At 36.2% G+C, this 72,089-nt stretch overlaps 1 protein-coding gene across 8 annotated transcripts; it reads right to left on the bottom strand.

Moving 5' to 3' along the window:
- Positions 1 to 15,391: 15,391 nt before the first annotated feature.
- LOC131046361 (uncharacterized) lies at positions 15,392 to 48,990 on the bottom strand. 8 transcript variants are annotated; one of them, XM_057980095.2, is made up of 7 exons: positions 48,690 to 48,987; positions 47,763 to 47,843; positions 45,849 to 45,888; positions 45,367 to 45,450; positions 28,710 to 28,902; positions 15,981 to 16,254; positions 15,392 to 15,877 (listed from the first exon to the last, which is right to left on the bottom strand). In XM_057980095.2, the coding sequence occupies exons 2-7, from the start codon at positions 47,814 to 47,816 to the stop codon at positions 15,680 to 15,682; spliced, it is 843 nt and encodes a 280-aa protein (XP_057836078.1). In that variant the 5' UTR covers positions 47,817 to 47,843; positions 48,690 to 48,987; the 3' UTR covers positions 15,392 to 15,679. The 8 variants fall into 8 exon arrangements, with proteins under 8 accessions (XP_057836078.1, XP_057836079.1, XP_057836080.1 ...); XM_057980096.1 differs by lacking the exon at positions 48,690 to 48,987 and adding an exon at positions 48,573 to 48,689; XM_057980097.2 differs by lacking the exon at positions 48,690 to 48,987 and adding an exon at positions 48,274 to 48,426.
- Positions 48,991 to 72,089: the final 23,099 nt, after the last annotated feature.

The following is a 72,089-nucleotide window of genomic DNA, read 5'->3' on the forward strand; positions in this document are numbered from 1 at the left end:
AAACTATCAAGAAACAACCCAAAATTAAGAAAAAATAAAAAATAAAACCTACAAAATTATTTTTTGTGATGCAAGATTGTTTATAGAGTCTAGATGTCTTGCATTAGTCAAGCTACTAACTTAACCATTTGTAAGTTAAAACTTGCAACATGTTGTAGGTTACTACTTGTAGAATGTCATTTTTAGCTACATATAGCATTTCAGTGGTTGTTGCGTTTAACATGCCATGGGTTGCTACTTTAAACAATTGAAAGTTATTAATTTTAGTAGTATCATAGTTTCAACTTTCAATAGTGTTGCTCGACCTATAGAAATCAAGCTCAAGCAACAAATTATAGGTTAAACTTACAAGTCGTGGAACGTGACATGCTACCACCATAGAAGAATATTTTAAGTTATAAAATATTAAAAATCGTGATACATGTTTTTAAAGGGACACATCAAATAAATTCTTTCAATTTTAAACCATTTAGGATCATTTAGCTATGTTTTTCTTTAATTCTTTAAATATATTGGGTATGTAATCTTTTTGTGCACATACCTATCATAGCTAAAGGTCATTGAAATTTGATAAAAAATCATAACCATCAATTGAGCTACCTTTTGAATACATATATTTCACATATATTAGGGGAAGCGTACCAATAGCCATTATAGCTAACTTCGTGAACCCACATATTCTAAACAGTGCATTAGATTTTGACGATTTTTTTTGTTGTCTATGCATGTGACTTAACTGCTTATAGTTATTGTTTTGGCTTATGGGTAGTAACGATGCACATTGTGGGATCCGTTATGCACACAAGGGTCAAAAGGTACACTTTTCAAAGTGTCGTCTGATACCTATTTAAATATTCCCCAATAACCACGCACTCAAAATCACCAATACTTATGCACAAATGCCCTAGTAATCGTGTGCTCTGGGTACCAATAAAAGTGCACAAATTGGCTAATTATGGTCCAAAAAAGCTAAAAAAATGAGCAGTTATTTCTACATGTGTAATTTAGTAATGAGCTTTTAGTTATTTAGTTTTTAGTTTTTTTAAGTTAGTAATTACGAGGTTAAGTGCGCAAGGAGTGAACGATTACTAGAACATGAACGATAATTGATGCTCTTCCCCTATTTGCAACCATTTTGGAATAATATATATTGTTGTTTAAGTCTTGATAGTATGATTACATTGTAATCAACTACCTTGATTCAATAGTATAGTTTATTTTTGAAATTATCTACCTTCGCAAAAAGAAATATAGTATCCCATGACTAATCAATATATAACATTTGCAATTAAATAGACTCAATGTTTAGCATCATTGAGAGTTTACATTTATATTAGTATAGATGTTGGTGTCTGAAACAATCAAGAACCACATGCATTTGCTTTCATCCATTCAACTTAGCAGCCCGCCAATGGCGACTTCAATTTGATTTGACTTATGATTGGGAATTTTGTGGGTAAGTGATTTCTACTTGTTACGCTTTAAAAATTTGTTTAGAGAAACAAAAAAATAGGAGTTGATTTGAGGAAACAAAAATAGTAGATGGTAAAAGAAATGGATTGAATGGGCCCCATGCTAGCCAAACTAAGAAGTCAACGCTTAGAGTGTGTTGGTTAAGTCCAGCCCAAACAAAATATGAACTAATCAATAAACACTATATGATCTTATCGTTGAAAAAGAAAAAGAAGCAGGTAAATTTTATCTTTAAGGGTCGGCCCTTAGAGATAGTGGTGGAATACAAGTAACTAGGAATTGATTTTCATAATAGACATGGTTGGGAGACGTGTAGATCACAAAGGATCCAAGGAGGATGGAAAACATTATACCTTCTTCAGAACAGATATAGGAAATGAGAGTTGTGGGATTGGAAGAACTAAGAAAACCCTTTTTGGTTTCTTAGTGGTGCCAATTATCCTTTATGGGTGTGAAGTATGGGGAAATAGCATGTCAAATAACAAATGGTGACAGATTGAAAGAATTCAAAAACATGTAATCACTAGCAACCTGAAAATCAAATCGATGGTACCTTATGAGATCCTCCTTTTTTAGGCCGGTATATTTTCGATTGAGGCCTTAGCGGTCATTCGATTGTTATGTTACTTAAAAAAGGTTGAAAATATAGATAAGAAGTGTTGGCCCAATATGATTGTTAGAGAGGAGCTAAGTCGTAGGAAAAAGACCTGGAAGAAACAATAGAAAATGGATGAACAAGTGGGACATAAATCTGCATGAATCCCCTCGCACTAAAGAGGAGATAAAAAAGTGGGTGCTAGAAAAATTCAAGAATGTCATGTGGACAAAACAGCTAGACAGGAAAAAAAAAATACTATATTAAAGAATTTGACCCTACTTGGGAACATGATGAAAATTTTTATTTGGGATCTGCGATCAAAGGAAGGGCCAAAATTCTAATTGCATAGTTAAAGACTAGATCTCATCATTTTCTATGTGAAACTAGTAGGTGGAAGGTGCCCAAAGAAGACTGGGAAAAGAATGTGAAGTTTTTGCACCAAGAAGGCAGTGGAAACGTAATGGCATTTCATTGAGGAGTGTCCAGCATATGAAGATATTCGCAATCAGTTTGATAATGAATTAAAGGTAGATAGTTTGAATGAACTATTTGGAGAGACAAGGATACACAAAACAACGAGTTTCTTACTTGATATTCATAACACAATAACTGACATGGAAAGGAACCTGAAAGAAAATTAATTTGCATCTTGGTCCTTTACACTATTGGGTCTCGTGGATGTCATTAAAATTCTTGCATTCATTCATTTATTTACCTCAAAAATATTCAACTTTGAGCTTCTCAAAATCTTATATAGAAGTTTTAAATCAGCTATAATTTTTCATAGAAGTTTAGTTGGCAAGTCCCCTACTTATAACTAAGGTTTCATGGCCACAACATCAAATATGATGGCAAATCAAAATGCTTTCCTTTGAGGTGTTCAAAAAGAACCCAAAAAAAGTGGGACCATTAATTTGTTGACTAAGCCATTTTTTATTAGTGTGTCGATGTGGTATCGCACGATTTGTTGTTTTTTATATCTAAAAAATATATTTTATTTAATTATGGGTAATCCTCATAAACACAAACAACTTTAATGTCACCAGTATTGGTAAAATATTGGGCATTAGATCAACAAATGCTATAATAATTACTAGAACATGCGCAACTATTGAGGCATTTTCCCTTAAGTGTCCACAACTTAAACTCACAAGAAAGAAAATGTGGGTAGGAGGCTATAGATTGTCCTAGAGTACATATTAATCAAACAAAACAAGAACGAAATCACTATAACATTTATTGACCTTATAATTGCTTAACTGTGAGGTAGCTAGGGTGGGTGGGAGGCTATAGATTGTCCCATAGCTAGATTAATGAATACGTGACTAAAAGACTATAGATTGTTCAAAATCATATTAATCAAACAAAATATGAACCAACCAATTACCAATATATCATTCATTGACCTAATAATTTCTTAACTATGAGATAAGTGATGGGTGGGGGGCTATAGATTGCCCCATAGCTGGATTAATGAATAAGGATACCAAATCAAACAAACAAAATATGAACCAACCAATAACAACGTATCATTTACTGACCTCGTAATTACTTAACTATGAGGTATGTAGCATGAGTGGGAGGCTATAAATTTCCTCATAAATTGTATCCTCGTAGTTAACTATCCCCTCAGCGCAATTATGCAGGATATCACCTTCTATCCGCTGATTAGGGAGCGTCTTACCGTCGAATTGGGCGTTCCATCTTCTTCGGAGAGGAACATAGCATCACTACGTTTATCGATAGCTGACATAATCCTTCTGAGGTCATGCTCTGATACTGACAAATGATTAAATTTGCTTCAGAGAGAGAGGTACGTTGATTAATTTTCTCCTTTCGGTCATTTATGTTTACGGTTCCAACTCAACTCACATTTTCTAAGCCTATATGAATAAAGAAAGAAAGGTACGTTGATTAATTTTCTCTTTTCGCTCATTTATGTTTCAGGTGTTCAGATTCCAACTCAATGCACGTTTTCTAAGCCTATATAAAGAAGAAAGGTCCTTGTTTTCGGCATCCGCCGTGTTTTTCTCTAAAGGTTTTGTTTTGTGAGCGTTTGGAGAAGGGTTAGTGCTGTCAATATGAGTCAACATACTCCTGAAGGAAATCCCATTAGTAATAACAACTCGTTGTGCAGTGGGAGTTATTCACAAGGTAGCAGATCAATTTATTCCACCTGTTGTAGATAGTGTCTTTCACGGCATTGCCAACGGTGTATTAGATTCGGTAGTCGGCGGTGCTACCCAACCTTGTCAGCCCTGTCAACCATGTGTTCAGCCCACTCAACCTAACGTATCACCCTCATTCCACAACGGTCAGTCCCATGCTACCAATGTCAAGAACAATCAGCAGGTCAACTCATCGAACAACGATGTGAAAATGTAAAAGGCTGGTGGAACTGAGCGGTAAAGTCCGCGTAAACAAAACTCTAAGTATGTGTTGTGTCTGTGAAATAAATGTATTTACCGGTAATGACCATGTGTTGTATCTATCCTAGCTGTCGTGTATGTTTCTGTGTGTTTTGTAAGCCCGTATAAGGAATAAAATTCCTCGTATCTGGCCGCATCCGTCCTTGTTTGTTTGTTTTAGCTCATACTCTGAAGCTTTGTAATTCTTTGCAAGCCGAAAGGTTTGAGCCTCTGCAAAATAAAATTGGTTGTGCTCTTATGTTTAAATCTTCCTACATTCTCGCATCTCACAGGAGAGGAGGACAAGCAAAGTAGGGCTAGCTTTTTCTACACTGTTATTCTTTGATGAGACGGGGTGGTGATCATAGAGACATTTGATCCCATTTTCCTTAAGCTTATCTTATATTGCAAGAAATGTAGTATTTTTTTTAAATCACCAATGCAAAAATCTCATCAACAAGAAATTAACAACACATTTATAATTATGGATGTAACAAAAATCTCATCAACAAGAAATTAACAACACATTTATAATTATGGATGTAACTTACTATGTTAAGGAGAATGGTCTATAACTATGGAATCATTATTACACAACATAACTTAGTTAAGTAGTATAAATGAACTAACCATTTTTATTGAGAGTTTAAATATATATTAGTTTAGATGCACTATTTTTTTCACTCGCAATCACTTATATTTTCCATTTCCAATTCATGTTTATTTCATCTCTTTTTATATTTGAACTCTTCCTTATTATCATGTATTAATTTTGATATACCATCTTTAAGAATTTCTACCATTACTGAACTATAATGAATTGTTTCTTTGATAAGATTGTGGAAAAGATTAATCCTAGGCTTGAATGTGATACTAAGTTGATGGTTTTGCATATTCAATACACAAACACTTATTGAGATACAAGTCAACAACCATTCTTGTAAGGAAGGTAGCACAACAACTTCATACACTAAACTTAAGAGTGTTAAAGGCAAAAAAAAAAAAAAATCATATCTTTTAAATAGTTATAGAAATAAAATATAAATAAACATAAATTGCATTCATACTGCAACTTAGTGATTTATGTGGGTAAAACCTTTTCGAAAGAAAAACCCCACACTTCAAAAGTCATCCAATATTTTATTTTCAAATCAACAAAACTACAATATATTTGCAAAGAAAGCTTTCACAAGAGTATCACCAACCAAAAATCTAAAAGCAACTCAATAGCTATTAGACTCTGATATAATTCAACAACATATGCTATAATATAATTCCCTCATAAAATAAGGTTTCCTTTTAGGGTAGGCAACGCCAAAATAATCTCTACCATTAGATCTGAGACCTAATGATGAACATTCCATATTACAATGCAAATATGTATCAAATTTGGATTTTGGGGGCATTTCTCTCAAACCCCTATTAGGGTGCATGAATCCCAAACCCTCATTGAGGGGGCCATCCCCTCACACCCTGCAAGGGGGTACCCCACCTTGCAACCCCTTGCACTTGGTATATTTTAACCTATTATAGTTACAAAGTAGAGACACCCTTTTTCAAACATTCTACCACTTTTTTAACACCTTGCAAGAGAAAAGGAAGTATCAATCATGATCATTTAATTGCTAAAATTCGAGAGGCTCGTAGACTCGTAAGACCATCTAAGCTTCTTTATGCTCACAATATTAGTTAGAGAATTTGTAAGATTTATCAAATTATCTACCATAGCTAACTTCACCCTACCATCCTTGACCATATATTTGACAAAATATATTACATTAGTGTGTTTGATCCTGGCATGAATCACACTTTGACTATCGCAATAAACTATCACTAAACATTGTTTTATTTTAAATATATAAACATAATCTCTTACACCAAAAGGATTCTTTGTGTGTGAGTAGCTACCATATATCTAGCTTCAATAGTAGACGAAGCAACCACGTCTTGTTGCTTACTCATCCAATTGATTACACCACCAAATAAAGTAAACACATAAGAACTAGTGGATCATCTATTATCAAACATCACCTACCCAGTATAATCCACATAGCCATGAATATCAATTGAATATTTGGCTCATATCAAATTACCACATGATAACAAAAGGGAAAATTTGAGGTGCCCCACAAATATAAAGACTCTTTTAATTCCATTCTAATGAGCTATATCAAGATTAGACATGTATCTAGAAAGAACTCACATTGCTTGGAAAATGTTCGGTCTAGTAAAAATCATAATATAACTTTGTTCCAACTATAAAGGGAATGCACAATGGGCTATAATCTTGCATATTAAACCTATATAAATTTGAAGTGACATACTTAATATAGCTAAGACATAGCTTTCTATTCACTCTATCTCTTCTAATTTTCATCCAAAAAAATTGTTTTCCTACACCAATATCTTTCATTTCAAATTTGGTTTTAGGTACGAATTTCAATTCTACAATCATTCATTTTCCAAGTTACCAATAAATAACAAATCATCAACATGTAATGCAATAAACAAAATACAATCACCATTAATTTTATAATAAATATAATGATCTGATTTAGAACACTCAAATCCCCAACTCAATGTACATATGTATCAAAATTTGGATACCACATCCTAGGACTATGTTTGAAGCAATACAAATATTTATTCAATTTATAAACCAAATTACATTCATCTTTAACCACATAGTGCTCTATTTGTGTCATATAGATATTCTCCTTCAAATCACCATGAAGAAAAGTTATTTTTACATCTATTTTTTCAACCTCAAAATCATAAGCAGCAACAACAAAAAGAAAGAATCTAATGGATATCATTTTTGCAACAAAAAAAATATCTCACCATAAGTGACACCCTCAACCTAAGAGTAACCTTTTGTAGTCAACCATGTTGTATACTTCTCAATAACTCTATCTAAACCAATCTTTTCCTTTGACACCCATTTGCAACCAATAGGTTTTCATCCTTCAAGCAATGGTACTAGATCCCATCTATTATTCTTTTTCAAAATTGTCATTTTTTTATCCATAGCAATCTTTAAGGATTGTGCATCATTCATACATAATGCATCTTCTATAGCTCTAGATTCATCCATATTAATATTCAAGGAAAAAATACATCTCTAGTCATCAAGTGGATGCCTTTTAGGTGGTTGTCTATTTCTTGTAGACCTTCGAACAAGCTAAGTTGGAGTTTCTTCTTCCTCTTTTAAAGATTTAGAGTTGGATGAGATCTCCTCAACTTCTTGTTTATCTAGGGGCCACAATCCAAATTTATCAAGTGTAGAAAGAAGTTTAATCACATCTTTCTTTTCACTTTTATTTTGTTGTAATGTAATAGAAGAAGGCTTGGTTTCTCAAAAATAACACTTCTACAATATATTACTTTGTGTGCCAAGATCCCAAAGTTTGTATCTTTTCACGTCATATTTGTACCTAATGAATATATTTCACAACCTCATTCAAGATCAACTTTGTTCACTTCTCCTTTAGCACATGTGCATATGCCTCACAACCAAAATCTCTAGGATGTCTCAATGAAGGCTTGTGACCCAACCACAACTATAGGTATTTTATTCATAAGAGTTTATATATGATAAATGTTGGTCAAGTAGCAAGCAGTGGCAATAGATTTTGTCCAAACTTTTGTTCCATATCAACACCACTAAGCATACTCCTAGCCTTATCCTTTAGTGTCCTATTCATGCGTTTTGCAACTCCATTAGGTCATGGAGAATCGGAGATATAGAGTTGTCTTTTATCTTAGAATACCACAATCTTTGCAGAATCTATTAAAATGATTAGAGAAAAATTCAATACCATTCTCAATCCTAAAAAAAATTGCTTTAAATTCTTCTAAATGATAGAAAATTTTAAATTAAATACTCTTTAGAAAAAATACCTATGTCCTATTATAATCGTCAATTAGTGAAACATAATATGTGGGTTTCTCAATAGAAGGAATGTATGCAAGACAAAACACAACAAAATGAGTAAGATCTAACACACCAAAAGATTTATGAGAACTCAAGTAAAACCAAACATCAATTTCTTTACTATAAATGCAATGCTCATATAAATCAAAATAAAGATTACAATCAATCAACCCTTCAACAAGGCTTTTATTTTCCAAGGTCCTTGATGTCATAACATAGTCTTCTTTGTAGCTAACCTTGATCCAAAAGAAAGAACACCCTTGGGTACCTAGAAGCCATCACTATCTACTAAAGGTAAAACACTTGCCTCTTCTAATGAAGTGGCTATAGACTTTCTTTTTACAGAAGTACTATTACACTCAACAATGTATACATCAATCTTATACAATGTGTCGAATTCGGCACCTCTAACTGTAATCGCCATAGCACTTATAACCATCTTGCATCCTACATCAAAATAGACTATCTACACACCCACGTCTATTTGTTTTCTTGCAAATAATAATTTTTGTGCTAATCTAAGGATATTCAAAATACTATTAATTTATTTTATTCTATCATCAGTATACTTGATTCTAACTTTACCATGGCCAACAATATTCAAACAAGAATTCGGGATGACCCCACAACGCAGTAGCTAGTTGCAAGCCTCCTACATGGGAGGTCTTGGGTTCGAGTCTACTCGACTAGTTCTTAGCTCTAGGGAAAAGCTAAAAAATACCGCTTCAGCTATGAACTATCAATATCTATTAGAGGTTGTATGGAAATATGAACTTGAGTCAATTAATCATGCATCATTACCCACACAAGTGGCTAAAGATGTAATGAACACATCACTCTCTTCATTCTCAAACTCAAAATCATATTCAAATCCCTTATTTTTCTTCTTCTTTTATTCTTTAGACTTCTTATGGAAGTGTCCAAGCTTACCTCAATTCCAATAAATTGATTTGGGCTTTCTAGGAGATTTGGATCTCCCCTTGGACATGGATGTATTGTGCTTTTCATCCTTCTTGCCTTTTTCCTTAGGTCTTCCACAAATATTTAGGGCCTCGTTGACACTGATGGATGCATTTTTCCTCATCTCTTCAAAAACAAAAGAACCTACAACAACTTCACTCTTAAAAATAATAGAAGTACTCCCAATAGCCACAATAAGAGAATCTCATGAATCGGGAAAAGAACAAATCAAGATTTGACATTTCTCCTCATCATCTATTTTTACACCAACTGATCTCAATTGAGCCACAAAAATATTGAATACTTCCAAATGATATGTAATTCCTCATCCTCTTCCATTCTCAAGGAACACAATTTCTTCCTCGAGAAAATTTTATTCACTAAATATTTGGCTTGATATATTTCACCAAGTTTCTTCTCTAGCTTCTTTGTAGAGGTCTCTTCATGAAAATTGATTGAAATAGAGTAATTCAAGCACAATTTGATTAGATCCTTAGCTTTGCAATCTATAACATCATAATTGAGCAGCCAAAGTAGCATCTACTAGCCAATTTTTTGTAAGTTTCTATTTCAAAGTTATTGTAATTCTTCCAATTTAAAATTTTTTAGTATATCTTATCTATTTTACTCTACCAATTTTCTTCTATCTTCACACCATTTTAAAGATTTTATAACATTCAAGATAGTTTTCAACTCTAAGTTGGGGGAAGCAAAAATAGCATGTATGTAGGAAGCAATGGCATACATGTCCATGAACTTTTATACAACTAAAACTCTTCAAAAAAGCAAGTAAAAATAAACTTGTATGAAAGGATAGTGTGCATAGGTGCAATCGTAGGAGTGAAGACATTCAATATATCATTTCACAGATGACATAGTTTCATCACTCTCACCCTCTTCCACAACATTTATAATAAAATTAATCACCATAAGCACAACTAGAACTCGCTCAAAAACATTCATGAAAATATGATCCATGTTCTGAAAAATTAACCTCACAATCCATAAAGCACTCATTTCTAATGCTATAGGGCTACTACAATTCCAAATCAACACATGATGATAAAAGATTGTATGAAGACCTACAATATGCTAAGTTGGGAAGTGATGATGAATCCTTAAATCAATACATTCATAGCACACTTCAAGTACATTTTACTATTTTCCACTTCATGTCACCATATATTATCCCCTTTTACACCATAATAGTTATAGTATGATAGTTTATATTTTTGAGATCATTGATAGGATTAATAAATTTGGATAGAAATTAATATGAAGTTGAAAGTTGTTTTGTAATTGTTTCCTTCAATATATTGCTTGTAGCATTATTGTCCTAATTTCTATAATAGTGGAGCTCATAAGAAAAGTTTCAGCATTTCAAACAAGGAGGTCCATTTTGAGCTTATACTAGCACTATAATACTACTACATATTAAAGATTATTTTAACCTGAGCTATTGTACTGGTGAAGAATCATTTTGGAGACCTCAAGAGGAACAAGGAATATGACATTACAAGATATATGATCTTAAATACTTTTTTGTGAACTTGTAGCGTTGTTGCAACTAACCTAGAGGTGTCGCTATCACCAAACAACATAGCATCTATAGAACGAGCAACTATTTTAGTTGTCTCCAACCTCATTAGTAAATAACTAGTACTTAGAAAAAATAAATGTTGATCTTTTCAAATTAATTTTCATAAATGATCACTTTCACATGATATACCTACAAATCATAATTAAGTTATAAAAGATAACATCTTGCACATCTATCTAAAAATTAGATCTAATGTACTTTTTTGTCATTTTTTAATCCTATAAAAAATGGAGGATATGGAAAAAAAGAAGGCAACAAAGGGGAAAAGGTTAAAAACATGATAATTGTGAAGATTCATTCAATAATCTTAGTTCAACTATTATACTTTCTTTCTTTCTTTTATAAAGTTTAGGTATAGAGAATCCTAGGAGAAACAACCTTTTCCTACAAAAAAAGGAAGAATGGGGAGTTATAGAAATCTAGTATGAGATACTAGAGACACATACTCCCAACCCAAAAATTTCCAAGGGAACCATTTCGACCTATTGCAATAGCATAATCGTCGATATGCCATTTATTTTCTATATGCCAACATTGTCAATAAAACCACACTATGAGGGATGGGGAGATGCTTAGACGGTAATGGAACAAATCCCTTCACATTAGAAATACCTAGCACTAAGGAAAAAAGGCACCTAAACATAATGGGGGAGAATACAAAACCCTTACAAAGAGACTCGTTCGAATTAAAAGACTCAAAAACCTTCCTCAAAACAAACCTCAATGAAGTGGCATCTGAATCCTCTTGATGAGGAAGAGAAGCACAATTACAATGGAAATTATGGGTAGGAGTGAGAAGCCAAATTTTGAACAAGGAGTAGGAAGTTGTAGGATGTTTCAAGCAATAGTGAGGAGGACAATGGTGACAATGATGGTGGTGGCAAAGAGGATGGTTGACACTATGGTTGGGATTCAGATTAGGACGAAGGCTTATGGGATATTTATTTGGAGGCTCACTAACTGGTGGAGGGTCAAATTTCACTTCCTTCTTGAGAGGCTTCACAAATCACTTCAAGAAGTTCTATTTTGAGGAAGGTTTATGATTTTTTTGGTTCAAAGGAAGCTCTTCATTGGGGTTTCATACTCTTCCCTACTACATCCAAGTATCCTATTGCCTTGATACAAGGTATTTTTGTTGTCATTGTCTAAGAATCTCCTACCATTCAAGGTGTGTTTTTGTTGGATGGCGTACCAACAACTATGCTATTGTTGGCATCAAAGAAATGGTTCCTCTAAAACCCATTGGGTTGGGAGTTTGTCCTACATCTTGCCAAATATGTTATGCCTCTGTGAAACTCTTTCTACAAGATAAGGAGCTTATTTATCCCTTGTTGTTGGTTTCTCATAACAACCCTCTCTTATGATCACACCAATGTGGATAAAATGCCAACTTTGTCTAGGAGCCTAGAAGCCACATTGCTTAATGGTATTGGCTAACACTCAAGGCTTATGTCTAAAAGAGGTGTTGGGATTTTCCTTTGGATCTTCTATTTACAACTAGTGTTGGTTATAGTAAGGAGAAGCCTAGCCCTACTTTGCCTTTTTCACCTTTTTGAGGTGGACTAGGGTCTATCCATTAGGGTTCGGGACCCCATTATTGGCCATAACATAGAATATTTCAAAAGGTGGACCAAAAGAAAATGGAATTATTTAGGCCATTTTGAAATCATGGCTTTGTTAAAGGGGTTCTTTTTTATCTCTTTCTTGAATTGTGGAGATTGTGAATGTGGCCTCTTAATGGCCCATGGCTTATGAACAAGTTAGGGCTTTTCTCAAGAAGTGGTTCCCAAGTTTCAATCTTGAGGATTGTATCAACTGTTGGCAACCTTGATGGCAACCTTGCAATCATATGATACCGGCAAGACAGAATACTAGCACCGACAACAACAAACTCTACACCGACACACAGAACACCGGTAGTGAAAGGAAAGATACCGGCACCCTGGTCGACGGGAATTTTATTTATAATGTATTTTGTAATTAATTGTAAAATCATTGTAAGCCGACATGGCGAGTTGTACTATGACTCATATATGTATAAGATCATTTTGTAATAGGAAAGAGGTGTGATAGGATGCGAGATATGTAGACCTAATATGTGAATTATAGGTTAAGGGTTTATGTATGTAGCAGAGCTTAAACCAGTACTGGATCTATCATAGCAGATGCTAATCTGAAGCAGTACAAGACACTAGATTAAGATAATCCATTTTTGTAAGTCAGTGTGACTTCTTTTGTAATTGAGCAGTGAGCTCTAAGCACTTGGTCTTCCTACATGTGGAGGCCCCTATTGTAAGAGTAATATTCCCTTATTGGTCAGTAAGCGAATATTGTGGGTCACAAATCCCACCAAGGTTTTTCCCACACCAGGTTTCCTCGTTAAAATACTGAGTTATGGTTTACTTCTCATGTGGTTATTGTTATTCTTGTTTACTACATTATTTCTTGTTTACCGGTACACAGTTTTAACATGTTTTTCATGTTTTAAATAAAGTAAATTTATTAACTGGTTAGATACTTATTCACCCCTCCCTCTCAATATCTTTGGGAATCCTAACATCAACAAAGTTCCAATTTGAAGAAATTTCTCAAGCTTCCCTTGGAAAATTGAGAGCTAAGGGTCCTAGCAACTAAAGCTTCCACTATTGGTCTGCTCATATGCTTTGATCCAATGAAAATTTCAAGGAAGCTTCTAATTTTTTGTTAAATTTTGTGTTCACTAACATGGGTGAGATGCCTCCATTTTCTATTAGCTTATCCTCAAGATCTGGAGGTTTACTACAACATAAAGTTTAAACCATTGTTTCACATCATTGTTGTGAATGAAAACACTATTGTGAAAGGCACTAAGGTAAGTCAATAGTGAGGATGAGTCTATGGAACCTCACACAAAAGCATGCAACCCTTCTAGTGTGTTTCAAGTTACACCCTTAAGGCCTTATCATAAGGAAAACAAGATCATGGTTCTGTCACATGAGACCTAAGGAAAGAGTGAAAAATACAGTGCCCATCATAAAAGGATGCCACCGACTTGTTTTTGTGATTGGAAACAAAAGGTTTCCAGCCAAGATGGAAATTTTGAAATGGTTTGGTTTCAAACAGCCCCTCCCTCCTTCTCCCCCTCCCAACCCACGTTTGCTGATATTTTTTTGCAATGTTTGCTGTTTGCCCTCGTGTGTTATGCTTACCTATCTTGGAGTTGTTCGTCTTTTATTATTTTCCAATGTCGATTCGCTAAATCTTTGTTTCTATTCTTTGTTGTTTAATTAGACTTCCGTACATATTCTTTGTTGTTTGTAAAAAGGACTTGGTCCCCTTTTAAAAACCTTACAATCGAGTATAGAGGGGTTCACACACCCCAATCCTCTTGGAAAGAATTTATTCAACAAGATTGATGGCTAGAGCTTTCCCTCAAGGATACATAAGTGGTTGTGTGTATCTATATTTCTGTTTAATATTTTTAAGGTGGGCACATTTAGCATTTCTATACATCTATTTTAGTTATTTCTAATCTATTAGATCTGATTTTTTTAAATTATCATGATATGCAGATTTCTTGAGACTAGTTTCATTTTGCTTCTGTACTTTCTGCATTTTTTAATTTATAAGGTGTACATGGTTTATCATTTCTATAGATATATTTTAGTTATTTGTAATCTAATAGATCTTAATTTTTGAAATTGTCATGACATGCAGATTTCTTGAGACTAGTTTTATTTTGCTTTTATACTTTTTCTGCATTTTCATTTGTTTTACATTTCTTGTCTTTTCAGATTTCAGCAATTTCCATTTGTAGATTAGTAAATCCTCCTCATATTCGTTTGTATTTATTTTAGTACGTGCCTCAAGTTGCATTTAGTTATGTTCCTTGGTTTGACAATGGGCATAATTCAGCCCACCATAAAGAACAAATGAGAACCAAGAAGACATTTGTTGGCATCTACCTTTATTATGTGACGGAAACGGGATACTAAATATTCCTTAAAAAAAATAAAAAATAAAAGATTATGACCGAAATATTCAAGAAAATATTGATCGGAGACAACTGTGTGAAGGAAAACTGTTTTTGGAACTTTTCCTCAAGAAATCATGGCAAACAAGTGTTTACTGGTTTGTGAATGTGCCATGCTGGGTATGGCTGTGAAGGGGAGTGTAAGTTTATGCACCGCCCCTAGGTATTCAATTACCCTAAATAAATGGTGAGGCATTGGCTCCAGCATTCAGAATATTTTACAAGGGAAACTTGATAAGTTTTCATTAGAATGCACCAATAAAAGTTTTCATTAGAATGAACCAATAAAATATGTACTTAAGAACCTATCACTTAAAATACAGATCAATAGAACAATAAGAGAATACTTCCAAAAAGATGAGCTTCTTCCTCCATCTTAAGACAGAAAGAAAGTGCACTAAACATGGAACAAAAACCCATCATAGGGATGTTGCACTATAATAAAATGCTTGTAAATTATGGACATCACTATTCGCAGAGATAACAACCACAAGGAATGACGGAGAGCAATGAACTCTCTGCTGATATTAAGAACAATTTACATCTCACTCATATATTGCACTGCTATTTGCCTAATTTCAAAAAAACATTGAAGAAGCAAGCACGATAGACACAAAACTTCATATTGTTACAGCACAACAATGCTCTTTAGTAGAGCTGTACAAAAAAGAAAAGAGAAGCAAAACCTTGATATTCATGCAAAAAAACATAACTTTATGACTAGTGCTAAGCAGAGCTGTAGTACAAATGAACTAAAAACAGGTATTGTCCAATTATTGCTATGAGCCTTTATTTGAGACTGCATATTGTGACCAACAAAAAAAGCTGATTCCAGGCCCACAAGAGCAATGATAATCCACTTGAAAACTTCCAATGGGATGAGCATGAGGAACTGCCAAATCAAAAATAACAAGATTAAATTTTGTTTAAAGACATGGATATGTATACCAAATACACAGATAAAATTAGACGATATACATCAAATGTATGCATACCGAAGCAGGAATGAAGATGAATAGAGAGTAACCAAATAAACACCATGTCTGCACTAAGCTTGAATTTATGCCCAAGAATTGGTGTAAAAAGTAGAATCCAACTGGAACAAGGCATATATATGCATAGAATATGGCTGCAGCCAGGGTCACATAATTGATGTCATAAACCCATTCTGTATCAGTGGTACTTGGCTCAAAAGATAAATAGGATGCATAATTTCCGAGAACAGCTGCCAAGAAGACTAGAGTTGTAGAGATCCAGATAGGTCCATACCTGCAACACCCTTTAATAAATAAGTCTCGCCCTCAAATATGACACTGCCATCACTACTCTCTCGCATGCACAGATATAAATATAACTTGCAAATGTTAGCCCCACAATGTCATGTAGTGTATGTAGTCTTGGGTGAAATAAATATAATTTACACTAAAGACTCAAGAGACTAATATTACATTCACAATTATTAACAATGAAATGCAATGAGCATAAGTAGCTATAGTGATGCAAGTCAGTTTTGCTTTGATTACAACTGTTGTTAAAGTCCATAAGGTCATCCTGTGTTCAAGATTGATTTCATGGTAAAATAAGAGGTCATTAAGAATAGTCTACGTCACTGCAGATTTTGCTATCACTATCCAATGAAGACAAATGCAACACCTCGAACCAGGACAGAATATGAAGATCTGCTCCGTTACAGTTGCTCTACAGTAACCAACTGTAACTAACTGCTTACATGATGCATAGCATTGTAAAAGGCTAAAGAACTGCATATATGTCATGTTATAGAATCTGTCCAGCTACATCCGTGTACACAACATTTACCAGAAGTATAGTGGAGTAAATACCACTGAAGGAAGAGTTTTCACCTTGTTTAGGAAATCACTCACATACAAATCAAGAAAATGCAAAAAAATAAGGGCAGATGGATTGCAAAAATGATTATGTTTGCTAATACGAGACAAAGAACTCTCGTGAACCTTAAATATATACAACTATTGATATTGTCAATAAAGTTTGTTGAAGATCAACATATATAAGGAAGAGATGAGGAATAAAAACAAAACATTGAGCCAAGATACAGTTGGCCACAGACCCAAATAAACAAACGGAATCTCAATGAAGCAGATAAGATCATAATAGATATACAGCAAGTGACATAAGAGTCAATCACTACTTTCCCTTGAGGAAGAAAATGACATGGAAATGGCATAACAAAAGGTAAAGTTACTGCACCAGATTTGTGCTCTAAATAAGTTACATAACTAGGTAAAAAATTGATTATTATATAGTGGATTGATTGCATAAAAGATTGGTTATTAGATTGTTGAATGATTGCATAAAAGATTGGTTATTAGATTGTTGATTAATTACAATCAAAAACAATACTTAGACAAAGAGTAGGATGCAGCTGTCCCAACTCTAGATGGTTAGTGTTTGTGTGTTCATCAAGAAGGTAAGACATCAGCATGTTGTTTCCCACTTGTTGTGACCTTTTTCACACATCGCCCCATTGCAAATGGGGACCCTCTCTTTTCCTGCTTTCTAGGGTTTCTGCTAGCGCCCGTGACCTTTCGTTTCAATTTCACCAAACCTTACTCAGTTTCGAACAGTTCAAGCCCAAACACTGGAAAGTTAGTTTTTGCAAAACATGTGATTCCAGAGTACAAACACCTTCAAAGCGCTTAGGGACACCAAAGAACGAAGATCGCAATCGATTTGGATCAATTTGGACAAGTTTCTATTTTTAGAATGTTTGCTTTTTTGCTTTTTCCTATTTTTTAGGAAGTTTCGTTTTTGGCATTTCTAGCCCAATCCCCGGTATGTCTATTTTTAGAAAGTTTTCTTTCTATTTTTAGAAAGTCCACTTTTTGGCTTTTTCAGAATGGGTGCTCAGAGTCTGCACTACTGCCATTAACCTGCCTTGACCGGGATCCAAAAATCCAAGTTTTGACCTAAAAGAACAAAATCCCTAGATTTTAGGCTTTTTGCTTTTTTGGGATGCAAACCTAGGGTTTACACTTTCACCACTGACCAGCTCCGACCAGAACTCAAAAATTCTAAGTTTTGACCTAAAAAGCCAAATCCCTACATTTTAGGGGGTGTGAGGCCTCAGATGATCCACCTAAGCATGGATTTCAAATTTCAAGTTAATCCGGTTAAATTAGATTAAACTGTGAAATTTTGAAATTTCTCTGAAAATTCTTGTAAGTATGGCTAACAAGGGTTTTTGAAGTATTTTTGCAGGTTTAAACCCCACCACGATACGGGAGACCAAGTGTTGAAGACCCTTCAAACTCCGCCATGGATGAACGAGGCCGTGTAGGTGTCAAGCCAGAAGTCCGCCATGCCTTTGGGGGTCACATGGGTGCCAAGGCCAAAGTCCACCATGCCTTTGGGGGTCACATGGGTGCCAAGGCCAAACTCCGCCATGCCTTTAAGAAGCCATGAAGGAGGCCATGAAGGTCCTCACCCCATAGTCCGCCCCACCTAGAGAGATCATGGAGGAGCAAAGGCCAAAGTCCGCCATGAGTTTGGAGGTCACATGGGTGCTAAGCCTGAAGTCCGCCAAGGGTTTAAGAAGCCATGAAGGAGGCCATGAAGGTGCATGGGCCAAAGTCCACCCCAATGCCTTAGCCAAAATTCTCACCTTGATGGAGGTCATGGAGGAGCAAGGGTCAAAGTCCGCCCCAATGCCTTAGTTAAAATTTTGCCATAATGGAGGCCAAGAAGGAGAGACCTCCAAAGTCCGCCATACCTTGGAGAGGTAGGCAAAGTGCGCCAAAATTCAAAAGATGGAAATTCAAAATTCAAAAATTCCACCAACGCATTGAAAAGTCAAACACAATCAATATGATGTCATAAAACTTATCCAAAATTTCGAATTCAAAGACCAAAATAGAAAGTTTTTCAAAATGGAATATTGGAAGATTAACAAGGATTTCGAAATTGAAAGCCAAAATAGAAAGTTTGTAAAAGGAAAATTCAAGGATCAACGGATATTTTCGAACCTCAACCATAATAGAAAGTTTTTCAAAATAGGATATTGGAAGATTAATGGATATTTTGAACTTATAAACCAAAATAGAAACTCTTGGAAGATATTTTTCAAAATTGGAAACATGACCAAAAACTTTCCGAAAGGACTGGAGATGAAATTAGAAGTATATCTTAAAGGTTTCTACTTGAGAATTTAACCTTGCCTACAAATACTTCATTATTAACTTCATTTTTACATCAACGATTGCGAAATTACTAAGGAAAGCTTGGTAAAAAGTTCAGTTCGAAGATCATCTGGACAAGGATTTTGACATTTTGGGAAGTTGGATAATCACTTTAGACCAGATTTTTCGCAGATTGTTGAAGGGCAATCGAGCACAAGAAGATTATTTATCCTTTATTGAATTTTTCCGAATATTTTCAAGAGGATTTCTAGCCCTGTTTCTGCACATTCGAAGGTGAAATCCAATTCAAAATGCAGATTTATGAATTTTTCTGAATATTTTCAAGAACTTGAGAAAAAAAAAATTCCAAAATTTTTTGAAAAAAAAATTTATTTTTTTGGTTGAGTATGAAAATTTTCGAAAGTTTTAACACTTGATGGCGACTTCAACCGGCCTCAAGACTGAGGGTCTTGAGGTGAAAATTCAATTTTTGTGGCTATGTATGAGAGTAAAAAATGGAAAACTTTCCAACACTTAGCCATTTCGCAGCCCCGATATTTTTTTCGAAATTTTGCAGAAATTTTCTAACTTATAGTTTTCATCATTTATCTGCAGGTCTTAGACACCATGAAGTTCCAGGTAGATAAAGATGCTCCTCCAGAGTCAAGAATGACTTCAAAATGGAAGAACGTCAACGACACCAACCTCGGACACATCAATTTGAGGGAGTTCAAGAAACGAATGTTTGGTCTGGACAACCTCGTGCCTACCATCATTGCGCGAAAGATGATGAAGAGCGGTATTGTACATGTTGTTGGCTTCCTTCCCACCATGCAGTGTAATGAACTAGTGGTTGAGTGTGCCAAGCATTACAACCCGACCAGCAAGGACATCATCGCACCTGATGGGAGGATACTGGCGAACATCAGTGATGAAGCCATCAGAGAGGCCTTCAGGATCCTGGAGTATCACAACACAGTGTATAAGGCTAAGGACGAAGCAGACAGTCTGTATCAGGACCACCTGGAAGAGTATGACGCCATAGTCAGCCATTCCTGGCTAGACAAGCCAAGGAAGGGCACCTCCAAACTTCAGAGGAAGAGCCTAGTGCGGGCATAATTCAAGGAAGACATCGGAGATATGATCATCTTGCTTAACAGAATAATGGGAAGCCCTCAAGGAGGCCCATTCAAACCCTGGATGTATTATTTCATTAATGAAATAATCAACAGAGTAAAGATGATAGACTGGGCCAGAATGATCAGCGAGAACCTAGACAGCCAGCTGAGGAACTTGGAGGCGAATAGAACTTTCTTCATTAGTTCTTACTTGTTCTATTCCTTGGCCAGGACTTACAGGTACAGAGGTCTCACTTGTAAAGGGGAAGTAGGGAGCAAGGAGAATCAGTTTCCAGTATATGACTGCTACCCTCAGCTCCACATGGAAGAGAAATTCCATTACAAGAGAGTGAATGATACTTTCCTTATGCATATCACTCGAACATTGCAAAGCGGGTTGCACCAAAGACTCTCTCAAGAGTCTATGGACTTCATCAATCGGTTTGGATGTTGGTACATCCAATACCCGAAGTTCACTTACCTCTGAATCCAAGGATTCTCCAGACCTCCATACAAGCTCCCAGCTTATCCTACCAACCGAGTAGTGTTTCTCGAGGTTGTGAGACAATTGGAGGAGTACATAGTAATTCAAAGGGATAGGCAAAAGAAGGCAGGGACGTCTTCACTTACCATAGGCAATGGGCTGGAAACATGTCCGTCATCCCAAGCTTCTGGGACCGCTGAGAAGGAGCTATCCTAGTATCCCTTCTATCAATACAAGACAAGAAGGAATTTTGATCCATTCCACCGGATAAAGAAGATCGAAGGAACGACCTTTGAGCACAGACCAGACCTAGAAGACTACTGGGCTAACGCAGCCGATAGCTTTGAAGTCAGGAAAAGATTCTGGTCTAGAATTCCTTTGAACATGGCGAGATCAACGGAAATATTCTAAGTTGCAGATCAAGTGGAAGAAAGCTTAGAGCTTCATCAGCCGGGTTTCGAAAAGATGAAGAGCGAACCCCTAGCTTTGATAGATTGGACAGAAGGGGAGAAGTCAGATTTGGCAGACCTCATGAGGTCAGTAGTTGAGTATTCAAGGTGGTGGACGTTTGAAAAGACAAAGCAATTGAAGGCCAAAGGTGTGACCTTGACTTACGAATCAATGGGAGTAGATGACACGCTTTCCATCGATCCTTGTACCTCTGCCCGTGATGCCTGAAATCCAAAAAGTGTTGGGTCTTGGAAGAGGAAGGAGTTGATGGGCAGCTCGGTGAAAATCACAGGGAAGAAGGTCATAGGAGAAAGAAGGGAGTCCAGCGAAAGCCCATCCCTCCTGAGTACCGCCTCTATCATGCCTAATACAGTCAAAGAACGAGAGTTGAACATCTGCGTAGTTGATGATGAAGGGAGCATGCCCTCTCCTTCAGTTGAAGAAGTAATGAGAGAAGCTATCCAAGGTCCAGACAAAGAGCAAGTGGAAACACCTACATTCTTCTTGGACGGCATACCAGCAAACCCAAGAGAGGCAGATGATGAGTTTGACCATAATACTGTTGAGCAATCAACTATCCCGGATTGGCTAAGGGATAGAATAAAGGCTAAGGTCCCCAAGGAGGCCTGTTCCGAAGAGGTCACTGCAGCATTCCTGGAAAGGGTGAATGAACCAGTCATGATCAAACGACCCAAGCCAACTAGGAAGTTCTCCTTGATCCAGAGAGACAGTACAGGCTTCAGAACAGTCCAGATAGCAGTACCCAAAGAGGGAAAGACTAGAGACAATATCGCTGTAGAGGACTACAAGGTTACTACCATAGAGCTATGTAAGCCTACCCGAGAGCAAGAGGTCCAGTACTTTGACGACTCTTGCAGTATTCTAAAGGCAAGTCTAGCCCATGAGGAACAGAGGAAGAAGGTTGAAGAAGAGAATTGGCAATGGAAGAAGTATGTCCTGCACCTTACTAAGCCGCTCAACCGTGAGGTCCCCATCACCCCTCCATAGCCTCTACAGCAGGAATCAATGAGAGATTACGCTGATATGAAGGGCTCATACATTCAAGCAAGGGAATGGATGTCAGATGTTTCAGTCCGAGCTGACACATTAGTAGAGAATTTGGTATCAGCTCATGAATTTGCTACTTCATTACTCAGCCGCATCCAAGATCTAGCCATCAATTGGGAGGATGTGACTGAAATTCAGGATGAAGTGCTTCCACACCTAAAGGTTATCCGGAGCTTGTCTAAAAGAAGCCTAGTAGATGCGGGTATCATACAAACCGGAGACAGGTACGACTTTAGCACATGGTACTATGCCTTGGTCACTCGTATTGAAGTTCTAAAGAAATCCAAAACTAAGTGCTCAGAGACAGAGGGAAGTGTTAGAGAGATCCTGGGCAAGGTATTCCATGTGGTGTCAGAGATCTGGAAGAAGGCAAGCATAAGGGAGAAGCATCTACATGCAGAAAATCTAAGAGCCAAAATCCATTCAAGCTTCTTCAAGGATTCAGGGATGATGGACAGAGGCGATTTCTCAAGAATTGCGAATTTTCTCTTCATCGATGAAAATTTCCTCACCCAAGCCATTGAGTGGGAGAACATCCTCACCACCTGTACCGATGATGTGGATGTCATCGACTTCCAAATTAGCAGCTCGCCAAGTGTCGCCATGGAGGAGGTCAAGCTCATAGTGTCCAGATACGTTGAATCTCTAAAAGAGGAAAGTGGACACTCACCACAGTCAGATTAGCAGCTATGCCACTTGGCACCTCGTCATCTTTTCGACCAATCAGATTACTCCAAGTCAGCATGTCCAGGTTCAATGAACCTGACTTATCCAGAAGCTTCTAGAAGGGCACGCTTCACAATGTAACAACCTTCTATTTTCATTAAAGATTCATTTTTAGCAAGAAGGACAAGTGTCCCAAATGTAATTGGTCGAAAGTAGTATTTGGGGAAACCCTAATTAGGGTTTGTGATTATCAATCTTGGCCCTTTATCATTGTTCGATCTCAATCATTCATTGATTTTCGAAAAACTATATAAGGTTGCCTCCTCTCATTTGGAGAGGGTGAGGTTTTTGATACATTGTTGCTTAAGGTCATTTTCAGATAATATATTGCATGTGCGCTGCTTTGTAATCACTGTTGTTTGAATGATTGCATGGTTTCAAATTCCTCAACACCTAGTTAAAGTTAATATAGATTTGCTTACATTGTTGTTAATTTGAGTGAAGGATTTGATAAGTATCAATTGATTGTGTATCTCCGCTCATACTTTTGGTAAATGGATGATTTCCATTCTACCGTGCAAAGTTAGTCTGAGCTTATCCCATGTGCATCCCGATATCTCGATCATAAGCACAACCCACTGAAGATTGCACCAGCTTTGTGTAGTTGTCCCTAGTGTGGCGAAGCAGAGTTTGGTTTCTTGAGAGCACACAGTTGACACCGTCTCCAGAATTCGTAGGATTAGATTAGCTTCCTAAACCCTATCCTTTTCTCCTTTCTTTTGAACGTCTAATCCCCAAAAAATCCCCAAAAAAAGAAGAGCCTAAAATTGATATATCCGTCTAAGTCCAATTGTTCGAGATACTTGTCAAACGTAAGTCCCCCTTTAAATTTCAACATACACTACCCAAGAAGCTATTTCACTAAAGTCACTTGTTCGCATATATAGACCTTGGAATCAATAGTGATTTTTCAAGAGAGGATAGAATGCCTTCGGGTATCCTATACTAATGTTTGGTAGATGATAAAACAGACACCAACACCACTGAAATCTGATATAATCATTGGAGAGTATTCAGAAAGATATTTTTTTGGATCTAGGATCCCAAGTGAAAAGTCTCACCTTAAGAGTGGCAACAGGTTGGCCAACACTATAGTATTCTCAACAAAACCTTTATTTGGAGAACTATTACGAGGAGTTCCGAATTTGTACCTAGGTCATTGTTGAGGTAAATAGGATAGTCAATGTGAAGAAATACAAGCTTATCTTCAAAGAAAATTATAGGTAAGCGGTCATCCATTAAATCCCAAGTTTAAGAAACTACCATGGAGATAACAAGTAAGGGCAATAGTATTTCTTGAAGTGAAATTGAGAATAAATGTATAATTACAATGTGCAAGAATCACTTCATCAATCCCGCAGCAAATGGGGAATTACATTAGTGCAATTCAATATCAAAAGAAACCAAATAAAGATTGGATGATGAGATACATACTAGAGAAAATTGGTGCTTATGCAACTTGAGAAAAGTGTGTAGACCTCAATTATTGCACTACAACAGAACTGGAGCACTTCGTCAAGTGGATGATGTTAGTATAAGTATCCCAGATGAAAATTTGTGCAATACTCCTGCTTGCTGGTGAACTGTTTGCAAAGACAATATTCCCACTTAGAGATTGTGGTAAGAAAAACAAGATACTTACCACCACCCTAGGAGAAGCATGTTGTGATTTTTCAATGTTGGAAAAAGCCTACAATTCACCTTGAGAGATGCATGGAGGATTGGACCCAAATTGAGGAAAAAGATTTGCCAGTTTAGATGCACAGTTTTTATGATAATTTGGGTGCAATCCAAAAAGGGTAGTATGTCCAATAGGAGACCAACAAACCACAAGGCACAATGGGCTTGTTTTGGAATTTTGCAGTCTTTCACTTCTGGGGTCCATATTTGGCATTTGCAAAAGTTAAAAACAGTCCTATTTGAAAAAAAAAGCTTGAATAGAAATTACTAGATACCAAGTGAAGATAAGATATGAGTATCCCCTAGTCCTCATGTATTTAACAAGAATAAAGACCGGCCTTTGCAAGGACAGAGAAAGGTTATCCAAAAAAGAAGATCTTCATCATCTAGATATTCAACCAGAAAAGTTCTTAGAAAAATGATTGATTCACATCTTGATCAGCAGAACCAAAAATTCCAAAAACCATGAGAAGTTTGTAAAATTGATATGTTAAGAAAATAAACCAAAGTGGGAGTATATTGATGACTAGTAAACCAAAAAAGGTAAGAATGAGATCGTTAAGCTGCAAAAAATTACCAATATTTATTTAAACTAATTTAAACACAATGAAAGGGGTGATTAAATTTCTAGGAACAATGAAGATGCAGCTCAAGCCTATTGAATGTGGATGATAGAATTGATATTCCCCATTAAACAATAAGAAAGGATTGGCCCTAAACTCATCTTCAACAAGAAAATAGGAGACATTACTTTATGCAGATCAAAGAATTTTTATTCCTATGCATATTCATGATTTAATCCCACAACATTCATTGCTCAGAGAGTAAAGAAGCAAACTTGTTCAATAATAGATTTCAGTGTACCCTTGGGTGAACACTACTAAGGAAGAAAAAAAAATCAAGCTTGATTGAGAAAATTTACATTCAATTACGTTAGGTACGTAAACACAACAAATACTCATTTACAGTTCTATATCTCAAAGCAGCCCTAAAATAGTACGGTAACCAAAATGAATGCTAGGTTCAATCCTCAAATGCAAAATATCGTTTTATACAAAAAAATGTAAAATATTGTTTTATACACCTGCAGAAGAATGCAAAGTTTACAAAACCTATCTTCGCAAAGAAATGATGTTTCAAATCAATCTAACAATAGAGAATCCAACACAGTAAAAGAAGTCCTGCTTAAGTATTCCCAATTAGTAAATAGCGCCATTACAAATCAATAACAAATGTTCCATATAAAATCCAAGTTCGGTATTTTGATGTTGAGGACATAGGCAAATCACTTAAGACTCCTTATAGCTTTATGAAGCATTCATTTAAAGGGACATATCTTGCTACATCCAAGGTATATCCATATGAAATGATTCACTGACAGTACATTCCTAAATCACCTAACAAAATTACTATGTTGACGTTTTTGCTATATTTACATAGCAAAAACGTCAAGAATTGGGAAACACAATTGACAATACAAAACAAAAGCACTCTTTTACAAGTGAAAACCTAGGGATACTAAGTGAGTTACCAAAACTGTTTACAAACTCTCCATTTAAGATGAGATTTCAATCATGACCGTGCACAGCCTGAAAACTTGTGCAAAAATTTCTTGAAGAGTCCTGGTTTAGATAAGTAGAAATGGTCACCCAGTGAAAAATTAAATACAGATTGTTTAATATGCATGGGTTCCAAATGATCTTCAATAAGGAGAAACCTCTCTAGTAGGTGGAGATACTATGACTTGTTTCAAAGGTATCAAAGGTATAGTACACCTATTAAGATTTTGTGGTTGTAGTACACCTATAGGTATAGTAACCACCACACATTTGATTTGATCTTCTTCACCCATCTCTTCAACATATGCTACCTTGAACTCAATCCAAGTGTCACCCTTTGGGAAACATTGAATTTGTTGAAAGGCAATCTCAATCACGTACTCTTGACTTACCAGATCCAGAAATATATTAATTGTGTAACTTGTGGTTGGAACACTTCTTGGTCATCTTCATCAATTGAATTTTCATTTGACCAACCGAAAATCTAAAGGATCACAAAGGCTTGAATCTTCAAGCCCCGGATCATTATCAAAATATGCATGTTGAAATAAAAATATTTCTAGTAGTAAACTTTGTCATCCATCAAACATTTGAATCAATGAACACATCCCTAGGAGGGAGGAAACAATTAGGTTCCTCATTATCATTCACATAATGGTTGTCTCATGTCTCCTAGGTGAAAATGTGAATATAATTCTACGACAAGATTTAGTATTCTCTGATCAGCCATCCTTCTTTGTTATCTTGGAGAAAACAAATCACTAATTTAAAATCTACAACATCTCCATGCTCTATTTTCTTCCCTTTTTCCTGATGTTCTTCTTCACGTTCTTCACCCTTTGTATTCAATCTTTCATTTGTGCAATTCCCTTCACATATTGCTTCAACACCGTCTCCTTCAAACTCATTGAGAATTTCTGACTTTTCAGTGCCTTTGTCTTAACTGGTTCTAACCGGATGTTCTATAATACTCTCCACCTATAAATGCTGAAACAAAGAAGCCTAGGTCTCATTCAAGATTTTGGAATGCCAAAGTTTTTGCCAAGTTCCGGTTTAGAACTATGGTTTGGACCATATCAAAATATGCCGAATCAACCGATCCAAGACTAGGCCCTAAAACATTCAATTTGTGAAGAACAATAAGTTCAATATGACAATCAAGTAAACCTTTTTAGAGTTATTGCCTTCAATATGGAGATGAAAACAATGGCACTCTAACACTGCTCAAGATGTAGACCCATTTCATAGTTAGATTGAGAAGTTGACCTCAAGCTAAACAAAGAGCCAATAAACTGCACACCCATGTAATTGTTGGACTATGTAATCTTTTCCATTTCCAATACATGACCAGGAAGAAGTAGCATGTAATACACATCCAGAAGTATTCAAGACCATAGCCTTAGTTTTACTAAGATTCAATACAAGCTCATGAAGATCACAAAAGCAAGCATAGTAGTCTAACTGCCCCTACAAACTATCAGGTAGGGGTTAAAAGTGCTATATCATAAGCAGCATCAAAAAGCACAACTATCAAATCTTGGTGCAGGATACAACCATCATCTTCTTATGCTGTAAGATAATAAACTTCTACATCTCATGAATGTAGACCCCAAATAAACCCATACAGAGTGGCATCTCTACTTGACACCAATATAACTCGAGGAGATTAAAAAACCCTTGTGTTCTCCAAAAGCACCCACCAGAGTCTCACTGATGTAGGAATGGTTTTTTGTCCTTACTTATATTGCACTTAAAACAAAACTGAAATGAACAGTACTGTCACCAATAAATGGTTGATGTATTTTGGTTTATCAATTTGTTTATCGTGTGCATTTTATATGCCCAAACTTTATTTCTATTATTTTTGGAATACAAGATTACTCTCGTATTTTCTAGCACCTTTCAAAATGGTGAAGAAATAGCATCTTGCTGTGGTTTGATATTCAGAAGAGCAGGCACAAAAAATAAATTTGAAAAAATAAAGCAAAATCGAGTACATGTTGCAGAAATTTGCAGCTTACAGTTTTCAGTTGCATTTATGGAATGACAACACAGGTAATCTTTAAGTAATTAGTAATAACAGTTCAAAATTTTAAATCAAATGGCTGTCCCTTTAGCTTTTTAGATGCAAATTCCCTCTACCATTTTAAAAAATGGAGATATCAGTTTTGTCATGTAGTTTTGTATACCTCATAAAAGAGATGCAGAAATCCAATTCCAACTGCCTTCACTTAAAAAATACAGAAAAGTGGGTGCACACTGATCTAGATCTTTGTACACAACTTTCTAAAAAATAGAACTTGAGGTAAATTTTTATGCTTGGATGAACAATGGCCACCAGTCATTATGCAAATAAGAGAGAAATGGACATAACTAACTTTCAAGTAGGAAAAAAACTCTGCTCTGCCTGGGTGTATGAGAGAGAGTATCTGCATTTAAGGAAAAATCAAATGGCAAAATAGTTAGAAGTTTTAGAATATACATATCAGGGTTGTGGGCAATCTTTTCAACAAAGTCTCCACGGTGTGGATACAGCGAGTGGATAATTCTCTCAACCACATCATAAGTGTCCACATTGAAGTAAGGCCTGTAGGATGTAATGCTGAAAAAACCTTTCCATCCATTTGATGGCTGTGCATTCCCCTCACCAACAGCACCAACCCCGCCAGGTGCATCTGCTCTACAAAAAATAGCAGAGTGCAATACATTATTTACCAATTTGCCATTTGCAAAATACCAAAAAGCTAGTTCATTTCGTTGTTATAAATCGTAAGTATTCAGTTCTGGAAAAACCACATTTAACAATTCATAACACATTTCGTCTTATGTAAATATGCAGCAGGTTACTGAGTAAGTGGACATATTTTCCATTGGACCTGTGGAATATAGAATTTCTTGGGCAAAAAATGTTAATTTCCACAATAAATTTCCAACGCAAATTACCACTTTGTAGTTTGGAAACTAAATACAATGTCATCAACACCATAGGTATAAATTATAAATGTTCATCTATGGCAAATTTGAAGACAACAGTCCACAATAAACTTAATAATATAAATAAACAGTAGGCTATTTCCAAGTCCAAATGATTTTAAGTAAAACACATGTTAAACTACAGGTGAGCTCTACCCCAGCAGCAGGATAAATGTGAAAGGTTGTAACTCTTTCCAAAGGGTAATTATGAAGGGTTGTCGTCTTTCCAAAGGGTGGTAATTTTGAAAGGTTGCGACTCTTTCAAAGGGCAGAAATCAAAGGGTGGTGATTGTGAAAGCTTGTAACTCTTGCAAAGGAAAGACAAGATGAAGAGGTGTGACTTCTCCCTCACATTGGAAGATATAATAAAGGGAAGAAGGTTTCATTTGAGGACATCCAAGGGAGATAAATTTGGAACATAGTTTATTATTCTTAAAGGCAGCAATGAAGGCTGGTGACTCAATTCTTATGAAGGGTGGTAACTCTTTCACCAATAAAGTATAAAAGAGAAGTCATTCCAAACATTCAAGGATCACTTATCAATCATCACTCATGAATCCATCAAGCAATCATCAATTATCAAATCAAGCAAAAAAACTGTCAGCAAATCATCACTCTATCAAATCAGTATTCATTCAATCATCATTAACCTATTTATCGAACTAGCATTCATGGCATCATCACCCATCAATCATCTAATCAACAATCACTTAATCATCACTCACCAATACCTCAAATCATTCAATCAAAAGAACTCTTTTAATCAATCAATCAATCATACAAATGTCAATCATTCAACAACTAAATTGTTGGGTTCGTTGGAAACATGTCTTGTACCCATTCTGGGAGCATCCCAGTGCGGGTATGCGCCTGGAAACACCCAAGGAATGCCCCAGACACCTCGGAAACTTTTAAAAAATACACATTTTTAAACATGCAAAAAGGTAACAAAAACCCTATAAAGACCCTAAATGCCTAATTTCGCCCACAACAAACATCATTTTGCTCTTTTCACCCATTTTTTTCTCATTTACACATTTTGAAGGGCGATTGGTTTTTTCAAAGGTGATTGATTGGAGAGTGTCAAAGGAGAAAAGGTAGCTTGCACAAAGGAGTGCCAAACAGCTGAATTGTGTGATCACAAAAATGACTCCAAGGTTCCCCAATGCGTACAGATGGTCTCAATTGGTTTGTTGTCATTTGCTGGTAATCTCAAGGAGGACTTATGGAATTGTTCGAGGAGTTAATCAATCTAAGGATTCTTTCTGCTGATTCCCGACACTGGTAACTTTCATTTTTTTTGGAATGATTTTGCAATAAACTCTTTCCAATCCTACTTATTCTAAGACTTGGAAAATAAAGGAAAAACGAAGAGGTTTTAGGAAGATAATTCTAATCCTAAGCTAATCACATGAACTCTGGAGACAAAAATTGCAAAAGTGGAATTTAAACCAATTCTTGTTTTGCCAATTCAACAACTACACAAGAATGGTGTTATCTTCTAAGGTATTCAAAAGGTTTTCAAATCACTTATATTCACCAACATATTGAACAATGAGTATAGTAATAGAAGTTAAGTTTTCATTTACTTGTTCAGGCTAACTTTGTAAAATAACTAAAAATCGTTCAATTATAAAAACTATGAACACATCAACTCCACATTAAGCAATTTTATCAATCCTTCATTCAATCTATCAACTCGGAAATTAAATCTATTCCAATGAGAGCTAAGAAACCATGTTAACTTACAAAAGTGGACAAAAAGATTCACCAAACTTCAATGAATTATGTCCATTACTTAAGAAGTATCACTACAACAATTTCTCTGAAATCTCTTGCTTCACAAATGAGAGGGAGGAGCCTTAAATAGGAGTACAAAATAAATGAAGGGATAGGATCAATTTAGGATCAACAATCAAGATTAAAACATTAAACCCTAATTAGGGCAAGCTACGACAATTATCCAAAACATACCAATGAGAAATAAACAACTATTATATCCAACTTTCTTCTAGAAGTGGGGATCCCTTATCCTTTTCTTTGGCAGAAAATTCAATGAACCTAGTCACTATGGGGTCGATCTCTTCCATTGGGACAGTTGGCATAATGTCGATCTTGTATTCCATCAGGTCCATCTCATGTTCACATGTGGCAAAAGTGGCTATCCAATCTATTTCTAATTTTCAAAAACCATCCTCAATGGGCAGAATTGAGAATGTCTTGCTAAAATGTTGCTTCTGGTTTGGATTCTTCTAAGTGAAGAAGTTGTTCTAAACTTTGGCTTTCAGATTCTATACATCTATGTCCTTGTCTCGGACTATTTCCTGCTCAAGCATATCAAAAACTATGACGAAGACCTTGTCTTGCACAGCTTTGATTGTTTCTTCTATTATGGCACCATCAATCTTCATCTTCTTCAAGACTTCTCCTCTAGCCACAAATTTATGATACCATGTGCTCAAGTCATATGATGGCCTAGATCAATTACATTTCCATTGACCAAGTCTTGTTCAAGGATTCCTTTCAGCACCTTTACACATGGGATTGTCTTCTCTTAATTTGAAAATCTTCCAAGAACTCAACTATGCTCTAGATTCTATATATGAATGAAGAGATCCGAGCATAGACTTGTGCCAATTCTTCCACGAATTTGATGGCCTTGTCTGCAACTTCTGCAATCCATTCGTTGGCTTCTTTGGCTACCATCTTCATTCCTTCAAAGCTCTCGATTGATTATTGTGGAAGAGCCAAAGCTGGAGTGACTATTGCCTCTTCTCGTCTAATAGGGTTTATCAAATGTCGGATATAATCCTTCAATTGTTCATTCTTCACTTTGAGTTTGTCCTTTTCTTCCTCTTTATTTAGCCTTCCCTTGATGGCCCTAACTGAATCATCTAACTCCTCGACTTCCTGTTCCTTTGTAGCAAGACCTAAGTCCACAGTCATTAGCTCGTAATATTCAAGGGTGATGTCCTCTTTTGTTTTGTCAACTTTTGGAATGGCCACCTGTATTGAGCAAGATCCTATGCCATCTTTATGGATTAAGGAATATTTCTTTGCCTTCTTTTCCATAGGCCGGTTCAATCTGGCTAAGAACTTTGTTGAATCGTCCACTAGTTGGACTTCTATAATAGCTTTCTTTTTCCATTATTTCTATTAACCAATCTGGTACCGTTGATTGTTCAATACCATCATCTTCTTCATTTCCTTCATCTCCCCAGAGTGCAGAAATCATTCCTTCCTGAAAACCTCCTCCTAAGATATCAACTTCAAAATTCTCCAATTCCTCATCCATTACTATCATTGGATTATCAAGGCTATCGGGAACAACTTGTTGTTGGACTAGTTCTTCACTTGGTTCTTCACAAATTTGAGGTGTTCCCATATAAATTTGTAGATTGTCTGCAACTGGAGCTTTGTTCCTATCTATGGATGAGCCAACTTCTTCAACCAAAGAAGTGTTGGTAGGGGAAGATGCATTGTTTGTTTTCTACTTCTTGTGTATAATTTCCTCATCTAAAATCCTCTTTCTTCCAGGCCTTAGTGAACTCTTTGTTGTATCCTTCCTTTTCCTAGAATTTCCACTTTCCGGTTTCTCAGCATTGAGTCACTTCATCCTCATTGGAAGAACAGGAATCCATGCTTCCTATTGAATCATAGGTGAAGGCAATATTCGTCTCCTTCAGTTTGTAAGTCTACCGATCCACCCACCACTTAGTGCATTTCATGATTAGCCTCATCAATGTATCCAAATCTAAAAGCTCAGGTTCAAACCAATTTGTTGCAAGTAGAGGTTTATCTTTTTCTTCTTCAGAGTGTGACTGGGTGTAATCTCCGTCATCTTCATGTTGATCAAATATGGGGAAAAGCTCAATTGTTCTAATCATACTCACTGATATCCTGGACCACATTCTCTTTCTTGTTTCATACTCATCAATCGCATTGGGCCAAAAATCCTCAAGATCAACTCTATATTTATACTTCTTTTTGTTTACCATCCCAATATGGTGATGAGGATCAAAGTTGGACCTTGATCGATAGAAGGAGAATAGGTACCATTGCATTTCCACATCTGCCTTATCAGTTGCCTGTGCTAATGGACATGATTCTAACATCTTTCCAATTATAAGGGGAAAAGAAATTCCAACCTTTTTCTTGCCTCTTTGGATTTTCTCATACGTGTCCACTTGTCTGATGACTTCTAGCAATATCATCTTATGTAAAGGATATCTTGGAAGTTTGTATGCACATCCTTGGACCCTCAGGTATGTAAATCTAGGGAATTGAATATACCAAGATCCAAACTTGCCTATCATATCCTTGGCCTCCTGTGTCAATCGTTGATGAGTACCTCCTTGAAATATCCAGATGATGTACATTAGGAATGCATCATTGACTCTTTAGAAATGAGATTTCTCCTATATATGCAATTGTCGATAACAGTCATACGCTTTGAATTGACCATCCTTGTTTCCCACAATGCCTTTTGAAAGCAATCCCTTATATCTGTAACATCTTGCCAGCATGTAAATGATGTAGGAACTCATGTAAAAAGACTTTTTGTGCTCTATGTTTCTCAACTGCTCATCTATGCTATTACTGATTATTTTTGCCCAATTTATCATTTTGATACCGAAAGTGATCTCCTTGATGAAGTAGAACATCCAAGGCTCGAATGGGAAGGCTTGAGGGCTTCCCGTGACTCTGTTTAGCAATAGGATGAGGTCTCCATACTCTTCTTTGAAATCTGTCCGGAAAAGTTTCTTAGGCATTTTGGTATGATGAGCCCTTGGCTTTTGCAACCATTGCTTGTTGATTACTTCAGCACAAGAGTCAAGTTTTCCTTCAATCCTTAGTAAACCTGAGAATTTTGATGAAATCCCTTAAATTGCTTTAAAGAATCGCTTTCAACTTTATCTCCAAGTCTAGAAGTTAGCCTGAAATTCTCCTAGAAGTTGCCTTGTACCTACAATTTACTTCAAAAATTGCTTTTAAGTTTTAAAAAAATTGTTTCCTAAACTTCAACTTTCAGCCTTGAGAAATGATTTGTGAGTGAATGAAATGCCAATGCTCATGCTTATAGAGAGATTGAACTCTTGCTTTATTTTATTTTTGTTTTTATGTTTTATTGGAAACAAATCTGGTCTTGTTTTGAACACCAAGTCGAACCTTCTCTTGCTTTCTTGCTTTCATAATCTCAACCACAATCTCTCATGCTTTCTTCTAGAACCTTCTCTTTATGGTGAACTTCATGTCTTGATTCAAATTTTTCAGATTTATCAACATAGCCAATTTCTATCCACCTTGGGCTGACTTTCCACTTGTTTGAGGAATTGTCCTTATGTATAGAGGGCGGACTTCATGCTTGTTCAAGGATTTCCTTGATGTCTAGGCGGGTTTGGCACTTGATTGGGGATATTCCTCACTAGGGTGGACTTCATACTTAGTCAAGGAATCCATCCAAAGGGGCGGACTTGGCATCACAATAAGGAATTTCCATGCAAGGGAGGGCGAACTTAATATTTGAACAAGGATTTTCCCATGCCTTGGACAGACTTGGCTTGAAGTTAAGGAATTTCATCATTCCTACAGAGGAATTCACTAGAGGACAAGGAATTTTTTCTAGGTTGGAGCGGACTTTGCTTCAACTCAAGGGATTTCACCATGCTAGGAGCGGACTTCATGTCAACTGAGGATTCTTGGCCTAAACTTCATACTTAGCCATTTTCTTGTGATCTTTCATTAGCATTCCTGACATTATCCTCTGGATTCATAGGTGGTTCCATATCTGGTTCATTCTAGATGAACTTTCTTGGCTTGACACTCCTTCTGACTCGGTAACTACCTGTGATCCCGAGAAAAGAAAAAAGCAACTTTCTTTTTTAAACAAAAAAAAAGAACAAAAAAGCAAGTTCCCAGATTGGCCCCAAATTGCCAAAAATGAAACTTGTTGAAAAATAAAACAAGTGTCCTAAAAAATAGGATGTTGTCATAATTGATCCTGGGAAATTGCGTTTTTACTCCTTCAACGTATCTAAGCACATCCATAGCATCAGAACGTTCTTTTGATCATTCTTTCTCCTTATTGATTTGACGACTCCTTCAAATTTGAAGAACTTGACTCATTTGCGAATGTGAGAGATTGGAGACAAAACCTAAGATGCCAAAACACCAACCTAAAAAGAAAAAACAAGGGGGGCCCATTTGCAATGGGGCAATGTGTGATTATGTCACAACAGATCTTCCTTTCATAGGAGCTGGATGTGGATTATTGTCTATTATTTATAACTTTGCTATCTTGTGGAGGATTTTATCTTCATGGTCATGTGCAACTGGCAGCAAAATCCATTACCTTGTCTTATCTTAGCAGCAGTTTCATGACATTTAAATGTTATTCTATGGCGGCATCTTATTTCTATGTTTGGTAAATTCAAATCTCTGGGTATGGCCAGTGGCTGCTGTCAGTATCGACTGCATTATTTTTAGTTCTTTCTATTTTTAGCCGAGGCAACTGCTGCCAGACCTAGTGGGAGTCCTTGTTACTTTTGGATCATTTTTAATGTGGCATAGGAGTGGTATAAGCATGTGGGCAACTGTTGTCAAACTTCACGGCAGCCATTATTTTTAGTTATCATTTTAAATCTATGTTCCACCAAGTTTCTAGGACAGGGGACATGTTTCAAGGATGGATTTTTTTAGGCCATTTTTGGGGTCGGCAGGGGACCGCTATATAAAAATACAGAAAATTTACAGGGAAATTTCAAATATTCATATGATAACATTGATAAGGTATTCATCATATTTACATAAACATTATAAAATTGTAATATCCCTTGCCAAATCTGATTGAAAATTTCTGATTTAAATGCTCAAGGAATATTGTCAAACACTTGTCATGAAACATTTGTACTTGATGATTGTGGTTTCTTTTTTATATTATGTAATTCCCACGTGCCAATGAGTGGTACTAACAGCAATAAATGTAGCCTCCAACAATCTGAAATCACTCTTCAAACCCCTTTGAATTCATGTAGATTAACTCTTCTAAAATGCATTAGTACTGTAGCGTTTACTATTCACGGGTACTGTAGCGCACTGTTCATGGGCACTGTAGCAGCAAATAAATATCTGAATATAATCCCTTTCAATCTGCAAACAAACTCTAAACTTGATAACTCCCTACAACTTGGAATTTGACCAGCAATTATAATCCTGCTGCTATGGTCCAGCCAGCATAATTAATTCGCACCAGTCTGAAGGTGCTGCAAATTGACAAGCAATTGTTGCATATGTCTTCTAATAACCCTAGTGCCCCCTTCTGCAGCAAATCCGAGATTTTTGAAAGCCTGCAGGTATTAATTCGAACCCTAGAAGCATGTATGGCCCTACATCAGTACGGCCTACAACTGATTTAAAATAACTCCTCAAAATGCTGATGGAATTCGTTGAATTCCCTTGCCCAAGGTTGGAATCTGATCCACAAAAAGTAGATAATTGTTTGGCACTGAATATTCCTTCAAAACTTTACCAATTCATACAAACTGAGCTTCCGAATGAAGCCCTCCCTGAAGACCAAATTCAGGAGATATCACACTCCCTCAAATGGTTGCACAATTGAAGAATTTCTGCTCTCCAATGGCTGAAGTCGAAACCCTGGTTCCTTATTCTCACAAACTTCACCAATTTCAAAATGCATAATTCTCCCTTCTCCCTTTTTCAAAAGCCTTATATACTTTTCCAAGAGAGTTTGATTTCTCATGAAGCCATTAAATTGTTTTTAATAAAATTAAATAGATATAACATGGGCACTTTAAAAACTTCATTAAATACTTTGGAGTTACAATAATTAGCATTTAATTTGCCCCCCCCCTTTAATGATGATTTGACCCTCAAGTAAGTTATGAAATAAAATTACATTATAACTTTATAATATGATCCTTTAAAATCGTTAATGTTTATTTTGACCAAATAAACATTAATATCTCCATAATTACTCAATAACACTAAACGTCGTCTGAACTCGGGACTAAGCAGATGAAGCTACACATGACCAAATGCTTTACTAAAATTAGTAAGGGTCCCTCTCTATCAAATCCTGACTTACTATAAATAGTAAGTTGAGCTATCGGAGTCCAAATGAAGCCAAACGAAAGCCAAACCTACAAAAATATATCCACTGGAGAAGCTGCATCCCTCAAAGGACCCCTATCCAACCATATTAGGCTACGAGGGTCAGGAATAGGCTAATCCCCCCCCCCGAAGAACAGGAACAAACTAAAATGGGGACATTACAATCCGCCCCTCTAGAAATTGCTTGTCCCCAAGCAATCCCAACTGCAAATAAACTCCTCCACCTGGATCCCAAGTGAAGACATGTGTAATGTCCCTGCTACCTCCAAATGACTCCTGTAACCCTGACACATCAAGCTGAACCTACTGAATCAACTCATCACTGCCATCTGGTGTTACAGGAGTAAGAGTCTCAAGTGGAGGTTGTGGTCACATAAATCTGTCCATTTTAATTAAATGAATATTTGTTATTTATTTGATTAAAAACCCACTAGCCAACAGTTAATTAAATTAACATTTAATTAATTCATCTTCAAATCATTCTCCTATTAATTAAACAAATTATTCAATTTCTTTTAATTAATTCATTAAACCAAATTCACAATCAATTAAATGAATAAATACTATTTATTTCATTTTAACCCCCTTTCCTCTTTTAAATAAATTAAATAAAACATTTATTTAAATCATTAAATCCCCCCCCCACTTGCATTCTCCTAAAAATGCAACTTGCACCTATTTATTGAAATAAATAAATTTTATTTTAATAAAAATCTTATTTTCCCTCACCCACCAAACCCACTTGCAATCCTAACCCCCTTCTAGATTCTTCTAACCCCTTCCTAATTAGCCTAATCCATCCCCTAAATATTGTCACATTCCTAAGCAACTTGAAGTCACTTCTCAAATACTCCAAAGTCTTTGAAAAGCATTAATTGATTTGTGTGTTCAACAATTTAACCTCTAAAGTCTTCCAAACCATTAATGGCTCTTACATGACCATTTATGGTTAAATCCACTTGCACCCATGGTTAGGGACTTTGACCCCTAACTCAACCCTCATGTAACCCATGTGTCTCCTCAAGCATTTATTGCTTTGACCATGGTTATCCTCACTAGCTCTTGCACAAGAGTTTATCTATTGGATAAAAGCATTATTCTTTGAATAATGAATTTATTCACTCAACCCCACCTTAACCTTAACTCCCAAGTTAACTCTCAGGTCATGTCAAGCATTTAATGCTTCTTCCCTCTCCTCTCAACCCATCTCATGCTGACACTTGTCATCCTGGGATTGGGTTGAAAGTCCTCACATGGATTGATTATCATTCAATCCCGACCCTTGTTGAGATTACTCAATCTCAACCATTCATTGCTCCATTTTACCTATAAATAGAGCTCACATTCCAAATTTTCAAATCCTCAAGCATTTAGCATTCTTAGCCATAATCCTGAAAACTTGTATGCATTTACATTATAGTGAACTTTAGAGAAAGAGCATTTAGCATAAATAACATATATTGTCATTTTGGACTAAAATAAATCTTAGTTCATTTCATAGCATGTCTAATTAGTTTATTTTACATTTGCATATCATAGCTAAAACATTTCAATCTTGAATCTCCATAAGGCATCCATAGTGCAAAAAGTTGTTGAGAGCTACACTAATTTGGAACTTGGAGAGGAGAGGAACAAGGAAGGAGAAGCTACCAGCATGGTAGAGAGCATATGGAAATGTTAGTTACTTTTTGTAGATTCCTTAAGCTTTCTATTTGTTTAGTAGTGTCTTTCTTGATATGTTTGCTTAGTATAGTATTCAATCTTTGATTTGCTAACACTAATGACTAACTCTTGTCTCTTGTGTTTCCTTGTGTATGTTTAGCTATCAAAACAAGTTTTTACTAATCCTTCCATTTTGCAGAGCATCAGAGGCAACTCATACACTGATCAAAAGGACATATATCAAAGTCTGAAGTTAAATGAGAATGCAATGTAACACCTACCACTAACCTTTCAATGACAATGTGTGATTGAAATCGTATGAAATATGCATCTACAGTTGTTGGACATTTCTACGAACATTTAGCATGCACTCTAAGAGATCAAATGCACTTACAACAGATTGTCATTAACACAAACACTTGTCATACATACATGTAATTCCCACGTGCCAATGAGTGGTACTAACAGCAATAAATGTAGCCTCCAACAATCTGAAATCACTCTTCAAACCCCTTTGAATTTATGTAGATTAACTCTTCTAAAATGCATTAGTACTGTAGCGATTTACTATTCACGGGTACTGTAGCGATTTACTATTCACGGGTACTGTACCGCACACTTCACGGGCACTGTAGCAGCAAATAAATCTCTAAATATAATCCCTTTCAATCTGCAAACAAACTCTGAAATAAACCCTCCAATCAGCTCAATATTGACTCGTGAATGAAGCCAACTCTCACAAGCATAATCAGATGATATCGCACACCCTCTATATGCTGTTACAATGAAAGAGCCATGCTCTCCAATGTCGACGAGCCTTGAATCATGCAAAAACCCTTGGTATTCTACACTTCAATGCTCTAAAGAAAGTTCAATCAAAAACTCCCATCACATAATGAAGTTCGATTCCTTTTGCACACTTATATTTCCTCCAGAAGTTCGGCTTCTTCAAAAAGCTCTTAATTAACATTAAAATGTTATAATATTTCATTAGCATCAATAATGTAACTAAACCTTGGGTTATGTGCTCATTAATTATTAATAAACTTGGCCCCCTTCTCATGATAAATAGACCCTCATTTAAGTGCTTTATAATATAAAGTCATTTTATAACTTAATAATATAGTCTCCAAACAATTAATGTTTAATTGAGCCAATTAAACATTAATATCTCCATGAATACTCTGTATTTTCGAACGTCGTCTGAACTGGGAGCTAACATGAGGAGACTACATATGACCATACCCCCTTTACTAAAAATAGCAGGGGTCCATCTCTACCATCCGAAGACTTACTAAAAATAGTAAGTAGAGCAAATGATGTCCGAATGATGCCAAACGAAGACCAAACTAAAGCACTCTGAACACTGGGGATGATACCAATCCTCAAAAGACTCTCTAACCAATCCCATTAGCCTACGAGGGTTAGGGTAATAGGCTAACCCTCACTAAAGAACTGATGTCAACAAAAAGGGGACATCACAAAAATCCTTAAAACACAACAATAGAGTTCACATGAGAGTCAAACAAATTGATATCTAAATTTATTGTAAATGTACATATGATATAAAATTAAAAAATACTATAAGCACAATCCAAGTATCTTTGAAACATATAGCAATAATAGGCAATAGGCCAAGAAATAAAATCTGCCATTTTGTGCAAGTTATTGAATATTCATTAATCATTTGTGACTATCAACTGAAGCAGCTGTAAGTCAATCTTGCATTGCACATGAATACACATGATTTTATAAGTCAGTTCAACCTCTTTAGGTAATCGTTTTGACATATGATATGCTTGTATTTACCCTGACAATCGATTACATGGATACAAGGCATGGAGCCATCTAGATGCCTAAGATATCCATAACACACAACATAAAGATTGCTAACATCAGTGGATCTTAATACAAATACTTGTCATCAAACAGTCGAAAACTATTATAGTGCGAGCTTTTTAACCTGCCTGAAAATCCATCTTTCATTCAACCAACTTGGTACAGAAGATTAAACAACAATCAATGAAGATAATCATTAGTTCATCAATACTTGCAATCTCAAAAAGATTGTATTTAGTTGTAACTCCAACACCAAACTAGCCGGTTCCTTGACTGCATATTGCAATGTTTACATTATAGACAAACCAGCTCCACTTCAACAAGTTATTGATAGATGTGAATGAAACAACAATAGAGCCGCCCCAGTTTATCACATGCCACACACCTTAAACAATGAAATGAAAGAACGGGATGATAAGATAACCAGTCGTGAGATACATAAAACAAGATCACAATTCTGTCGTTGACGGCATGGGGACGGCCAGCCATCCCTAGGACGGTCAGGGAAAATCTCAGACATCCCCAACGCATCCAAGGGACGACCGGCCATCCCCACACCGTCCCTTTGTCATCTTGCTGTCTTGGAAACATTTCTGGTGGGTTTTCAAATTTTGGGGGTGGCTGGGAAATGTACTCAAGTTGTCCCTACGTGCCCGAAACATCGCCAGTGCAGGTAAATTGGAAAAAAACTTGCGAACACATCCCCGTGTACCCCTGTTTTAAATGCAACATGAGAGTTTTTTTTGGTCAAGGGAAAGCTGAAACATTTTCTGTAATTTGTTAAACAAATGACCAAGGACCTTTGAGAGGAGTATGACAAGCTCAGAAATCAATCATGGGAGGTGCTTAAGTTATGTTTTCTGATCTTGTGAATGGTAGAGGTAGATTATTTTGGTGTTCTTGTTGTTGAATCATAGAGGGATATCTGGTTGAATCAAGAAGACTATAATAATTAATATCAAACATTTGAATCTACATGTTTTTAGTTTTGCTTGTTGAGAGGATGTTAAGCCAATAAACTTGTAATTATTTTTTCAGAATATTAAAGAGTGCATTTTCTGTTATAATAGAGTTATTTGAGTTTAAATCTGGTTGCCTGAGTTGGCTACCCAATTCTGGTCTACATCATTGTTGACGTGTCTGAAATCGCATTGCTGCAAACTCCATACGGCCAACGTAGAATAGAATAACCAGCTGAGTATCCTATCCTCTCTTGAGATAAGGAAGTCCCTAATGCTGCTTTTTTTTTATATTGGATCAAAGGGGACGACCTCAAGGTTTCTTTTGTCAGGTCTTGACTGCGGGACTACTCAGTGGTTTGATGTGTTTTTTTGCTGGAAACACAAGGGGACTTACGATTTGCAACAAACTGGTCTGTTGTGATTCTCGAATTACGCAATAAAGAGCAAAAGGAAAGGGTTAGGAGATCTAAAACTAACAACACGGGTATGCGGGTAGACGGATTCAACATAACCAATTCCTGCTTGGCCAGAATAGCTCACAACCTTGCAGGAACGGTGCAATCTTCAAAGGGACTTGGAAGATTTTCAGACTGGAGACGCACGGCTAAGCACCCAATTCTGGCACAGCTCAGACGGACACCTGCAATTGAACTAAGAACAATTGAAGGCTCAGGTTAACCACACAAAAGGATACACAATCGGTATATCCTCAATGGTATGAGCCTGAATCTATCAAATACCTGCACACCCAAAATAGAAAGATCTATCTAAAATTCTGAGAGAAACCATGCAAACAGGATGAAAACAAGACAATAAACACCAATTCAATGTCTATATATTGATTTCAGCTGCCTATTACAACAATTTCTGCAGCATCTCTATGCTACTGCTTAAAATCTAACCTATTCTAACTCTAAAATCTAACTCTCAACCGAGTCTAACAATCTCTAACCATCTAACTATCTAACCCCTTACAAAAGGAAGGCCTCTGCCTTTTATAGATATTACAATTTTGAATCGAAGGCTAGGATGGACTGCATCCAAGGGCCCTGATCTGCCTTCCAGAAGCTGGCAGCTTTAACCCATGCCGAATTAATTCTCAGTTATCCAGCCAACAACTATCTCAACTACCTGCCACTATTTGGCTTCAATTTGAGTCTATCCAATCTTCTTGGTGGTTGGGAATAGTTATCCACAAAAATATCTTGCACGAGACCCATGGGCAGTTTACAATAAAGCAATTTCAGTTTTAAAACTGAATTTCTGGACTTAAATCCAACTGTGCACTTTCTTGAGAATGCATAGACTGAGTGTTATTTTGCCTTTTGCCTTCAATTTTGCCGGTGGACTTCAACTTTGTTCAGCGACACGGTTCCCAATGCTCAGTTGTTCTCGCGCTCTTGCATCTTTTCTTTTTCCAGTCTTCAACGCCTGGCCTTGAATTGTGATCCTTCCTTGATTTGCATTTGAGGCCTTCTCCTGGTTCTTCGATGACACCCTGCGATCAATCAACCAATTTCACTTCATTAAATTAATTAATTAATTTAACAAATATTAAATTTAATTACGACGTCTGGCTTGAGAAGCTCTTTGTGAGATGTATCTTGAAAATGCTTCTCCTTTCTCTTCGAATGTGAAATCTGATCCTTGGTCTTGATAGTGTTTGGGCGATTTACTTCTGCGTGATTTTACCTTTTGGAGTCTTGGGCGTTTTGAATGGGTTTATGGCGTTTTGAAAACTTCTTATAGCGCGATTCCGGAGGTTTGAAGAGCTCCTGTAAATTTTAAAATCATAACACTCATGCCTTTTCTGGTGAATTTCACAAAATGGAGGGCACTTTTGCAGACTTTAAACTTTACGTCTCCATCTTCCAAATTACGAACTCTGCGTTTTTTCATGCTTTGTTGTCTATTACACTTTCTGCGATGTATTCTTCGGAGGAATGGGAATTTTACCAATTTCGCATTCCTTACATTTGGGCCTATGCGTCGCGATTCTGGGCACTATGGCGAATTTTGGAGACTTAACGTTTTTTGCGAATTTATCCAATTTTCGAACCTTGGGGAGTTTTGCAAATTCTACGTCTATCTTCCAACTCGCGACCTTGGGGATGTTTTGCAACTTAAAAACTTCGGACCCTTTGCCCCTCTTTGCAAACTCTAAGAATTTCGAACCTTTCAAGCATTTTTTGGCAAACTGGGAGTATTTTCGGAGCTAAACGCGTTTTGGCAAATTTGATATATATTTTGAAATTTTGGAGCTATTTCACCCTTTGCAAATTGCAGAGTGTTTGAATGAATTTAAACGCTTTTTTGCGATTGGGGATATTTCGGAGCATTTGCCTTATTTTGCAAATAAAACTTCGGACCTTGGCCCCCTTCTTGCAAGTTATAAAACCTTTTTGCAATTTCAGAGCTAGGGTCCAAAATTGAGGTTTTAAGTGAATTTCGAACCTGGAGGAGCTTTTTGCAATATTTCACTTTTTGCCCCAAGGTCCGAAATTGAGAGACTTAAGTGAAATTCAGACCATTTGACACTTTTTGCAACATTTTAAACTTTTCAACTTTTTGCCCCAAGGTCCGAAATTGGGGGTTTTAAGTGAAATTCGGACCTAAAGGCACTTTTTGCAACATAAGTGATTTTCAAACCTTTTGCCAGTTTTTGCAATTTTTTCACTTTTTCACATTTTAGCCCTAGGGTCCAAAATTGGAGGACTTAAGTGATTTTCGGACCTCTGGGGGCTTTTTGCAACTTTTTCACATTTTAGCCCCAAGGTCCAAATTTGGGCATTTTAGCGATTTTTAAACGTTTTCCTCAAGAAGTGTGAGCTTGGGCACTTGGACAAGTTTGTCAAGATCTCGTTGAAGGATCATTTTATGGAATATAACATTTAAGTATAAGTGACCTTATACTTTAAGTTATATTCCATATATACTTTCAAGATGTTTGAGAGTGGTTTCGGACCTCCAGGAGTTATATTGCAAATTCTAGTTTTTGGAGGATTCCTCAGTTTTCCAGACTTAATCAAATTTCAGGATCAGGACATTCCAGACTTAGCCAAATTTCAGAGCATTTGGAGATCAAGACGACATTCCAGACTCCATCACTCACCAACTTGACCCTTCATATCCCCTTCCTCTTCCGCAAGGACAGAAAGGCACAAACCGGGGGGTCCCAATCCAAGACGGGGATGGGTGTGCGATTCGCACAACAATCGCCAAGTATCTTCTCTTTCTTGCTTCAGTACATACAATATATTTACATTTTGAGACTAGCTGCATATAAAAAATGATTGACAGTTCAGCCAAAAAATCGGCATCTACCAATTAAAGATATGTAAATCTTTCAATGGTACTTCCTAGAAGTTAACCACAAGCAAAGGATAAATCAAATAAAATACTAGTTAATAAGTAAACAAGATCTTAGACTAGCCAATAGCTTTCACTTTGAATTAAGATGGTTTGACTATAAATACAAGCAAAAATATGGTTGTCAGGGACAACTTCTGACTATAAAAAAAAAATAGTTATTTACTTCATAGTTCATAGCATTGACATATGATCAATACATACCATCAACACTGTGTGTAGGTTGATATCCCCACGGTCTGCTTAAACCAGTGTTCGGTGTTGGTGGAAATATCTGTAGGTTTGCTTCTGCATGCATATCACAAGGCCTACCATCAATCATGAAATATACGGCATACTTAAATACTAGCTAGATAATATCTCAAATTCTCAACGCATGTAGCAAGGTGTGAGGTGCATAAACAACCCAATGTGGGTGCATTAGAAAATCAAACAAACTTAAGTGGTAATCAATTGACAAAGCAATTTGGGAGTTGAACAAGGAACTCCAAATTTATTAGCATATCCTGAATAAATTTCTATCATCAGGAATCACGCCACTGAAAAGATTTACCAACAGAAAGATTACTAATTGTTTAGGTTCTTCTAGTGACACAAGGGAACTTGCCATTGGATTTTATCTGGAAAAGAAAACTGTACTTTGAATGTGTATTGAAATGGAGAAAGACAACATGGATTATACATACCTCCAGATTTCAGCAGCCTTGGATCACTGTCTATCACAGCCTACACATGAACATTTCATGATAAGAACATGAAGTACAATGTCTGGTAAAAGACAGCAGTCATGAACAGCTACACACTAATCTTTGCAACCAAAATAATGTGATTGTCTGTAATATTGTCTCAGAATATATGGCCAGTTTAAAAAAGGGAAATATATCATGCAGAAAGTAAATAACAATGATATGCAAATAAGATATAAAAAAATCAAAAACAGAATCTGCCATGCTTATATGTATTATGTAATTGGTACTAGGTAGTACATCAAATCTAGCAAATTGTCTAATGCCAATCTCACAGTTAAAATGATCAAAAATATATATACAAATGTCTAACTGAATGCATAAGAACAACAGTCTATGTCAAGAAGAAATAAGTGTGGACTATGCCTAGTTTCCAAGCATAAGAAACAGAGTCTATAAGAAGAAGAAAAAAATCTTGGACTGTCTCTAATCTCGTGGCATCTATTTTTGATAATTTGCTCTAGCAGTTGCCCTCATGTTTCATGATAAAGGGCCAAATAAAGGTTTAGAAAGCTATTCCTAACAATGTTGTCACATCAACCAAAACTAGAACATCCCGCTTGCCAAATTGATGTAAATTAAGTAGAGAATGAAGCACGTGTATTATTGAAGTGTGCTTATACAAATGATAGTAGGCATTAAGCAGCGATTTGCAATCGGAACCAATTACATGATATCATATAAAAGCCAATCAATCAAAGCTTGGAAAGATTATTTCAAAATCAGATGCTGGTACAAACAATCTTCTAAAAAAGTAGAATTTGATAGCTCCTATACACCAATTCATATACATATATCAATATGTGTGCGCAATTGAGATCATAACCTTGTACATGAAATCTTTGAGAACACACCTAACCAATCTTGGAGAATTTATTTCAAAAGTGAACACTCTAAAGTCAATTTTCTAAATGAGTGAATAGATTTGAAGTCCGTCCAGTTGTGTTCTAGTGATTGAGAGGCAAAACTAATTTTGAAAATGTACAACAAGAGCCTTTTGTTGCTAGGTAGCTATCTTGGTGTGTGTGACTTTGTATATGCGCATATATCAAATCCTCGCTTTCTTTCAAAGATTCTTGTGATTATCTATTGCCCATTACTATGAGAAGTTAATTAAATGACAATTTCATATCTTCTGGCATAATCATAAGTATTGTCTGAACAAATTTTATATGGAGAGACGCTGCTACTTACAAAAAGTTGATCATATGACCAATTCATACACTTTGTGATATAATATAAAATTCTCAGTTTCTTTAAAATATTGATTCTTAGATAATCTATCACCCCATTACTTCCAACGAGGTCATCATATCATAAATTCGTTCATTTTCCAACATATTCATTTATACATATGATCTGATACCGGTTAAGAGCATTTAAGGGAATTGTGCCCTTCAACTAATATTATATCATTTATGCCCTTGGCCAATGGCCAAAAGCTCTCTTCGTGGCTAGGCCCTAAATTCAGTTGACCAGCTAAAGATCCTCTCCTTATTGGTCAAGTCGGATAGAGTAGAATTTCCATTTTCTTTTTTATTCAATTTCCATAAACCAGATCAGATGAGAAATTTCAATCCAAAATGAACGAACAGGTCATAAACCATCTCAGATGAGAGATTTTAATCCAAAATGAACAAACAGTTCATCCATTGATTTGCACTAACAGAAATTTACGGAAACAGAACCAAAGTTACAGCAAACTGGATCTGCAAGAGGAGGCACAACAAACATTTCCAGCATCAAACATCGCAGCAGCACAATAATTTGATTCTTTAAAAGCAAATACGATGAATTAAATCGCACTAAAGAAATTGGCTTAAAATTTTGAGAAAAAAGATAAAGATTACATACAGGCACGGAGCCAGGAAGATGACTCGTTGGAAGACTGGCATAACCTCTGGACATTTTAAGAGGACGATAACTCGAAAATATCTGCAGTGAAAATTTATTAAAATCTTTACATCAAATTGAAATAATCTGCAGAACTTCAACGGAATTTTACCAAAATATTAGCATTAAATCAAAATAATCTGCACAAATTCGACGAATATTTACCAAAACATATGAAGTAAAACAAATTATCTACAAAAATTCAATGGATACTTATTAGACTTTTGCAATAAGTCGAAATACTCTGCACAAATTCAACGACTATTTACTAAACATTAAATCGCAATAGTATGCACAAATTCAACAAATGATTACTAAAATCTTAGCATTACTTCGAAATAATATACCAAATGAACGGATATTTGGCAAAACCTTTAATAAAAGGGAAAAAATCTGCATAGATTCAAATAATATTTAACATTAAATCGAAATGATCATCACAAATTCAAAGAGTAATTACTAAAAGCTTTGCCTTAAAATTGAAATAATCTGCACGAAATCAACAAATATTTGCCAAAATCTTTGCAGTAATCAGTATATCTTCAGAAACTCGACGAATATCCCCTAAAAATCATATCGATTTAATCTGCACCGCTTCAACGAAATTTTGCTGAAAACTAAATATAAGTAATCAGCACAAATTCAATGCTTACTCACCAAAAATCTTTACATCCAATCGAAAAGAACAATATGCACAAATGCAATGATTATTTACTACAAACTTTGCATCAAATCGAAAGACTAATCAGCGCAAATTCAACGAATACTTACCAAACCTGTACATTAAATCAACACAATCTGTACAAATTCAAACGAATATTGACGAAAACCTTATGAAAGCTTGAAACTTTAATGCTAAAGGATAAATTATCAAAATCTGAACTGTACCTGAAAAGGAGTTAGGCGGCGATCATCTCTGTATTTTGCGAAGAGTCAGATGTATCTTCACGATGAAGTAAGCGTAATTTGTTTAAAATTTGACGATGGGGTTTCTTAAATCTTTCGCTTTACGGACGGATTGGCATTCGGTAATTCATAAAGGCACTTGCGTCATAAAAATTGGTTTTCGCTCATTCTCTTTTACCCGCTTTTTTGGGCTTTTTAAGTTTCCCCTGTAAATTTCATTTCAACGAATTAAAATAACTGCTTACGGATGCACAAACGCACGCAGAAGCAACGCTTGGCATGAAAGCGGGTTACCTACAAAAAATATATCTATATCGCTTTTAAATTTACTTTATGGGGTGATAATTACGTATTGGGTCCAATCATGGGGGCCACTTTGCTGTTCTTGGGTGTTAATGATCTCGTGTGAGCTACCTGAGAGAACTTTAGGCATTACATAATTTTAAAGGGTATAGTTAGATATTGCAGTCTTATAAGTTGTTAAGTTTGGTGGATGTTATTAAAAATATTCATTTGTTCAAATCATATTAATGGTCTTTTTAAAAAACAAAAGGTGTGAGTTCATTATAGCATCTTTTTGTTTATATAAACTTGGTAGGTGATTAAAATGGTTAAATGAGGTATGGAAATGAAGAGAGTGTATTTTTGTATGGTTGGAATAGTTGAAATATAAGAATATTTATTTTAGATTGTAAAGTTTAGAAAGATATCTAGGTTAAACATGTAAATAATTTGGTAATAATGTTTTTTGAAATTTATTTAGCAAGGAGATAATTGAAAGTATGAAAGAGTTCATTATCAAATTGAATGGTAGAAGATTGGTATTTCACAAAGCAAATATAGTAAGGCATGTTGTCCCATAGGTTGTCTTTGATCTCATGAATGCTACAAATCTTCTATTTTATTCTATGTATTTTCAAAAATTTCAGCCACATAGGTAGATTTCCAAACAGTAGTGGCATCAAGCTTAAATAAAGTTCCCATTCAAGTTCCCCTTGCTACCACCGAGCTTCATCTCACCAATTTGCAACCATGCTTGTCAAACATTTATTCTTCAATCATTCAACTTCGAAACTAAAATCATATTTGTAGCTAATTTGTGAATATGTGAAACGTCAAGGAGGGTCTTAATCCTCTCATTGCTAAAATGCAATAATACCTTTCCTCTTCCAACCATCATATATCTACCGTTGTCCCCAAGGTAGACATTACCTCTGTCGTATTTATCATATGTGAAAAACAACTCCTTATGAGGAGTCGTGTGATATGAGCATCTTGAATCAACCAACCAGTGCTCATTAGCAATGACATTACAAGCAAAAAGTAAAGTTCATCATCACCTACATCAAAGGATTTTTCTATGGAGGAAACATTTTGTTTCTACACTCCTTCATGCATCCTCTTTCCCCACGATTCCAACACTTAACTCTATTCTTCTTTCCAAGAATCTTAGAACGACCTTTGGACTTGTTTGTAGGCCCTTGATCTCTTTTTTACCCTTTTTCTTTAGGCCTACTCTTGAAATTGAGAGCAACACCTGAGCTATTCATAGTTTTTCTCCTCATTTATGGTGTCAACAAAGTCACAACAAGTGCATCCACCTATGGATCTTTAAGGTTAATAATGATAGCAAGAATAAATTTTTTCCAAGACTTAGGTAAAGAACAAAAAAGCATAATGCATCTAGTTTCTTCCTCAAACTGGACATCTATGGAAGCTAGTTAACTCAAAATCAAAGAGGCAAAATCTATATTATTCTTCAAAGAGAAATTACAATGCATAAAATGCCCTTAATCTTGCATCAAAACTAGCAACATGTGTGTACCTATAAAACATCTCATGTTGTCTCCAAATCAACCCCTCAATATATAGACTCGTGGGAGTTCAAAATACCACCATAAAACATTACCATGAGTCAAAACAAGGTTCCAAAATAGTATGGTAGAAATCCATACAACCTCTACATGCCAAACATGGTCTCTTACATGATATTATACCATTTTACAAGTTGTCATTAAAAACTCGGTAAAATAGGAGATACTCTTACATGCATTATAGATTGTCAATAGTTTATGTAAGGATTCTCTTACATGTCATAATAGTTGAATCTCGCATATAAAATGACCCCCCTTTATTTTCAACCCTTATAGTTGTCATAGAATTTGTCATAACATCTTTAAAATAGTCTTTCCATGTCAGACCACTTTATAGGCATCTTTTTTGAAAACTAATAACTTGTTTTTAAATGCAACAACATGTGGCATAAGTGCTAATCAAAAAACTCACACCTCTTGTGATGGAGAAAAATATCTAATAGAATAAATACCAAATAACAATGGGAAAATCTAAAATAATAATAAATAAATCATCCCAAAATTGTTGAGATTGAGAAACCTAGAATTTTTTTTTTTGAAACATTTTAAGCAAACATTAACAACTTCAACCCCAAAGATATGACATACCATATTGCACTTGCATAATAACATGCACAAAAGTGTCGCAAGGGACACCATGACACACAAAAACAACAATACAAGACCTCACGAATGTACATGCAAGGTGACACCAACAAAAGGCTAACAAATGTGGGACCACTCATTGTGATGAAACAACAAGGGAGAAAGAGGAAGGACGACTCCTTGACGATGATCAACAACCACCACAAACATTTTCTCTCACAAAATCACACCGAGATAGGATGAGAAAATCTTCAAACTCAAATCCACATCAAACTAATCTAACCAACTCAAGACCAAATGCTTACGGCATTCAAAAGTGTGATATCTCAAACTACAAACATACAACATCCTGCCACAACTCGACTACGCACAATGGGAATAATTAGGCTCCAAAATGCCAACCAACCATGGAGAAAGGCTTAGAGAACCTTAGGGATGATCAAAAAGGGGTTTAAATCCTTGCAAGACTTTACAAGTCTTCACTAGATAATCTTGACCACCTTCCTCAATCCTAGGTGCAACAATCTACCTCCTACAAATGAAGGCACACAACCCAATATAATCAACACCACAACCCTTCATTAGATACACAAATGTACCCCCTTAGAGATTCCCTAGACTCTCTAGGACCCAACAAGTAACTTTTATGAACAAGGTTCACCCCTTTGGAGCCCCGAAAAGCCTACTAACAAAGGATTGACAACATTGGCACCCCAAGAGGAATAGGACACCCAAATAGGACACTGGAACCTTGGAAGGACACCAACATGATATTTCATAGTCCTTTGGGTGTTCTCTTTTCCTCTAGATGTGCTAGTGTCCATTTTGGGTGTTGATTTCCTTGAGACAACCTCCCATGTTGTATTCCTCTCTAACACACAAACATCCTAGCCAATGAGAAATCCAAAGGTAGCGATTGGTCCCCAAACACCATGAATGGATTGGAATAGGATAGAGGTTCCCAAAAATCTCCAAAAACACAAAAAATTTAGAAAAACTTGGGGAAGAAGGAAGTAAATCGGCTCCCCTAGACACAAGAAATTGTTGACACACAAAAGGAGAGGATGCAACGATGAATAATGACCTCACTAACAACAAAAATCTTCCATAAGATAAAAAAAAAGCAAGGACACAATAGAAAGACTCTTTAACACATTTACATCTCTTTACAAGACATTTAGAAAGACCTCCAATGGACTCAAAAATGTAACAACAAGATATAATTCACCACTAGAAGATAGTATGATGGCATGAGGGATCTAAAACACCCTCCAAGACATATTTAATACACACTAGATTCATTTTAATCCCAAAAGAAGATTCCTATAATCATTAGACATTGCAATATTCAAGATTGAAAGCAAGATCTATAAGATAACTTGTGCTCGATACCAACATCGATGCACACAAACTACTCTCATCATATTCATACACAATTGATTACAAATCATTTTTGTAGAAGGTCTAATATATAATGTTACAATATTACAAAGCATAGGAGTCAAATGTCTTATAATAATGCATTTACATTTCATTGAAATAATTGAAAACATAAGTAAAACATGAGAAGAATCCACTAAGAATGCTTGGTCTACTATCCTCTAGACCCCAACGGTGGTATACATGCCACTCAACCACATGAATACAAATGATCCATTATATTTGTGACAGGGGATAGTCACAAAGACCTTAGACATTTACACATGCAAGACACGTGAGAAGAGATACAAACACACATCTAAAAATGCAAAATAAACAACATTGAGCATGAAGATACACGACATCTAAGGATGAGGTACATCACAACATACAAGGAAAATCACACATGGAAATCATATAACATCAATAAATCAACACCAACATGGAAGGACTAGCCATCTTCTAGGTGCTACTCAGCTATTGTGCTAGATGTTAGAGAGTGAGATAGGGGAGTGTCATCAAGTAGCTCAAAGGGATGGCTCATGCATAAGTAGTCCTCTCAAATAGACAACAAGACTCAATCTTACCTGATCTAATGCTCCATGAGTGGGAATTTCTTCTAAATTCATTTTTATCCATTATAAACACTCAAGTCATGAGAGAGGCATCAATTACCTTAGTTAATTTTATTACCCATGTCTCATTGATTATCACTTGATTAACTCCCCACATTGTAACTAGCCTACAAGCCACTTTGGGTTAGGTATATGATGGGATCCACTCCCATTATTGAATTTAATACCTACCATAGGCTCATCACATTCTAATGAACATCGAATCAAAATCAAAACAATATTAACAAATCTCTCAATTTTCACAACTTTTCATCAAATAGTCACAATTTCAAACAAACATAATAACCATATGAAACGGAATCCAAATTGGTCCAAATAAAAAAATAACATGATAAATATATCATTCCATGTTATAATCCATCAAAATATGATAAGAAATCCCATTTTCAACATTTACCAAATTTCATCAAAAACCAAAAAATAGGCTCAACCTCCATTAAAATAGCTTCAAATTTTCATAAAAAAATTGAACTTCAAAATTAAAAAATCAAAGAATACCCTTTTGGTTCTTAGGTGCCCAAAACCCTAATTCCATCATTAAAACAACAATTTATTCAATCTAGAGAAAATTGGGCATGTTAAGGGAACAAAATGGAATTTTTATAAAATTTATTCATAACAATTGAAATGAAATTCTTTAAACATAGGAAATGATTATTTTCATAGAACAATTCATTTGCAACCATTTAGAAACAAAAAAGAGAAAAGAACAAGAAATGAGGTTCCTACCTCAAATTTGCTCCAAATTTGAAATTATGAATGCTCACAACACATGAAAGCAATGCACGAATCCATTGAGCAATAGAAATCCCTCCTAATTCATATCCCATTGCAATAAATCTCATACAAATCCACTCACAAATGCATTCACAATCCAAAATTGGAAAATCCAAGCAAAAAAGGGTTTTCATGCCCTCCAAACTCAAAAAATGACTAAGTGTCAAAATAAACCAATTTCCCCTCATAAAACCTACTTCACTTTTAATATACATAAATAAATAAATAGTGCTTTTAATTTCCAAAATCATGCGTATTCACACCAATTATGCAATGTATTTGAAAATGAATACAAATGAGGCATGATTTTTCCTTATTGCCAACTAAAACCACAAAATGCAATTCCTCATTAAATTTTACAAAAATGCAAATTAAGATAAACATTCAAATGCTCTTCAGTAGTCGATCACTTAGGGGTTAGGGTTTTTTGGAACAATATCAATCATGACATCTAAGGTATAACAATAGTAATAACATAAGAAATCGTACTCTACTAAGTATTGTAAACACCTAAAATTGTCCTAGCCCAATTAAATAAATATTTCTATCTATTTAATTATCCCCTTTTCTTCTGTTAATTAAACGAACCTTTATTTGTTTAATTAATTCACTAATCCTCTTCTAAGACTTCTTCTATCCTAATTTAAATAAATATTTTTATTTATTTCACCATTTTTCCAAATTAAATAAATATTTTATTTATTTATGTGGCTCTCCCTCTATTAATTAAAAATGTTCTTTAATTTATTTAATTATTTCATTTAGCTTTTCCCCCTCATTTATCTTGACCAATCCCTTTATTTTATTATTTCCTCTATCTACCCTTCAATTTTAGCCTACTATCTTGTGTCCGACCTCTTAATGTCAATCCTTCGTTTTTAGAATTTTCTCTATATAAGAGGCTTTCTCCTCTCATTTTAAATATAGCAACCTTGGAGAATACTTACATTTTGTCGAATCGAATTTAGCCTACATCAAGCTACATCATCACAACCACATATGTTCACAATTGAGCTATTATGTAAGCATAAAATCTAAGAGTAGCATTTCAAAAGCAAGATCAATGAAGATAGGAGAACAATGAAGATCAAACCCATTGAATGTGTTAATGGTATCAATTTATTTATTTCATAATTTTGCATATTTAATGGATCTTCATTAATGTTGTGTTGGATTTCATTATAGATCTAGGGTTTTTGTGGTTGAATCTTGTTAGGATTTACAATATTAAAAGTTCAAATTCAACATATATATTTTGGCATGCCCGACGAGACTAGGATTTCTATTAGATCTAGATTTTTGTAAGTTTTTCTCACCCTATATTATTGTTTTGTAAAAAAAATTGCAAACTAACATTTTGTAGCTAGGGTTGGAGACACAAGATTAAGGTTTTAGAAAGATTTGATAATATCTCACCAATGGATGTAAAGTTTTCCACAAAAAAATTTCTACAGGTTGCATATGGTATATGGACTTCTCAATCCAAAAATCAAAATTTTTGGATTAGTTTTGAATTATTTATTATTATTTTTTAGGATTTTTCATTAAATTTTTATTTTATTTTTTTAAAAAAGGGGTAAAGATTTATTCAATCAAAAATAAATACAAAGCAAAGGCCTCAATCCCACCAAGACAAGAACAAAAGAACCAACAAACACCAACAGAAGTAACACTACGTATCCTTGTCCTCCCACATTAACTTCTCTAAGATCTCAAGATAATCAGAAGATAAACCATCCCTTCTTCCAATATCCCAACCATCCACATTCTCTGAAGCCCACTTCGCCAAGAAGTCAGCCACTCTATTCCATTCTCTGAGGATATGACAAAAGAAGACAAAGTCCAAGGAACTGCACAAACTCAAAATTTGTCTAACCATCGAGGCTAATTGCCAGCTAACATCATCCAAACTTTGATTATTCAGCATATCCACAACGACCTAAGAATCTGACTCACAAATAATTCTCCTCCAACCTAAAGAATACCCTCTCTCAAATGCAATCTTAATAGCAAGAGCCTCTATCAAATTATTAGAGTATTGACCTTTATAAACAGAGAAGAAAAAGACAACATCACCATCATTACCTCTACCTATACCTCCAATACTAGCATGACCTGGGTTTCCACGAGAGGAACCATTTGTATTAATCTTCAAGACCCCAATAGGAGGAGGCATCCACCTCCCCTCTCTACAAATATTCTTCTTAACATAGCGGGGTCTTCTACCAATAGAGCAACCCACCATACTACCCCCCAAGTTCAAGTTCCTTACAATAGCATAATCACCAGAGTCAATGTGTTCAGACATATCACGCTTTGTAGAGATAGTTTTCTGAAGCCTGCTTACTATCTTCTGCCACAGATGGAAGCTCCCCAATTTGGAGTCACAAAAAATCCTATGGTTCCTTTCCAACCAAAGATTTCAAATAATAAAAGTAGGCCCAATAGCCCAAGCCACCTGAAGAAAAGATGTATTTGTAGGAGGTCTGCCCAAACTCTCCCAAAATTCAAGTAAGGAGGTAGCATGAATACATGCATATTTCCATGCCTCCCACCACTTATGCCAGATCTTGCTAGAGAAAGGGCATAGAAAAAACAAATGGGAGTTGCATTCCTCACTGCGCAAACAAAGAACACAAATAGAAGGACCCTGAAAACCTCTCTTGCGAAGATTCTCCCATGTGAGGCATTTCCTCTTAACAACCAACCATAAGAAAAAATTACATTTGGGCCAAGAAAAGTTGTTCCAAACCTTCTTCCACCAGGGCACATGTACCGGACCATACAATTTCTTATCTAACATATCATAACCTTCAGCAACAATAAATTTTCCTTTTGGGTTGGGACTCCAAGAAAGAGTGTCTCGCTCTGTAAGAGAATTGCATATCCTACCCTTCAAGATAATAGCCAGATCAACACAATCCTCAATAGAGCCTCCCAGAGGCCACTCATGAGGATCCTTCCAGCAAGTCACCTCCACTTGACCTATATGCTTAACCATTTTAAAATTCTCCACCTTAACCCACCCTGGCCTAAGGTCCTGCACATGTTAAAGATGAGGGAAGCTAGAAAGAATAGGAGGGTGACCATCCCAAGAGTCCTACCGAAACAAGGCATTAGAGCCACTATTACAAATCCAAAAATGACCATCCTTAATAAGTTGAGCTCCCTTCTTAAGAGTGTCTCAAATATAAGAACCCCTTCCCATCACAGCAAGACGTGGCACATCTTGGATGTCAGCCCCTAGAAGGTACTTAAAAGTAAGAATCTTAGGTCAGTCCTGATCTTGATTGCTGCACCACCTCCAATACAACTTGGCCGCCAAGGCCTTAATAGAAAGAGAAAAATCTCGAAGACCAAGGCCACCAGCATGCTTCGGTCGACAGATAGACTCCCAATTGACTAAGCTCCACTTAGAGGAAAGAAGACTACCAAACCAAAGAAATTGGCGAGAAAGAGCATCAAAATATCTCACAAAATTGGAGGGAGGAACCTGCACAAAGCACCTATAGATGGGAAGAGCCTGCACCATAGACTTCAGGAGAATCACTTTCCCAACGGAAGAAAACCACCTGTAAGTCCAATGACTAACCTTATTCCAAAATTTGTCCAAAATTCCCTACACTGAGATACCAAAGCCAAAGGGATTCCAAGGTACATCAAGGGAAGAGAACCAATCTGAAACATGAGGATCCTAGCAATCGTGTTCTGAATAAGTTGAGGAGTATTAAAGAATTAGATAGACAATTTATCCTCATTAATTTTTTGACTTGAATCTCTCAAATATATGTCCAAAGCCCTCCTAAAGTTCACTACTTCATTAATTATGGCCATGTCCATCAAACCAGTGTCATCCACAAACTGAAGATGACAATAGGGAGGTAGAGCATTATTCCATCTCCAACTCTGAATAAGACCTTGCCTCATCTAAGATTTAATAAATCTGCCAAGACCTTCCACCATGATGATGAATAAATAGGGAGGTAAAGGGTCCCCTTACTGAAGTCTCTGAGAGGGACAAAACAACTCAGAAAGGTTCCCCATCGATAAGAACTGAAAAGGAGGTAGAGGTCACACAATTGAGAACCCAATTCACCCACACCTCCTCAAAGCGAAAGGCCAAAAGAATTTTCTGTAAGAAGTCCCAATTTTCCTGATAATAAGCTTTAGCCATGTCAAGTTTAATAAAAATAGCTTTCTCCTTCGAGGTAGCCATTGAATGAATAGCTTCCATTGCTATCACAACACCATCCAAAATTTGTCTTCCCTCGACAAAACCACCTTGTTCCACAGATATCAGAGCACAGAGAAATGACTTGAGTCTTTCAACAATCAATTTAGTAATAAGCGTATAGACAACATTACATAAAGCAATAGGAATGAATTGATCCAAGCTATTATCCCCCTCTTTCTAAGGATTAAGAGCCAAGAAGGTAGAATTCGTAGGATTTAGCATTTGTTTATTCCTATGAGATTCCTAAACCACTGCTAGAAGATCAAATTTTAAAATCTCCCAAAATTCCTGAAAGAATTCAATTGGAAATCCATCTGGGCCAGGAGCCTTACCTTTTTTCATATGAAACACAGCTTCCTACAATTTAGGCAGCAAAATGGGACACAAGAGAGCATCATTCATCTCAGTAGAGACCAAAGGGGAAATACAATTCAAAATAGTCCTCTCCTCTACCACAACAGCGAGGTCTTGTTTGGTGAACAAATTTGAGAAATAATTGACATCGTCTTTAGAAATTTCTTCCCTATAAGAGAGTTGAACCCTTTCCAAAGAGATGAGACAAATAATAGAATTCCCATACCTCCGAGCTTTAACAAAATTATGAAAAAAATTGTGTTTCTATCTCCTTCCTGAAACCAATCAACTCAAGACTTCTATTTCCAAAAAATCTCCTCACACAACTTCCACTCTTCTAACTCCTTAAGAGCTAAAGACTCGGCTTTACTAAGATCATAAGACATTCCTTGATCCCAAATCTGACGAGTGACATTATCCAACTTTGACTAAGCTTCCATCTTCTGAGCATGCAGGTTCCCAAAACATCGTTTATTCCACCTCTTGAGTCTATACTTCACATGTTGAAGTCTCTTCCGAAAAGTATACATAGCCCTACCATGGGAAGGCCTCCCTTCATACCACCAATCCATCATAAGATCCCGAAGAGATTGATCTCGCAACCATGTTAATTAAAATTTGAGAGAGGGTTTCTTGGAGATTCTATAAGGGACATCAAAAAACTTAATAGGCCAATGGTCAGACCCCCTCCAATCAAGAATTTCTGAGTTAGTAGACCACCTATCTTTCATCCAGTAGCATGAGACCATAAATCTATCAATCCTTTCAAAAATAGCTTCTCCGCCACTTCTCCTATTGTTTCAAGTGAAGACACCATTAGTTGGCTTCACATCAATGAGGTTCAGAAAGCCAATATTATCATTGAGCAAATTTAAATAAGGGTCCAACCTGACTAATCCTCCCCATTTTTCATCTAAGCAAGTGATAACATTAAAATCCCCAACCATAATCCAAGGGAGAAAGGGATCCAGAGACCGAACCAAGTTGGTATGAGACCAAAGATGAGACTTACCTGGGAGGTCAGTGGGAGCATAAATATTAGAGAAAAGGCATCTTTCTCCAGACTCAAAGCTAGAAGCAACCATACAAATTGAAGAATGGCTAGAAAACCACCACGAGGGGGTAACCTTCCTTAAGTTCCAAAATCAAGCAACCCCCCCCAATCTACAATGAGCACCAACTCCTTGCCAAAGGTCATGGGGCTAGACACGAGGAGCACACTTGTCTAAACCATCCATTGTTAGCTTAGTTTCCTGGATAAAGACTATATCAGGAGACTGAGAATCAATTAATCTGCGAACAACTTTTTGTCTAGGGACATTGTTCATGCCCCTTACATTCTAGAATAGCATAATCATTTATGAGCCTGGGAGAAATGCAAGTCAATGGTTTCCACTAACCCATATTCTATCACTGTATCACCCATTAGCTTCACCTTCTCATGGTCCATTTTACAACCTGCCTTTATAGACTTGTTCGTCGGTCCCTTCTTAAAAAAAAAATTGTTGCAAACCAAGACCCTGAGAGGTCTTTCTATTATTCCCTGAGTTAAGGGTCCCCACTAGTGGAGAACCAACCTATTTTCTAGCAACAACTTCCCCCATAGGAACCATCCCCCCCTTAGGATTTGGCTCTACAGGGGGTTGTAATAGAAACTTAGTATCCATCCGGCCAATTTGAAGATTATCTTGAGGCAGGATAGGCACTTCACTCTGTCTACCCATGTGAGCATCCTCTCCTGCACCCTTAGCACCCGAGGATAACTCCATAGGGATCCCTTCTTCCTGTAACAAATCTTCCAGCACATTAAACCGGTTAAAGCTCTCATCAATTTGTATGTCTCTCAAAGTCCTTTTCTGACCTCTACTCTTGTTATGAGACTTTACAAGGATAAAACCATCTTTGTCTGAAATCTCAACATGCATAGGACCCTTTCCATTATCTCACTTAGGAGCAAAATTGGAAGGGTCATTAGGAGTCACCTTCGACTGATTAAAATGGGGGCATTTCTTTTGTAGATGTCCATACTCATGACAGATTCTGCACCTAAAGGGTAACATTTCATAGTCCAATTGTTGGACCCAAGAAGAAGCTCCTAAACATATCTCAATTGAGTCTGGAAAAGGGTTGATTCAAATCAAATTCAACACATATGCGAGCAAAAGAAATTACCTTACGATCCAGAGTTTGAGATGCAGAACCCACAAATTTACCAATCAAAAGAGCGATTGAGTGAAGAATATCACTTCTCCAAAATTCTAAAGGAAGTCGAGGGAGATGAACCTGTTGGTTCCCAAAATGGACAAAGGGTTTACACTGCTTACAGGGAAGAGACCAAGCTGGTTTCCTCCAAATATTTATGGAGAGCCACCTCCAACTATCAATATCTATCAGGCTTGGACCAACAATAACAAGGATAGAAAGTCCTTCTACGGTTTAGGCTCTGTAGAACTAGGGAGGGTGATCCCTTTAGTAAGAAATTCTTGCTCTCTACAAGGATACTCAGGAACTTACTGAAAACAAAGAAAATTATCTTATAATAAGACTCAACAAAAAGGGAGAATGCTCAAGGATGGAAAATCCTTCAGTGATCCTCAACCTTAAGCTGGAATGTGAGAGAGGGTAAGAATAATTTTAGAAAATACATAAATCTTAGCAAGTGATTGTTCTGATATTTATAAGATTCACTCCGAGAGATCATAAAGAAGATAAAACCAGAAACTGATAACCTAATGAGATTTGCTAGCGAATACCAATGCCTTATCCATTTGGGTTACAGAGTTGATGAAAAGTGTTACTAAAAATCTAATAAAATTTCATCTAATAGCTGGTCTAGCCTGAAACAATACTGCCTTACAATATTGCTCTGCTTATAATCCTTCATCTAAACTACTTATCAAATCCTATGGTGAGCCTTATTTCCTCTGTAATCTTATTCAAGCATTTTAATTAACCCCTTGGACTAAAGAATTGAATAGAATAATACATACATCATAACAATGCAATAAACAAATGAAACCCTTGATCCCATTTGCTTAAAAGAAGATAAAATCGCACACAGGAGAGTAAAGATTAGGAAAATATATTTGCATTAATATCGTAAGCTATCTTTTATCAGATGATAGCCAACAAATTCAAATACAAAATGACCCACTTGAAAAAGTGGAACTTGCAACTGTTCTATTACTTTTTTGCTCTGCAAAATAACATTATAGTCCCTGTTATTTCCTACGACTCTCTAGAACTATTTTGGACCTAACCCTGCAGAAAAGATCTATTTTACAGAGATCTTTCTCAAAAAATTCGGACCCTAACTAATGGCCTTGAATTCCCTTTTATAGAAAACAAGGGAGCGACAAGCTTTAGGCCATAAGACACTTGTCAACAAGAGATTCACTCTGATAATTAGCCCTAAAGGTTGTATACAATTTTGTTCAAAAATGTTTATATGTCCATGCACTGGCACCTGTGAATCATTGTTCTCTAACCGAAAATTGGTAAGAGCAAAACCATTTGAGCCATGTCGTTATCGCCCTAACATTTTCGGATGGAGTGTGAGATGTTGCAATTTTGTCCCATAGAGCATTTCCCTTCCTTAGAGAGGGAAATATGATCCCGACAAGAGGTAAAGTCGCCCCTCAAGCTAGAGGAGGAGCTCAACCTTCATGCCCAGGATCAAAGGCAGTGGGAGGGGGAGTTAGAGGGAAAACATAATATGTTGGGGAGGGGTCACAACTTCCATGCAGCTACATGGACGGATTGTTACTGCTCCCTACCCAGACATGTTCCCTTTTCATTTCTCTACGGGCTTTGTCTCAGAACCCTCTGCCACCCAGAGACTAAGTAGACACAGAGGTTTTGCCATGCGTAACCTTTCTTCACAAGAAAAGGCTTTCACGCCCCCTTTGGCAATCCTCCCCACTTTCACATCCCCTATGACAACAGACATACTTACACATGAGAGCAAAAATCCATCTGGTATCATAGAGTATATTGCAACTCCATCTATAAGATTGCTCAAACATCATTTCTTTTGCAGAAAGAAAAACTGCACTTAAAAAATGAAAAGGTTTCATACTCTTATACTGATTCGATCACCACCTTGTTGTATTTATAGGTGAACCATACTTCATCAAGTAGTGTCTGTTCTTAAAACATTATCACTCTAGTGTTCTAAATTTACTCTGCCAGCTATGGACACTAGAATTCATGCATATCACATCTATTGCATTCTTCTGTCAAGTTTCACCTGATGCAAATGATTTTATTTTGATCTTATTCCTCTTTTCAATGTACAGTCTCCTGCTTCAGGATTTCTGTCAACAAGCAAATCTCTGAATTCGTCAGAGAACTCATGATTCATCACACCTAAACTGGAAGCTTATCCAAATCCTTTCACATCTTTGAGCTATCATCATTGACTGTCAAATCAATCTTGATTTGACAAGTCTGAATCCCATTCATTCTGCCCTGTCCCGCGAGCTACGACCGGTGCCTCCAAAATCCCTCCAAACTTCTCATTTGAAACTCAACCACAGATCTCATACAACCTTGCAAATCTAACAATCATTTCCTGCCAACTTAGTAGTTTGACTTTCCAACTATATCTATGGACCCGCAAAATCCTGACAGGTCAATGCCATATCATCCTTCGACCAAGCTCTGTCAGCAACTTCCCTGTAAGCCTTCCTGATCAACTCAGGACACGTGGCATCATATCGTGATGTCATGATCTGTAATCTCCTTGCAACTTCCATCACGGGAATACGAGGGTCGTCCGATCTATTCAATCTTTACCGCTTTGCATACTGCCCATCAACTTCTCCAGGACTTAAAAGTCGAGCACCTTTTACCTCAAGATAAAACATCCTCATTCATTCTAAGCATGTGCAAATCGATGGGACTATTAGTAGACCGACCTTTACCACCTGCGAACCGGTATTACAAAGCTTTCGATCGGTTGCGTTGCTAACCCTATCGGTTTCCACTGATAACGCTCAACACAATCTCGCAATGCCATGGTCATTAAAATCCTCGTAGCTTTGATCGCGGGGAAGCGCTAGCCATTGGATCTATCATTTCTTTAACAAACGGTCTGGGTATTTAGGACTTGCCGGACTTAAGAAAATATAAGCGTGGGCATAAGTATTTTAAAAGGGGACTGGTAATAGGAAAGTTATGCACTTGACTTAGGAAATTTTACTTCACGAACCAGTTGACCAACATTTTGCTTAGGGAATAAGATGGCCCCGCTCATGGAAAGGGTACCCTCAGTTTTAAGTGGAAAAAGTAATAGCAAAAATATATCACTTCTAGGGTTTTCTTCACAAAAATGTAAGAAGTTCTGATAAACCCTAAAACCTAGACCTTGAATCATTCTCAGAGGATACAAGTAAAACCTAAAAACTTAATGTTTTGGGCTTAATATTGGAAAATTTCATGCAATCAATTTTTAGGGCTATCAAAACCCACACTAGAACTCGCAAGGGGAGCTCCTCAGCCAAATTAAACCCTGCATGCCAAGGTTTGATGAATAGTCCAACCTTGTTGAAAAAATATGGACCTCCCTCAAAAACCTTGTTTCGATTAGCCATGCATGAGAAGACAACTAAGAAATAATTATTCGTAGAGACCAAGATCTCAAAGTCTCATTCTGGGTTCCAAACCTTTCAAGCCCATGACTCTAAAACTGGCAAAGACAGGCGTAACCCCAAAAACTTACAAATGAGAACATGATTGCTCCAATACGCAACATCCTCAGAGATAGTATCAGATGGGATCATGAAGACTGGATGCTCCAAAATCCTTTCTAAACACCCATTGATCTTCTTGACCTTAAGATCCCCCTTAGATGATTCACCCATAAAGGGTTTGGGTTGAGCATCAACACCACTTGCATGCAACACAAGAGATGAATCTAAGGAAGTCATGGTCTCTGGGATATCGTCACCCCGAGAAGCTCCTCGATTTGCCATACCAAAAAGAGGGAGGGCTTCTACCTGCCAAGATGAACAAAAAATCCAAACAAACACTGGCAAACCAAACAATCATCCATAGTACTGAGAGGAGCGCACTCCTGCAACAACTCGAAGCCACCTCGCAAGAACTAGTCACAGACCTAAAAGCAAGAAATTGAAACCTTACCCCAACCCCCACATGAGCCACCACAGCTCCGGCGACAAGCAACACCCCCCCCCCCTAGAATCCACCATGCACAACCCCACACACCTCTACTCTCATGCATAAGGCACAAAACCAAAATTGGCTATGGTTTCCCCTAGCCGGCCACAGGAAAACCCCCCGCAACACTGCATGCTCTCCCTTTTGATTTTTCATTAAAATTTAATCTTCAAAGAAAATTAGTGATTTTTTGGAATTTGTTATATTTTTGGAAATATATTAGAATTCCAGCGGGGTTCTGTTCTTTGTTCTTTTAATTTTGATGAAAAATAGTTAGCAAAAAAATAGATCTTTATGTAGACACCTAATTTTGATTAATTTAATTAATTGAATTTAGCTATCCTGAATGCCTTTAATTAAATAATTACGCATTATTTCATTGTTTGGTGTTCCCTCTTTCTAGCTAATTAATTTTATTAATTATGTTATAGTCTTCCTTTAATTAATTATTTGACAATCATGGATCAGTTAATTAATTAAATCCACATCCTTCTATTAAATAAACCAAATGCATAGTTTGACTATTCATTTTGTCCTTTCCTCCTAATTCTCTCATACAATCAATTAATTAATTCTATTTCCTGCACATGTGTCCTATCTCTAACCCTCATCTAATCCTTCATGCACATGTGTCCTATCTCTAACATGTGTGCACAATCCAAAATATCTCAAACAACCTAATATTTGAGGAAATATCTTCATATTTGGAAATGAGTCCCCTTTTAATTAATTATTTGACAATCATAGATCATTTAGTTAATTAAATTCACCTCCTTCTATTAAATAAATTAAATGCATAATTTGACTATTTAATTCATCTTTTGTCCCTTTCTTCCTTTTTTCAATTATGGAATTAATTAATTAATTAAATTAATTATATTTCCTCGCATGTCTCCTATCTTTAACCCTCCTCTAACCCTTTAAAACCTTACCCATTGGCTAACCATAGGTTTTAGTCAACCTTATCCACTTTTCCTCCCCATGTGTGTGCACATTCCCAAAATATGTTGAATTTCCTAAAATTGGGGAAATATCTCAAATATTTTAATATTTGGGAATATCTTAATTTTGGAATAGAACCTTCCTATTTGAGTGTCTCTCTCCCAAATAGACATGTGTCATCAAAGACATTTGTCATTCTTTTCCATGACATTTGCCCTTCTCAAGGACACTTGTCATTTCCATCCATGAATTATCTTGATATTTGGAAATATATTCATATTTGGAATGGAACCTTCCTATTTGAGTCTCTCTCTCCCAAATAGGCATGTGTCCTCAAGGACACTTGTCATTCTTTTCCATGACACTTGCCCTTCTCAAGGACACTTGTCATTTTCATCTATGAATTGTCTTAATATTTGGAAATATCTTCATATTTGGAATGGAACCTTCTTATTTGGGTGTCTCTCTCCCAATTAGGCATGTGTCCTCAAGGACACTTGCCATTCTTTTTTTTGACACTTGCCCTTATCAAGTACACTTGTCATTTCCATCCATGACATTTTCTCTTCTCAAGGATAAGTGCCTCATTTTCATGCCTCCTCTTATCCTAATTTGACATATTTAATCTACTCATTTTCCTTCACAATCCATCCACTTTCATGCTATCATATTGTTATAATGTCAGTTTAATTACTCACATCCATACACTTTGCATCCAATTTAGCTCAGTTTTTTGCATATCCAACCATCATGGAGAACATTTAAGCACCCTTGGAAACATAGATCAAGCACATATTCAATCAAAGGACCATCAAATTGAAGGGTTATTGGTTTTCATTTTAATTTATTGCTTTTTATTTAATTTTATTTCCCTTCTTAAGCATCCTTATCTTGAGTGTTTTATTGATTTTTGTTTTGTTTAGATTGTTAGCTTAGTATTTCAATAATTTTTTTTGCACTTTGAAAACTGGGGTTTTACAATGATTTGATCATATCTTACAAACAACTATGAATTTGTGCAACATATATTTTTTTTGCAGATTTGGAATGGTATATGGATCTTTTGATCCGAACATCTAATTTGTTGGATTAGTTTTGAATTATTTATTAAAAAAATTATGATTTTTCACAAAAAAAATCATTTTCAGATCAATTCAACATTTTTTTTAGTTTTTCTTATATTTTTGGAACTCTCTCATTATTCTAGAGATGGCATGTTGTTTATCATTTTAATTTTGATGGAAAATAATTCGTGAAAAATTAGATCTTTAAAAATTAGGGTTTTTTCATTAAATCTACTTTTTAGGGCTCAAATTAAGGTATTTTTCTTAAAAAATTACATTTTCAAAAAACTCTAAGAATTTTAGTAGGGGTTTGTTCTTTGAATTTTAATTTTTGGAGTAAAAAACATTGCAAAAAAATCAAATTTTATTGACTAGGTCAAAAAACGAACAAAAAATAAAATTGATAATTTTGTGATGAGCTTATAATTTATTTGCATATATCTTATTGCTCGTAGGATTGCTTTATCATCATTGAAATTTCTTTATCATGAGTTCTAATATCATAAGGAATTTATTTGTGAAATAACATTTTTTTTTGCTTTGGTTATCCTTTTTGGCATGTTCTCACACACATGATTTGAGGAAGATAAAAAGCTACCTTGGAGCTCATGATTGGATCAAGGGGTTCAACAAAAAAGAAAAGCATTAAAATCAAGGTCTCCTTTACATTTTGAAAAGTGGTCATAATCTTTTCCATTCATCATAAGATCATTTCTTTCTTGCTTGATTGTCTTCCACATCGAAAAAGGGATTAAAATTAATCGTACACATTTCACTTTGGTTTTAAAATAAACAAGTGTCTTTTCATCCCCACGACTACTTATGTATGATCTCCTCTTGGAACCCAACAATAACCTTGAGTGGTTAGAAGTAGTCTTGTTTTTTTTTAGGAGGCATACCTAGAGAAATGATCACTCCAGGGGATGACCTCAACTATCGTGTTCCGACGAAGTCTAAATAGAGAAGGTGAATCAAAAGACACACCTCTTGGAAGTGAAATATTGTTAATCTGGGCTAAGCCTGTAAGAACTTTATACCTTAGAGAAGTGAAGGTGGAGAGTTGGTTACCCTTTCTTCCTGGTTGTTTAGCAATCTTTCTCTTTCATTTCACGGATTTAGGTCTCACGTACCCTTGTGGTATATAGAGGATACCCATAGTTGAGATTCTAAAGCCTATAGATGAAACTTTTAGCCATAATTTCTTGTGAATGCAAGGAGTGATTATCCCACTTGAGTAGGCTTGTTGGCGTGTCTTGCATACTTTAATGTTTAGACCATTGTCCCCACTTGAAACCAAAAGGGAACACACCATCCAAATTGAGTCGTAGGTTTTTGTCATTTTGCATATCTTTCTTATGTGTTTTAATATTTAATCATAAATCTTAAAAAATTAAAACATTTAAAAAAAAAAAACTTTTGCCAAAAACACCTCCTCCACAAACACATACATCCCAAACTCAAAATTCAAGGATTGATTTGAAAAAATAGCTATGGAAGTTAAAGAGTCTAGGCCAAATCCCCAAAATCACTCACAAATTTCTCCAAACTATAAATCCTCAAAATATCTTCTAGAATACACATACAAGAGAGAAATAAAGTTTACATCTTTAGCGAATTAATTGATTACCATTAGAAAATCTAGTTGCTAGTAAGCTTATTACCTTACCTGAAAAAAATACCTCTTGAACCTAGAATTGAACCATCATGGTGGAATGATAATGAATTTTGTGATTAACATAAGAGCCATGGACATAAAACTTCTAATTTCTCAAGATTGAAATACCTCATTCAAGACCTTATTGATCAAGGTGACATTGCTATTACAGAAAACCTAAATAATTCACCTAATGAGGAATTAGGCATGTGTTAAGATACTCCTTGTAAGAATGATCAATATCATATAGCTATGTCTAGAAATGTCTCATCCCAAAATAAATCTTCCATCTCTTCCACCATTTTGTCATCTCCTAAATCTTTACAATATAAATCCCCACCTTCTCTATCAAACAATGAATCCAATGATGACTCCTTTCAAGTTTACACACAAGGTCTATCCATAATATAAATCCAAGCTAATCCACTTCTTTATCCCACCCTTGATTTTAAAAATCCTATAGCCAATTCCATATGCTCCATCTCCAATCAAACTCACTCAAGAGAGTACCATTCAAGATCTAGTCCTATCATGCCAAAACATGACTCCTTCCAAGAACCCCCCATGCATATCCAAACTAATACCCCATGTCAAGAGGATAATCAAAAGTATGAAGAAACAAGTCCTAAAATAAATCAAGATCACCCCAAAGCTTTTCCATCCCATCTAATTTTTGACCAAGACCATGTAGAACACAAGATGCCACTGAGGGGCGGGGGGGTGAATCAATGGTTTCCAATCTTAACCCTTTTAATCCTAAATGTGAATACCAGTTAACATATCAAAGACCAAGAAGACATACCGGTGAGATAAGGGAAGAGAACATTATACAAGCACACACAAGGATACATCACACAACATCGAATATATGAGGAAAACCCAATATGGGAAAAACTTCATTGAGAAATGTTGTTGTAGTATACTGCTCCAATCTAGCCTCACAAATAAAATTGAATACAAAGTTTAGGGAACCAACCCAAGGAGCACCAACCTCTGATTTATGGCACCAACACAAGGAGCACCAACCCCTGATTTAGGGTACCAACCAAAGGAGCATCAACCCCTGCTGATTTAGGGCACCAATCCAAGGAGCACCGAGCACCAACTCAGGGATTACAATGAATGCAAACAATACAAGAGTAATAACCTGGTTACAAATGAGTTTTGTAACCTCTGCATATAATCTCTCTATCGCTTTAACTTTGTATAGATCTCTATCGGTTCTCTGCTCACACTGTTCCTGCTCTCCTTCACTCTCTGCTACAACCTGACCGGTTGAGTCCTCTCTCTGTTACTCTGCCTCTTCTTTGTCAGTTCACTTTTCTTTGATCTCTACCAGTTCTCTTCTCACTCAAACCCACTGCAAATTGTCATTATCGGTACTGTGCTCATCCTCTTTGAATCTTCTGATACTCATCCTCTGTCGTGTCTGAGCTCTTCTCACTCTCTCTCTGCTTCACACTCATTGTTGTTGCCTTATTGGTTCACTTGACTGCTACAATCTTTAGCATCTTATCGATTACCTTGACCTCACCAGTTAAACCTTATGTTAAACCCTCTTACTGGTTCACCTTCAAATGCTCAGTCACTTCACTCTTCTCAGTCAGATCAACTCTTTGTTCCCACTCTTTTCCTACAACTAGCAACTTCACATATGACAAAATCATCAAATTAGATCTTTTCTCTGCACATTTATACTTGTACGTTCCCGCCAAAATATACATTCAACTTCGGTGTGCTAGGTTTTCTTTCACCAAACCAAATCCGTAGCAGATCAAATCGGATTTCATCTTCGAGATGGGCAACCTACAACAAGTCAGACGACACCACCAACTCTCTTCCTTTTAATACACATTTTTTATTTTTGGCAAACAACAAATTAATCACCGACCCTGCTTCTGTCAATCACATTAATTGTCATGTCATTTCCTACTCCAAATCAGATTTGCAACTAGACGTCCTTCATCGACCATTGCATCCCTTCGATCTTTAGACTGCATCGAGCCACAAACCTCTTGCACACAACCCATGATTTTTGTAGTTAAAAATTAATGTCTACCTACTCATCACCAACCTCACCGATGCACTCCTCACAAACCACTGCACGTTTGACATCTGGAGTCCATGTGTCCTCTTTGTTGGCATCCACCTCAGCTCATAGTGTCAGTTTAGGCATAGTCACCGACCACAACACACAACCGATGTATACTTTATACTACTGGTCTTCTTGCCCTACCGATCATACAATAAACAATCAACCTTTGAACCATGCAGTCACCAATTCTATCGGAGGGATCACATCAAACCGATCACCAAACTTTGCCAAACCATCACACGTATCCAAATCAAGTCAACATGCATATCTACATCTAATGAGAGATTTCCACTTTGCCTCAATGCTTGCTTACTGGTTGACATACTTACTAGTTGGTACTAATGTGTCAACAATCTCCAATGCACACATTCTATCACATCGGTGGCATGACAACACAGACATGTTAATCATCAACAGGGATCTCTGTTGATATCAACATTCTAGTAATTCCATGTTTGCAACTACTAAACCTTACCTTCATCTTCATTTGACCTGTTCTCCTCTCAACCAGTTTTCCAAGGTGGCAAACACATCACTCCATATCCTACCTTTTATGTCCCAATAGCTCACCATGCTTACTCTTGTTGATATAGTGCACAACTTTGGTTTCACATGTTGGAGGCTTCCTCATGTTCCACTTTGGTCATCTGGTATATTCCTTCAACCACCTGCCTTATATTTCTTTGACTGTCTTATCCCGGAAGGTTAAGATGCATTCCATGCATGTTGGGAGATAAGCTAAGTATTACCACTTATCGGTGGGAGTAGATAGACCAATGCACTAAACATGCCAATCACCCAGTGAGAGTGGATCCTTGTCACTTGCTAGCTAATGATCGATGATAATAGGTTGTCATTACATTGTGCTCTTTGCTTCTGGTATAGCACTGATATGACTTCCTTGTTTGATTAGATACATCTTCAACACATAAACCGGTAGAATTTTATGTCTTTCTTGCTATCTTAAGGCAACACACTTTTTGCCAGTCTTCTCTTCATTCGGTGACAACATCTTTATTCAGTGGGAGTCTTGTTGAATATCATCAAACAAACTGCATACCGGTTTCCTACCCTTCTTCATTGGTTCAAGATTGCTTTCTTACCGGTCACGTGCTTACTGGTTGGCAACAACACACTGCCAACATATCACTCACCGGTTGATACTAACTCTATGTCGGGTACCGGTCTCTTCTTCCCAACACTAACTTGTATATCAGTGACTCCAATGACCATAATATCGGTTTAAATCCCCTTCTTATTGGTGACAAGCTATACCGATAACATGCTATACCAGTTAACATCAATGACAACACAATACTAACAGATCCTATCTCCCTAGAATCTCATGATGTTCCACTTTTACCTTTTTATTCCATTCATGATGATCCCACCATAGCTTTTTACTTCATCCAAGATGATCCCCTTCCATCTCCATAACAAAGTATCCTTCCAAGTGCCACTCGTAATTCCCTTCCTAAGCATGATCATGAAATCCTTTCCATCATTTTCTAATTATTCTATTCAAAATCAAGAGAAAATCACCCTTTCCACTCCATCCAATGATCCTCT

This window comes from Cryptomeria japonica, chromosome 8, assembly GCF_030272615.1.
Source record: "Cryptomeria japonica chromosome 8, Sugi_1.0, whole genome shotgun sequence".
NCBI classification, from domain to species: domain Eukaryota; kingdom Viridiplantae; phylum Streptophyta; class Pinopsida; order Cupressales; family Cupressaceae; genus Cryptomeria; species Cryptomeria japonica.

What these genes read in the sequence shown, in the direction of transcription:
- LOC131046361 (XM_057980095.2), bottom strand. Translation starts at nt 47,816, where the DNA reads ATGTCCAGAGGTTATGCCAGTCTTCCAACGAGTCATCTTCCTGGCTCC. An exon ending in ATTGCCCACAACCCTGATAT is followed by an intron (nt 16,255 to 28,709) that starts GTATATTCTAAA and finishes AGGGTGTTGCAG; the next exon opens with GTATGGACCTATCTGGATCT. An exon ending in TCATCTTCATTCCTGCTTCG is followed by an intron (nt 15,878 to 15,980) that starts GTATGCATACAT and finishes TTGATTTGGCAG; the next exon opens with TTCCTCATGCTCATCCCATT.